Raw genomic sequence first — 72,089 nt, 5'->3', positions numbered from 1 at the left:
AAAATACCATGTAACGTACAATTATGCGTGTAAGCAACCGTTTCACCAATAATCCTGGGCGGCATATCTTCCAAATACCCATCTCAAGAGCTCAAGGATGTTTCTGTAGGTTACAGATCAATGGCCGGTAGAACGATTTTCACAGCGTCAGGAGAAAATTCAGAGAAGAAAACAGACTGCGATGAGAGTGAATGATTGCCCAGTCGAACTCAAGGCCTCTACGCTAAGCAATGTTAAGACTTCAACTGAAAAAAATGGTGACAGTCCATGAGAAACAGACCAATTCTGAGTAAAATATAGCAAGTCACGTGCTTCATTCAAGTTGATTGATAGCACTACAATAAACTGTGAATTGGCAGCTTTATCTAAAACATCCTGTTGTTGGTTATAACAACTTTGTCATAATGTGTGCTTGTAGAAAGTGGTAAATGCCAAAAATATGGATACCAGTACTGAAGACGTGTGCCAGAAAATACATTTCAGGGATGATCTGTATGGATCTTAGAATGACGTGGAAAACTAAGACTCGGATGAATGTCCTAAATATGTTGCTGAAAGTAAATATGCTTAAGAAACTGTTTCTAATCTGATAAATGTGAATATTTTGTTAAGCAAGCAAACAATGTTGTGTCCCTTACCGTTGTTGGCGTGAAATAACGAGCCAGGGTGATTGTAGATATGTTAACGGCCATCTTTAACATTGTTTCAGTGAGGTGTTTGCTAAAATTAATTTTGTATTGTGCTGAAACGTAGAGTAATTTTTGAGGTTATTGAATTTCATTGTTCCAAAATCTGGTAACGTAAATTTAAATATCAATTTGTATTTTTAGAAGGTTTCACAGTAAAGCTTTGTTAATTCGCCCAGCGGGTAAACAGTGGTAAGTCAATGCTAATGGTAAGTCGGTGCTACCCCATGTTAGCTGCTCTACTTCACTAGTAAACAATGTTAATTACCTATTGTTGAAACGTAAGAATAAATTTTGGGCAGAATTTGCCATTTAAGAATCATCTCGTTACTATAGATGTATTTGCAAACAGTTACATAACTGAATAAAAAAATCACATTATATTTTCGGTACATTTCTAATTTACGAATTTTTGTTGAAACTTTACGGCATTATTGCTCAAAACAGCCAACTTGTACCTTACCATTCTTTACAGCCGAGGTCTTTATTTGATTGACTGGATAGACTTCACATTCAAATAGATAACTAAAAACATGCCTTATATTCGTCAGCTAAAGATGCAGTTACTGTAGCGGATGAAAAACACCGCCTAGCGAGTCAGTGGGTCATACGAATGTTTCGCAATTCCGGTAGAGACTGTGGCATTTTATGTTCCGTCGGCCACTGTATTCGCTTCCAAGAATCACCTAGTAATTTTGAAAGGATACGGTAGCTCAGGAATGATGCAAGAGGAGAGAGATGCAGACATACTTTCATTTATTAACATTTTTTAATGAATGTAATATACAGGATATTTCAATAACGGGAGGCACAAATTTAACAGCACTGAAAAATTTGAGGTGGGGAACCTGTGGTCGGAGAGGCAATGTTAAGGAGATTATACGATTAAAATCCTATTACTGTGTATTTTCTTTATTTTCATTTATTACCGTTAACTGCAAATCCACCCCCCCCCCCTCCCCCTATGAACCATGGACCGTGGCGTTGGTAGGGAGGCTTGCTTGCCTCAGTGATACAGATAGCCGTACCGTAGATGCAACCACAGAGGAGGGGTATCTGTTGAGAGGCCAGTCAATCGTGTGGTTCCTGAAGAGGGCAGCAGCCTTTTCAGTTGCAGGGGCAACAGTCTGGATGATTGACTGATCTGGCCTTTTAACACTATCAAAAACGGCCTTGCTGTACTGGCACTGCGAACGACTGTAAGCAAGGGGAAACTACAGCCGGAATTTTTCCCGAGGGCATGCAGCTTTACTGTATGGGTAAATGACGATGGCGTCCTCTTGGGTAAAATATTCCGGAGGTAAAAATAGTCCCCCATTCGGACCTCCGGGCGGGGAATACTCAGGAGGACGTTGTTATCAGGAGAAAGAAAACTGGCGTTCTAAGGATCGAAGCGTGGAATGTCAGATCCCTTAATCGGGCAGGTAGGTTAGAAAATTTAAAAAGGGAAGTGGATAGGTTGAAGTTAGATATAGTGGGAATTAGTCAAGTTCGGTGGCAGGAGTAACAGAACTTCTGGTCAGGTAAATACAGGATTATAAATACAAAATCAAATAGGGGTAACGCAGGAGTAGGTTTAATAATAAATAGGAAAATAGGAATGCGGGTAAGCTACTACAAACAGCATAGTGAACGAATTATTGTTGTCAAGATAGATAAGAAGCCCACGCCTACCATAGTAGTACAAGTTTATATGCCAACTAGCTGCGCAGATGACGAAGAGATTGATGAAATGTATGATGAGATAAAAGAAATTATTCAGATAGTGAAGGGAGACGAAAATTTAATAGTCATGGGTGACTGGAACTCGATAGTAGGAAAAGGAAGAGAAGGAAAGGTAGTAGGTGAATATGGAATGGGGCTAGGGAACGAAAGAGGAAGCCGCCATGTAGAATTTTGCACAGAGCATAACTTAATCATAGCTAACACTTGGTTCAAGGATCATAAAAGAAGGTTGTATACATGGAAGAAGCCTGGAGATGATGGAATGTCTCAGATAGATTAAATATGGTAAGACAGAGATATAGGAACCAGGTTTTAATTTGTAAGACATTTTCAGGGGCAGATGTGGACTCTGACCATAATCTTTTGGTTATGAACTGTAGATTAAAACTGAAGAAACTAGAAAACGGTGGGAATTTAAGGAGATGGGATCTGGATAAACTGACAGAGCCAGAGGTTGTAGAGAGTTTCAGGGAGAACATTAGGACAAGAATGGGGGACAGAAATACAGTAGAAAAAGAATGGGTAGCTTTGAGAGATGAAATAGTGAAGGTAGCAGAGGATCAAGTAGGTAAAAAGACGAGGGCTAACAGAAATCCTTGGGTAACAGAAGAGATAGTGAATTTAATGGATGAAAGGAGAAAATACAAAAATGCAGTAAATGAAGCAGGCAACAAGGAATACAAACGTCTCGGAAATGAGATCGACAGGAAGCGCAAAATGGCTAAGTAGGGATGGCTAGAGGACAAATCTAAGGATGTAGAGGCGCATATCACAAGGGGTAAGATAGATACTGCCTACAGGAAAATTAAAGAGACCTTTGGAGAAAAGAGAACCACTTGCATAAATATCAAGAGCTCAGATGGACGCCAGATCTAAGCAAAGAAAGGAAAGCAGAAAGGTGGAAGGATTATATAGAGGATCTATACAAGGGCGATATTCTTGAGGACAATATTGTAGAAATGGAAGAGAATGTAGACGAAGATAAAATAGGAGATACGATATTGCGTGAAGAGTTTGACAGAGCACTGAAAGACCTAAGTCGAAACAGAGCCCTGGGAGTGGACAACATCCCATTAGAACTACTGACAGCCTTGGGAGAGCCAGGCCTAACAAAACTCTACCATTTGGTGAGCAAGATGTATGAGACAGGCGAAATACCCTCAGACTTCAAGAAGACTATAATAATCCCAATACCAAAAAAATCAGGTGTTGACGGATGTGAAAATTACCGAACTATCAGTTTAATAAGCCACGGCTGCAAAATACTAACACGAATGCTTTACAGACGAATGGAAAAAATGGTAGAAGCAGACCTCGGGGATGATCAGTTTGGATTACGTAGAAATGTTGGAACACGTGATGCAGTACTCGCCCTACGACTTATCTTAGAAAGGAGATTAAGGAAAGGCAAACCCACGTGTGCAGCATTTGTATACTTAGAGAAAGCTTTAGACAATATTGACCGGAATACTCTATTTCAAATTCTGATGGTGGCCGGGGTAAAATACAGGGAGCGAAAGGCTATTTACAATTTGTACAGAAACCAGATGGCAGTTATAAGAGTCGAGGGGCATGAAAGGGAAGCAGTGATTGAGAAGGGAGTGAGACAGGGTTGTAGCCTATCGGCGATGTTATTCAATCTGTATATTGAGCAAGCAGTAAAGGAAACAAAAGAAAAATTCGGAGTAGGAATTAAAATCCATGGAGAAGTAATAAAAACTTTGAGGTTCGTCGATGACCTTGTAATTCTGTCAGAGACAGCAAAGGACCTGGAAGAGCAGCTGAACGGAATGGACAGTGTCTTGAAAGGAGGATATAAGATGAACATCAACAAAAGCAAAACGAGGATAATGGAATGTAGTCAAATTAAATCGGGTGGTGTGCGGGAATTAGATTAGGAAATGAGAAGCTTCAAGTAGTAAATGAGTTTTGCTATATGGGGAGCAAAATGACTGACGATGGTTGAAGTAAAGAGGATATAAAATGTAGACTGGCAATGGCAAGCAAAGCGTTTCTGAAGATGAAAAATTTGTTAACATCGAGCATAGTTTTAAGTGTCAGGAAGTCGTTTCTGAAAGTATTTGTATGGAGTGTAGCCATGTATGGAAGTGAAACATGGACGATAAATAGTTTAGACAAAAAGAGAATAGAAGCTTTCGAAATGTGGTGCTAAAGAAGAATGCTGAAGGTTAGATGGGTAGATAACATAACTAACGAGGAGGTATTGCACAGAACTGGAGGGAAGAGAAATATGTATCACAACTTGACTAGAAGAAGTGTTAAGTTGGTAGGGCATATTCTGAGGCATCAAGGGATCACCAATTTAGTATTGGAGGGCAACATGGAGGGTAAAAATCGTAGAGGCAGACCCAAGAGATGAATACACTAAACAGATTCAGAAGGATGTAGGTTGCAGTAGGTACTAGGAGATGAAGAAGCTTGCACCGGATAGAGTAGCTTGGAGAGTTGCATCAAAGCAGTCTCTGGACTGAAGACCACAACAAAAACAACTGAAAATCCCATCATGGACACAATGAACATACCGTTTGTACTCTGTCTTACAAAATGTGCTGATACTGTTTGCCATCAACCTCAGTATAAGCATGACATCGAGGAACGAGTTTCTCACACATCCTGACGAATATCGCTGGTGTGTTCCGAATCACATCACAGGCAGCTACAGTTCCATCTCCGTGTCCACTGGAGTCTCATTCACAAGTGACTCTAGATACCTCCACAGGAAACAATCAAGGGGATCGAGGCTAGGTGACCTCGCAGTCCATGGAATAGGACCTCCCTTTCCAACCCAGCGACAAGGCAATGCAGCATTCAGATGCTTGCAGATATTTACACTGAAATGAGGCGGTGCACCGACATATTGCATCCTCACACTCTCACGAACAGCCAAGGCTACATTCTCCAACAACGCAGGTAGATCTCTTTGTACGAGCTTCAAGTACCTGTGGCTATTCAGACGACCAGGTAGAAGATACGGCCAAATGAAACTGTCACCTCCAGTGCCGTCTCTGAATAGCACTGGCTAATTAATGGGCCCTTCTTTGATTCATAGCATGTTCTGTCATGGTACAGTGTAAATACAATACATCAGAGCCACATTACGGACATGTAAAGAAAACAAAACTTGCATCGGGACTTCCTAATAATCAGGCTCGTCCTCCTTGTTTACTTGCAGGAAATAAAGAATTTAAATGTAAATAAACAGCACACCACGTGTAAACTTGTACGCATGTTAGTTTTAAATAAGGTGGAAAACAGTAATGCTAGACAAAGCGGTAGACAAGTTTACTTCCAGTCTCCGACACAGGTTCCCTGCCTCAAATTGTTCAGTGGAGCATTTACTATGTCCTGTTACATTTTTTCAAGCTTTTACAGAATGTCCTGTATATTCTGAGACTGGCTGTAATAGCAGCGATCGTCAATAGTAATATGTCATACACTTTATTCAAATTATTTTCATTACATATATACTTCCATAACTTTAGTTTTATGAAGTGTAGACTAAGCACTTGGGGGCATGTTCGACGCTCCATCAATGCTGTCCGAGCCAAGTTATTCCGCCTGATTATAGGAGTCGAGCTTTGGACAGAGCGGAGTGGGCGTGTCTGTTGGCGTGGCTATTTGGTTCGGTTGGGGGCGGGAGGCCGCACGATTGACGCCTTAGTGGTTTGTTTCTCATGTAATTACTTTAATGTATAGCGCCTCGGCGAACAATGGAGAGTGGGGTGTAAATAGGGAAGTTAGTTTCATGTGTGTAAATTCACATAAAGTGCTTTATGGACAAGATTCTGATTGTGGAGGACTTGAGTTAAATTTCATGTGAACTTGTAGTCGAACTTTGACTAAATCGCTTGTTAGCAGTTTGTGCAATTATCTGGTACGTGATTCGTGTGTTTATTAAAAAGTCACTGGCGTTCTTTAAATTTGACTTCATAGTGGCGAAAAAAGCTTTAGCCCACTGTCTAGTAAGCTTCCTTCGGCCTCACATTTGTACAGCCGAAAACAGTGACCAACGTAAGCTGCTTCTGCGCATGGCCATCTGTAGAAGACATCACGTTGGTGGACCGTCAGAGTCTGTGTGCTCGTGTTGATGTGGAAGAGTAAAATAAGGCATTTCGCATTCTCTGCATTCGCACCGCAAATGTGAACAGCTGCATGTTATCCGGTAAGCTCAGGACGTTAGCTGCACGTAACACTGCCACGTGTTTTCGTCCAATTGTAGAGGTTAATCAGTTGCAAAACAACGAGTGTTCCCTGTCGTACTGGTTCTGCAGTAAGACAAATAACATGAAAATCATTTATAAGACAGCGGTCTCTTTGTTATATTTTGTACATTCTATACAAAAAACTTTAGCAATACCAAGGTGTCTCTGAGAGGGAGGGGGTAGTGGTAACTTCATGCGCACCTTCTGAAAATACTGTAATTCAATCAGCTTAAATCAATTTTAAAATTTTGAGAAAAAAAAACTATTTATTGTTTTTAATGAATTCTTTTACCAGATTCCAGAAATGTTTTGAAATTTTGAGTTAAATGTAACCGAAAAATTGATGTCACTTTCCGTAGAGAATGCCATATTTATTATTTTCGGGTTCACGACCTTACTTACAACTCAGCATTTCTTTAAATAGTGTGTTGTGAGTGGAAGTCTTCAACAATGATCGAAATCTGCATTTCAAACCCTTTCTTTTCTTTTTTTGTGGTACATTGGGTAGTACGCATTACTGAAAGCGCCTTAATCTTTCTAAGAGTGCGCTAAGCGATATTTTCATGTTCTGGAACCTATTTACATCTTTCCTAGGGTGGGCGCAAAGCGATCTCTCCTCCCCCCCCCCCCCCCCCCCCCCCCAACACTGTTGGTAAACCACGTTGTGAAAAATGCGTTGTTATTGCTACAGATAAGAAATATTAGAATAATGATAAGATATTTGGAACAAAAAATTGCAGAATGTAAATTTTCATGGCCGAAAGAGTCACAGTTAACAAAATATTCCGGGCTGCTACGTTGTGGTGAGATGGATTTCACATTATAACCCAACGTTTCGTCTGATCTGCGAGGACATTCTCAGCGGCGGTTGTAGCTTCTTTGAACGTCCAGTTCACATCCTGGCTCATTACTGACTGCAGGAAAATTCCGTTTCACGCTTGCTGCTGATAACCGCGCAGTTGAGCGCCCCAGAAACCGACCAATTCACGTTTGACTTGCAGCCTGGGACTGCCTATTTCATGTCAAGAGGCACAAGCGGATGCTATGAAAGGCTATACAGATGCCACAAATGCGTATTAATCTTCCACCATGATGTGATAGCAACTGCGGACAACGGAAACCGACAACGGCCGATTGCGCTCGGGTATTCAAAATATTTTACGTCACGTTACTGCGCAGAAACATGCGTAAAGGGAATTTTGCAGCAGCCAGTAGCGAGCCAAAGTGTGAATTGGACTCCAAAGAAGTTGCGATCCCCATGAAAGCGTTCTCCGCAGATGGGGACAAAACGTTGGATTTGTGTGAAATACATTCGACAAAGGCATAATAGCCCGGAATACTTTGTTAATTGTTGAGAAAAAGGAATATCAAATAGGAAATACTTCCTTAAGGTTCTGCAAAACATCATTTAAGAGAAAGCACCAGGATTTAGTTTCTTAGTACACCGTTCTGTGACAGCTGTATGTCGCATCTACAGTTAACACAATTTACGTTTTCAGAACCCCACTCATGAGTGACGGATTGACGCGATCGCTCGCTAAACTCTACCACACAAGATCGATGTACCGAGCAGTTTCTTCCAGCACTTCGAATCCTATTCTCTTTAAGGTCAGCTGTGGAAAATGAACTGCTATATTTAGCAGCAGTTATCCGTTTGTCGACTAATATTTCCAAAATAAATAAAAGATGCGAACTGTAATTTCTTAGACTCGTTTTTAAATACTCTTATTGGCAAGTGCAGGCTGTTTAGCTCAATACATATCATTCTTTATTGACGCCAAGAGTGTTCTGTACATATTTCCTGTCTATATTTCCCAAATCCTTCTTAAAATCTTCAATTTCTTTTCAATGTATTGCTTTTTTGCTTAACAGCAAGTATTTACAAGGTGCTTCTGAAATTTTGAACACAGCTAAGCTGCTTTTTATAACTCCGACTGTAGATTATGTTAAATGACAAGGGACTTTTGGACAGCCGTAGAATAGATGCACCCTAAACATTTAAATCAGAACATTCACTACTATTACCTAACTCTACTTAGAACAGGGACACCCAAGACATCGGCTTGCGGGCCGTGCCCGGGCACGACCAAAGTGCTCAGTCTCACTGCACATTTCCCTCGACAGCCACATTATGGTATCTGAGCGCGGGGAGGGGAAAATGAGAAATTGTTGAACTAGTCGCATTGAAATGTCACAGCAGTCGCACTGCAATCTGCTTAGTGTTATACACACACAAAAAAAAAGTTTTGCATCACCCAGATGCCTGCTCCTGGTAGCTTAGTGGTCACCGCGATGGAATGTCATGCCTAACGGCCCGGGTTCGATTCCAAGTTGTGTCGGAGATTTTCTCCTCTCAGGGACAGCGTGTTGCGTTGTCCTTATCATCATTTCTCCCCATCGACACGCAAGTCGCCGAAGTGGCGTCAACTCGAAAGACTTGCACCAGGCGAACGGTCTACCCGAGTGGAGGATCTAGCCACACGGCATTTCCATTTCCATCACCCCGGTTCCCAGAACTCCAGAGAATAGAACGTTGACTGTGGATATTGTATCACAGACGCAACAACTTTGACTGTTCAGAGATGTCACTAAACCCGCTCAAAGAAGTAAACAACCTTGCATGAACAGCGACTATTAGACGGAGGGGGTTCGACAGCCGATCAGTTCCAGTCATTCCACCAGGAAGGAGGTACATAGCTCTTGTTATCTGCAGTTCAGTCATGCCTAGACGCTCAATACCGCGATCCGATCGCGTCCGCATTGTTACTTTGTGCCAGGAAAGGGCTCTCAACAAGGGAAGAGTTCAGGCGTCTCAGAAGGAACCAAAGCGATATTGTTCGGACATGGAGGAGATACAGAGAGACAGAGACTGTTGACGACATGCGTCGCCCAGGCCGCCCAAGGGCTACTACTGCAATGGATGATCGCTACCGAGGGATTATGGCTCGGAGGAAACCTGACAGCAACGCCACCATGTTGAATAACGCTTTTCGTGTAGCCACAGGACGTCGTGTTATGACTCAAACTGTACGCAATAGGCTGCTTGATGCGGATCTTGACTCCCGACGCCCATGGCGGGGCCGATCTTTGCAATCACGACACCAACCAGCGCCCCGTACAGATGGCCCCATCAACATGCCGAATGGACGGCTCAGGATTGGCATCACGTTCTCTTCACCGATAAGTGTCGCAATGTGTTCATCCAGAACATCGTCGGAGACGTGTTTCGAGGCAACTCGGTCAGGCTGAACGCCTAAGACCCACTGTCCAGCGAGTGCAGCAAGATGGAGATTCCCTGCTGTTGTGGGATGGCATTATGTGGAGCCGACGCACTCCGCTGGTGGTCATGGAAGACGCCGTAACGCCTGTACGACACTTGAATACCATCCTCCGACCAATATTGCAACCATATCGGCAGCATATTGGCGAGGAATTCGTCTTCACGGACGACAATTCGCGCCCCCATCGTGCACATCTTATGAATGAATCCTTCAGGATAACGACATCGCTCAACTAGAGTGGCAAGCATGTCCTCCAGACATGAGCCCTGTCGAACATGCCTGGGATAGATCGAAGAGGGCTGTTTATGGACGACGTGACCCACCAATGACTCTGAGGAGTGGGACAATCTGGACCAACAGTGTCTTGATGAATCTGTGGATAGTACGCCATGGCGAAAACAGGCATGAATCAATGCAAGAGGACGTGCTACTGGATATTAGAGGTACTGGTGTGTACAGCAATCTGGACCGCCACCTCTGAAGGTCTCGCTGTTTGCTGGTACAACAATGAATGTGTAGTTTTCATGAGCAATAAAAAGGGCGGAAATGATGTTTATGTTCATATATGTTCCAGTTTTCTGTTCAGTTTCCGGAACTCTTGGAACCGAGGTGATGCAAAATTTTTTTTAATGTGTAAATATAAATAACAACCAAACAAGTTATTAGTATCATTTAATTATTTTTGTCACGCTGAAGACATAGTATAATTTTTATCTGGTGCAAATTGTGATATACCTACGGACACAGAGAATTTCTCAGGGTTTCACCCTCAATTTGCCAGCTATTCGTGACTTATTTTATTTCATACTCCAAAAAAGATCTTTCACACAAGTATGTCCTTCGAAATATTGTACTACTTTGGCAGCTTCATTACGGACACTCCATACGTTTTGTTCATTGCCATTGAAAACTGTTACAACTAACAAGAGTATAATGCGTGTGACTTAAAAAATTTTACTATTTGTACCACCAGTTTCTTCACATGCTCCATGCCTGCAAATTTAGCACGAAGTGCTTCTTGATGGACAGAACAATGAAGCCCGTCTCTCGATTGTACTAACTGTTCGCTCCTTCATTGTCAACTAAATCTGTAAATTCTTTCTGCATGGTATCCTAATGTCGTTTCACAGCGAATATGCAATACCTGTCACGTATGCGAATTGAGGATTCTCATCCCCCTTGTAACCTCCCCACAAAATTCTTTCTCCAGTGTAACCCCAAAACAGAAAAATTCCTAAACCTCTCAACAGTAAAATTATATTTATGTCGTTCACATTCAGTGTAACGTCCCAACAAAATTTCCGTAACCTGGTAATAATACTATGTAACCAACCTCTCAATTAAATTGTCGCTCACTTATAACTTTTCAATAATTGACTGTGAATTTAACCTGGTAAATTTTGGACGTCAGCAGTGCTGCGTCATGGCCCTGAAAGATCATTCTGAATGAAAAAAGAAAAAAATTCTTACCTCAATGAAGTCGCCGCATAACGCATATATATCTGCTCTTACAATAATTTTTTCTGGCACAGCCCTGTGCAATGCTGGCCGATAGATTTGTCATTTATGAAAGGAAGCAACTGATTTTTCTTTTGCAACAGTCGGGATGATCATGGATTCTTTAAATTGAAATGAATGGTTGTTAAAAGTTACTTTTTATGAGAAAGATTGTTATTACGAGATTTTTTAAAACATTTACATGGGAGTTGAGATAACATTACTACATATGCGCGAGGCTGCTTTTTACCTCATACAATAATACTCAGGCTCCGGCATCGCTGCACCGCGACCGGCCCAGCCAACACGATACACCAGACCAGACCAGCGCAGACAGCAGACTAGCAACAACTTACTGCTACAGCTACACAGTTCCTACCGCAGTCAACACTGCTCTCTGGTCAGAGATTCTCTTATACCTTGCATATCGCAGGCAGCGCATGAGCAATACATCGAAATTACATCTGCTCGGACCTCTTACATAACCCTCCACTGGTGGGGGGGGGGGGGGGGGGGTCAAAAACTGGGCAGCGATGGTGAGTCAATTGGACTTGCCATGAGCAACAAATTTTTCTTCATTAACTAAGTTTACAGTCATAGAGTATATACACATATATAAGTGCAGAACATAAACTGAAATAGAGTTCACATGCAAGGAGTACAGAACATATCAAGAAATGACAAAATGTATACGCAATGAGTACAAAACATATTAACAAATGACATAAAGTGCCCACGCAGTGTATATATTTTTACCATTTTACAAGAACTAGGAAAGGAAATGGAAGGATTGCATCATGGTTGTAGCACAGTAGGTTCCACGTAGCTGCACTTAAAGTCCATATCTTTCTACAGAAGCACAACACCAAGTGAGACAATCTGAAGTTCTCTTCCCTGAAGTATTAATCAGTGTAGCCAGAACACTGAAATGTTGTATTAATATTCAATGTTATCATTTTGGTAGTACATTAGGTACACTAAACAGTGGGACCATAATAACATCTCCATTGTTCAAGGTGGTGGACAGCATGATATGTCAACACCACATTCTTGTAGAATCCATACTCTTTCAGCAACGTAGAATTAGTGCAAAATCCAAATATAGTGCTCCATGATCTTGAGGATGGACAGGACAAACGGATATTGCAGTAATTTCTGGTAATTAGGTCAGAAGGTGAAGGACATTAAGTCTTATGCTACTCATCATTGAGAATTACACTAGTCTATCAACCGATTTTAGCAATTGTTGGCACTCATTGCCTAGTTACTAAACATTTCTGTATACTATGTATGGAGTATTACAGAACATTATTCTTAAGTCATCTGATTACAGTAAATATTGGGACTCATTGGCCAGTTACAAACCATTTTATGCATTAATCAGATGTCATCATTCAAAACAAGAGCTAATTAATGGCATAGCATTTACATAATTCATCTAATTATAGTAATCATTGGCACTCATTGGCCAGTTACAAACCATTTTTATGCATAATTCAGAAGTCATCACTCAAAACAGGAGCTAATGAGTGTAGTATCAGGCTACTGGTATTCATATATAATATCATGTAAGTGACATAAGACAAATTTAAAATATAAGAAACAGTGGCATTCATTGGCCAGTTACTAAACGTATAGCAAGTGTTGAATATTAAAAAACATTTTTCATAGCTCATCTGATTGCGGTAATTATTGGCACTCATTGGCCAGTTACAAAGTATTCATATAATTTTATAAAACATTGTTCAGTATTACTCAGAACTCATCATTTAAGTGACAGAGGACATATTTAAAATGTAACACACTGTAACTATTACTCAAGGTCTGTGGTCCAATAATATATAGATATAATGGATTCAATACATCTGAGAAATTTGCGTAATATTTAGAACTAGAAATGCATCTTTTAAACTGGTAGCATTATTTGGGACTGGTAATACATTTTTTTGTGCTAGTAATGCATTGCGTTGGGATTGATAATTAATTGCTGGGGCATGAAAATATTTGCTTTTGACTTATTGCTGGAAATAAGGATTAAAAACGTCATTCGTCATGAGTAAACTGTAGCAAGGTTATGAACAAGTAGAGTATATGTGATCACATTCATGAATGACACACACAAATGGGTAAAAAAATGCAAGTACTAGAGCAGGTTTAATGACTAACTGCTTATAGCACATTAATTTCATGAATAGCTTCTCCTGTAAAAAATACAAAATGGATTATTGAGCTGAAAGAACAAACACATATTATGCTGAAAAGTAGTGAACTTCGAATTAACAGGTAATGAAACGTGTACTCAATATGTATGTACTTTAGCTGTCCTTTCCAAAACATTCAGTCATTATACCATGCGACATAAGACATACTGTCAAAACGAACTGCAACAAATACTTAAATAACTACATAGCATCTCATATATAAACTTCATCATTATTCTCATCTGCAAGGAAAAACTTCTTTATTCATATTACCATAACTTCATTACTATCATCACCTGCAAAGAAAAACTTCATTATTCATATTAGCATATTCTTCATATAATTATTCGTCATCATTCATTATCATCTGCAAAAAAGACACTTCATTATTCATTATTCATATTACCCTTTACTTCATACAACTATTCATAGTACAGAGTTTCTTTTTTCTCGCATATTTCATCATTAAAGCTAAGATGTGTAGTTCTGTCTGACAGCTTGCATCAATCGCCTCGTATTCTGAAAGAAAATTAGTTAGTTAAGAGTGCTATCATGCGATGTGTATAGTATATTCTCGTTAATGCTTGTTAATTCTGATCCATTTACTCTTCATGACAAGATATTGCATTTTCTTTCGTTCATTCCGATGGTGAGATTCCCATTTTATAGTAATCCATTGTGGTTTGTTTAAGTTATTTCTGTTACACTTTATTGCTTTCTGAAAATGATGAATAAGGATTAATATCTTGCATTTAAATCATACACTCATTAAATAAAAACTTGTATCTAGTGATACAATTAAGCATACAGCATAGCATGACAGAAAACGTATTAGGTCAAAACATAGAGAGTGTTCAGGTGCAAAAATTTACACACAGTCTCATAATGCAGTAGCCAAAAAAAATGTAGAATAGTAAAGATGTTGAGATATCATCAGGCAAAATGTCAAAGTCAACTGGTGTTTGTTACATCTTAATCATTTCAGACAAAATTCTACTTTCGATAGGAAAACAATCATACATACACAAAAAATGGAAAATGTGCACGGTCTGATATATAACGACAAGAAAAGCGACCTGCCAACCTCACCTTGCCGGGCACTTGCCAGGAAAAAATATGATAATCATCAGTAAGTGTTCATACAAATATAATTGCATAAGTGGTCATATAAAAATCAGGAAATGGCATTACCGTGTGATAAATCATAAAGTATGTTCATTCAATAAAGGGTTTAATATTGGAGATATGGTGATTGCCTTTGCTTTTTCTGGTTCTCAAAGTTTCGACGTGTACTATAATGGGGTGAGGAATGCTGCGAATTCGATATGGACCTGCGTATAGAAGCTCAAATTTACTGCATCTACTCTTTCCTCTGTTCGATAAACAGTGTGTACGTACTAATATCTTCTGTCCAATGTGAAAGTCACGGCGTGTACAAACCGGTTTTTGCTGTCTTCTCCGGCACTCTGCGGCACGTTTGATGTTGTTGAGTGGAATGTCAATTATTTCATGGTGGCGTAGCCGACGAGATGTAGGAAAGGATACTAATTGTTAAATTTTGTTACGTGGTTCAACATTTTTCAATATAACAGTCAGAGATAGCATAGTAGATTCATTTGGTATGGAGTTAATTATATCCTGGAATGACAGTATGTGTGTATCCCAATCAATATGTTTTTATGGCAGTATGTTCTACATTGTTTACCAATTTCTTTCATTAGTCGTTCACAAGGGTTCGAAGAAGCGTGGTACCTGGATATATAGATCGGAGAAATGTTTCTAGCTCGTAACATACGTGTCCATCAGATCGAAATCTTGGTCCATTGTCGGAAATTACTTTCAATATATGCCCTACATGAAATAAAAAAATGTTTTACATATGCATTCGAAATCGTTTTAGCAGTAGCCTTGCGTAACGGAGTGAAGGTAACAAATTTCGAAGTGAGTTCAACAGCGACAAAGATGTAGCAAAAACCTCTATTAGTTCTGGGAATCGGACCGAAAATGTCTACAGTGGCCATGTGTCTCAATTTAACAGGTACAATGGGATGTAACGGAGGAATATGTGAAGTCGTGTCTGACTTAGCTTTCTGGCAGATTTTACATGACGCTAAAACTCGTCGAATACGTTTCTCCATGTTGGCAAAATAACAGTTCTGTCTCAGTATAAGAAAACATTTTCTGGCTCCGTAACGTGCGTAACTTAAATGAGTATACCAAATTAATTTTTTAACAAGTTCGTCAGGAATGCTTAGTAACCAGTTGTTGCTGTCAGGGTGAGAGCGGCGAAACAGAATAATATTGCGTACAATGTAACGGTTTCTAATGGTAACATTATTCCTATCTTGCCAAAGGTGTTTAATTTCTTTCCATACGTTGTTTTTACTCTGCTCTTGTGCTATGTCTCGTAATGATGCCGAAATGAAATTTTCGAATGCAACTTGTTGAATGTACATGACGCTGAAATTTGCTTGGCAGAAGTTGGTTGCGATGTCTTGCTGATTGTTGCTGAGAGAACGGGATAGTGCGTCTGCTACAATATTTTGTGTACCGGGAATGTGAACAATGGTAAAATTAAATTCCTGTTAGTAGAGTTTCCATCTGCTTAATCTGTCGTGTGCAAGTTTTGCTGAAAGTAAAAACTGGATAGCTCTATGATCTGTGTATACGGTCGTATGTCTTCCATAAAGAAAATGCCGAAATCTGGTAAATGCCCATACAACACATAATGTTTCAAGTTCTGTGACAGAATAATTGCGTTGAGCAGGTGACAGAATGCGACTCGCCAACGCGATGTTTTTAATTACTGTAGAACCATCTTCTTCAATTTCCTGAAAAATGTGTAAGCCTAAAGCGGTGTTAGAACTGTCGGTGGCAATGGAAAAATTTCTAGTAAGATCTGGGTGTGATAAAAGTGCTGCATTCAACAAAGCTTGTTTTAGATTCACAAACTCAGAATGTGCTTGTCTATCCCACGACCAAATAACGTTTTTACCCGTCAACTGACATAATCTAGGGGTGTCTAAAGCAGAGTAATGAATAAATTTACGAAAAAAGTTAATTAAACCCAAAAAGCTGCGTAGTTGTTTCTTCGTCGTAGGAACAGTAATGTCACGTAAAGCCTGAAGTTTTTCCGGGTCAGGCGCAATGCCTTCTGCTGAAATTACATGTCCAAGAAATTTTATGGAAGTTTTACCAAAGTGCGATTTGCTAAGATTAACTGTGAGTCCTTGTGCACGAAAAGTTTGCAAGAGTTGTTCAACAATCAGATTGTGCTCAGACCAGTTAGCTTCTGCAATAAGAATGTCGTCTATATACGTTGTGATTCTGTCTTTTAAGCCCTGTCCGAAGTATAGTATACAAACCGCGAATAAACGCTGCTGAAGAAATTGTTAAACCGAACGGTAATTTACAAAATTGATAACAGTCACCAAAACAGAGAAATGCTGTGTACTTTCTGCAGTTCGGATGGAGCTGAATTTGCCAAAATCCCGATTTCATATCTAATGTGGAATAAATAGCAGTACCATGAAATTTCTGTAGAAGTTGTGCTAGTGTTTGAGGGCGATCTGTATCATTAATAATAATGTCATTGATGTGACACGAATCAAGTACGAGGCGAAGTGAGCCATCCTTTTTCTTAACAATATGGAGCGGGTTTATTCACGGACTAACTGCCGGTTCAATAATTCCTTGGTCTAGCATAGCTTGTAATTCTTTCTTAACTTGATCTGTGGATATAAGGAATGGGATAATGTTTAGCTTTAAATGTGTCGTGCTGTTGAACTTGAAATTCATACATAAAACCGGACATAGTAGCAGGGACGTTGTCAAAAACTGGAGCTAGCTGTAAAAGAATATTGGGTAGTTGAGTACGTTCGACATATGTATTTGCACTGCTTTGTTTTACTTTATCAGAAATCATTTGCATAACGTCATAGTCGGCTTCGTCTGATGTATTGTAGTTGTGAACATACGTATCTGTGAACAATGTGGAATGACAGTCTATGTTACGTGATGCAGAAATGACCTCTGTACGATTAATTGTTTGTTCTTCTGCAGATAAAGAGTGCTGAAATTCTAATGCCAGTTGTACTTTTTCATCCTTTAACATTAAATAGGAATTTTGAAAGTCAATAATTGCGTCGTGTTGTACCAGAAAACTCGTACCTAAAATAACGTCTGTTGTCAATAAGGGAACAATCCAAAAATTTGAGTGAAACGTATGACCTGCAATACAAAATGGTAAGTGTCTCTGTAACTTTACATCTACTCCTTTACCAGATACGTAGGGTAGGTATTCTCTTTGTTACATTCGTTGAAAGTTTCTTCATTTATAACTGACATAGGTGATCCAGAATCGATTACTGGTGAAAATTTGGATGATCTCATCTTTACTTCAATGACAGGGTGGGAAATGGTTTTTTGAATAACTAGTTTTTCATGCAAAAGTGTGTCTCGGATGTCTTCAAAAGTAATAACATTTTCGTGAACAAGCTTCTGTGTGTCAAAAGTATTGCTTGCGTTGCTGGAAAATGCAACCTGTACTGTATCTTGTCAAATTCTATCTGACGTGCTGTTATTCGCGGGAGGATGCTGTGGCATTTCAACTATTTGTACTGTTCTGTTATTTCGTCCTGACGTATTACGTTCGGGATGATACCGACTGTCTGGTTCATTCATGATAATCTGTTGTTACAAATGATTCTGCTGCTGGTAAGACCGACTGTTATTAAACGTACGCTGAAAATTGTGCTCACTACTTTTACGTCTGTCATGATAGTCATTTCTATACGGTGCATTGCGATAGGAATTGAAATGATGTGTCTTCTGTACGTAGTGATTTCCTTGTTGCTGTGCGTTACTATTTGGTGGAGCCGACGCTATACGTGTAGGCAGCGAAACATTAAAGCTTGGTTGACCATGCACATTACATTGTTGGTTATGTATGCTAACCGGTTGGTTTTGTTGCTGTTGTTGGGAAAAACCTCTATTGTTGCCAAAATACGTCTGCGACAGCTGAAAATTTTGTACATGTGATGTTTACACTGGTAGTTCTGGAGTGTCTAATGAAAATTGTGACTTTCGGTAAAACTTTTCATATCAGGTTTTCTTTACACATAGATCGATAGTTGAAGAGCTGTTTTGATAGATATAAAGGATAGGAAAAGAGAAGGCAGCAGTGCAGAAAACTAAAGATGAAATAGCACTACTACGGCTCGGGGCCCTGTGCACGTTACGGCACATATTCATCGAAGTGTAATGAATCCCCTGAGGTCTATTTATCCAGTCAAAAGCGTGAATCTGTGTTCTGTCATTATTAAGTACCTTAAATTTTCTCACAGTTAGAAAGTGCTTATGATCAAAATTGTCTTCTCTGAATGTCTGAAATGGTTCAGGATCGTATGATAATCCGTTTGTCTGTGTCTGCCCGGAATCCAAGTCAAGTACTCTCTGTAAATGACCTAAATTACACTGGCTGTGTGAGTGCGACAAATGTTCGGAAAGTGGCGTATGCTGTGACGTGCTAGAGACTGAAACATTTTTCGTTTCTGTCACTTTAAAACGTTCGTCAATTTAGCTGTTCTGTTGTTCGAATTTCTTATCGACTTTCGCATCCACAGTGCGTGAAAGTTCTGCTGACATTAAATTAAACTCGTCGCATAACTGTATTACTTTTTCAGAACATTGTTCAGTGACTGCACTACTTTCATCTGTAAGTAATTTCGTTGTGGCTACACGTATACTACTTAATTCCTTTGCAACAGATCTAATTTCCTCACTACTGTTCCTAGCACAAGCCTTAATTTCCTCAGGTGATTGTTCTTTAGTATCATGTCGTTGCACGGCAACGGCTGTAATAAGTTCACTAAGTTGTTTGTTCTGGTCATTAAGGTTGTCGTGTTTTTCATTTGACTGTTTGAAACTTTCATTAAGTTGTTTGCACGATTCAGTAAGTTGTTTGAAACGGTTGTCGTAATTTTCATTAAATTGTTTGAAATGGTTATCTAGTATTTCATTAAGTTGTTGTGTGAGATTTTCATTACACTGTTTGTATGATTCATTAAGTTGTTTGAAATAGTTGTCGTGTTTTTCATTGAGTTGAAGTAATAATGCGATAACTTGATCCCAGCCAAAATTAGCTGCTGTATTTTCGATGTTGTGTGTTGGTGTATCTACATTTGTCACGTTTTGTGTAATCATTTGGTCATTTTTTGATTCTTGAAAAGGTTCGCCAATTGGATGTGCACTGTTAGTCACTACCTCGGAATCAAATAAATCTGACGTACTTTGAGTACATTGTTCACCTTCGTTAGAAACAATTATCTGTTCACTACGTAAATTTTGCAAATTAGGCGTGTCAAACTGGGCAGCGTTCATTGTAAAGGAATGTGCCGCGTCATCAATTGTTACATTTACTCTGGACATAATTGAATTTGTTTGCCCATCATTAGGATTTAACTCAATACTAGTGATCGGCAGGCACTGATTATCTGTAATTAGGGGATTATCATTATTACACTGAGTGTTGCAAGTATAATCGGTCAAATTATTCGAGTCGGCTATTTCACTCATTGCACATCGTGATGTACTATTAACAGTTTTTCGCGGCATTTTCCACAAATCAAAATTAAGCACAAAATGAAACAAAGATGAAGCAAAAATGGAACAAACAATTACAACAAAGAGCAATAAATTGCCGATGATCTGTGAAAGAAAGAGTAACAAATTAGTAAATGCGTTGTGCCAGATGCAAACTACAATTAAGTAAATAAGAGCAGATATATTTCACAAAGAAATACGATCCTGGCAGGGTCGCCAAGTGTAACCTCCCCACAAAATTCTTTCTCCAGTGTAACCCCAAAACAGAAAAATTCCTAAACCTCTCAACAGTAAAATTATATTTATGTCTTTCACATTCAGTGTAACGTCCCAACAAAATTTCCGTAACCTAGTAATAATACAATGTAACCAACCTCTCAATTAAATTGTTGCTCACTCATAACTTTTCAATAATTGACTGTGAATTTAACCTGGTAAATTTTGGACGTCAGCAGTGCTGCGTCATGGCACTGAAAGATCATTCTGAATGAAAAAAGAGAAAAATTCTTACCTCAATGAAGTCGCCGCATAACGCATATATATCTGCTCTTACAATAAATTTTTCTGGCCCAGCCCTGTGCAATGCGGCCAGCATAGATTTGTCATTTATGAAAGGAAGCAACTAATTTATCTTTTGCGGCAGTCGGGATGATCATGGATTGGAGAAATTAGTAAATTCTTTAAATTGAAATGAATGGTTGTTAGAAATTACTTTATATGACAAAGAGTATTATTAGGACATTTTTAAATGATTTACATGGGAGTTCACATAACATTACGAGATATAGGCGAGGCTGCTTTTACCTTATACAATAATATTCAGGCTCCGGCATCGCTGCACCGCGACCGGCCCAGCCAACACGATACACCAGACCAGACCAGAGCAGACAGCAGACTAGCAACAACTTACTGCTACAGCTACACAGTTCCTACTGCAGTCAACACTGCTCTCTGGTCAGAGATTCTCTTATACCTTGCATATCGCAGGCAGCACATGAGCGATACATCGAAATTACATCTGCTCGGACCTCTTACACCCTCTTCTGTCATTCTCATTAATTTTAAAGGATTGGGACGATTGTGAAAACAGCCACTGGCCTGTGAACGTTCTTCATGCTATTTTTCATACTAGGAATAAATGGAAGGGCAAACAGCGCTGACACGACGATTCTGCCGAACGCAGGGAGTTTTTCTGACCGAAAAGTGCCGCACAGCAATGCTAAATGAAATGTCGCGCTCTGCCAGGTACCTCAGAGAAGGAATTAGCCTACAAAATTGACTTCACACATTCGTATCATTTCCTCTGAACAATCTGTTATCGATTTATGTTTTGAGGCCAGAATATTTGGAAATTTGTGGTAAGCTCCTATGAGACTTGACTGCTGAGTTCATCGGTCCCTAGGCTTACACACTACTTAATCTAACTTTAACTTACGCTAAGGACAACACACTCAACAATGCCTTAGGGAGGATTCGAATTCCGACGTGGGAGCCGCGCGAACCTTGGCAAGGCGCATGAGAGCACCCTGCTACACCACACCGCTGAGGCCAGGAAAGACATTACGTGTGGAAATTGCTCTTAATCTCGTATTGTACTTTGCTAGGCTATGTGTCCTAGCCAGGACTGTAGCAATTAGGCAGAACACAATGCTGCAGTATGCAATGCTAGCTGTGAAGTTACATGGTTGCTTGTAAAGTGGGGCTGCGTAGGTCCCCAGTTCCAGTCTCACTGAGGCGTACCCTTTTGGCCACAAGCAGTCAGATTAAAAATCAATAAAATTTAATTTACAGAGTTTACTACTCCACCATGACACAGGAGCACGTAAACACAGGCTATTTCTAAGTCTAGAATGAGTAATTTCTTAGTAATCCATGCTGATACGAGTACACTCCTATGGGCACACTCCTATTATACATACTTTATGTTTTATAGAAATAGACATCTGTCATAACGATATCGTAGTAATTTGAATTTCATTTCAATTAGGCAGTGCTTTTTTGGTAATTTTGTCTATTATTTCATTGAACACAACGGTAAACGCTACAGAGAAATTAATCAACAGTAAATTCTCCCACACTGTCTAAAATAGTGTGAGAACACTCAGGTTTGAAATGCATTTTCGCCCAGAGAGTAACAAGATGTCGTCAAAACAGGTTCTAAATGCATTTTCGTACAGAGAGGAATTTTCTTCCTTATTTTCCGATAAGGAGCTTAAATGGTAAATATTTTAGCTTGTAAGATCATGCCATAAGAACTGCCATAATGACTTATCAAACTCTTGGATAGTTTAGTTAGTGAAATTGTCAGAGTGCGTTATCGTGTAGTACCAACAAATGACGAAGTACTTTATGGCATTTCTTTACGCTGAGACAAATTCATCTCTTTGTTGTTGACAAAAAGTACTAGGGACGGTATACTCTCCCCTTGGGAGGTTTTCGTAATGAACAACACTCTTGTAGAGCCACCATTTGCGAAATATTATGTTCACACTATCGTTTGCTTGAGTGTATGTCTTTTGTTATGGCTCAGCCGTTAATTCTTCTTAAGATGTTGATGGAAAGACATCATAACTAGTCACCAGTAGGAATATTGCATGGAATTTTCAGTGAGCCAAGTGGTGATGATCAAGCAAAAACGCATTAATAGTCACCCATTTGATTATTTTTGTTTTAAACTGGAGCATGCAATACTACTGTTTCCAACTTCTGAACCTTGCCTGCTGAATGCAAATGTCACACGACGCTTAAATGGTCACACTTCATCGCATATGTCTGTCACAAAAGTTCCCTGATTGTACAAAATCTTTCACGCCAGAGCATCGCTTTTGAACCAAAAAATATATTTCTGATGTCTTTTGCCCAAAAGCACTCACGCCACACACATTATAAAGATTCAGAGCTGCATCTGCTGCCTTCACCCCTCGACTAACCCCACAGCGAAGAACATGTTGCAAATGTTACCTTTCTTCACTTGTGAATATATTTTATCACACTTGAACAATGTTCACAAGTCTCAGGCAGTCAAAACACAAATCGTAACTGCGAGGTAAATACGAGAATTTCATACAGCTAAATGACCGTTGATAAATACATTCACAGCGTCACGCCACGTTCACCTTTCCGGAGGCGTCTGACATTGGTGGCGGGACTCCTATGGCCGGTAGTCGGTAGTTGTAGTGCGTGGAAACCCTCGAGTGAAACTGTTCTGATCGTCACAAAGCCACAAGTTGATTGGCAGAGATGTTTCTAGAACTTTTTGCTGTTGGTGGAGGATTAGAAAATTAAAGGAACTGTGATTGTGGTTCCATCCGACTGATACATTAATCAGGAAATTAGGAAATGGAGTGGACTCGAAAATGGGAGTTTATGTTTACAGAGTGAAAAGCTTGCTGTACAGCCATGAGCAGATACGTTGGGCTAACAGCTCTGGAAGAGAGACAGACCTTTCTACATACTCCACCGCATCCTGGAGTGTCGCCAGATCGTATATATGTCTGGACCTATATTGTGTAGAGCGGCCGGGAATATTGACCGCCTTAGGCGAACAACTTCATCTCTGCAGCGGCTGGCTAGTCCCGGGTTTTACGTGTAATACTGTACTTCTTTGTCATTTCGATTAAATATTCTGAATGGCTTCCATTTAATATGTGACAGTGAATAAGTAAAATTCATTTCTTGAATCCAGATTTGACGTTCGGGACCTAAGCTACGATTGCTCTCTAATGTCACGTTCTGAATAATCTACACTGTGAAACACGGACAGAAAGGAAAAAAAAAATACCACTGCAGTCTCATGTTCTCTTAACAGTAACATGCTCGATTTCTAATGTGCTGGATGATATGAAAGACACTTCGGATCTCACAGCACAAATACTGTTATTCAGTAGTCCTTCTCTGATTTTATTTATTCGATCTGAAAACGCCCAGAACTAAATTCATTGACTTAATCATAAGACAAGTTCTGTATCGTAAGTCATACCATAAACCTTCATTCAATACATTGTAGGAGTGAGCAGAAGTGACTGTTGCAAATACTGAGTTATTTCCCAAGAAAGTCTCGAAAAAGGCTCAAAGAGGCCACTAATGACAGTAGTTTGTGTGTTTCTTGTAATTCATTAAATCCCGAGACAAACAATAAAGCAATGAACATACTGAGTAAATGTGAAGGTGAAAAATGTAGTGCCGGCCGAAGTGGCCGTGCGGTTAAAGGCGCTGCAGTCTGGAACCGCAAGACCGCTACGGTCGCAGGTTCGAATCCTGCCTCGGGCATGGATGTTTGTGATGTGCTTAGGTTTAACTAGTTCTAAGTTCTAGGGGACTAATGACCTCAGCAGTTGAGTCCCATAGTGCTCAGAGCCATTTGAACCATTTGAAAAATGTAGTGAATAACAGAATAGCACGCTTCTTCATTTCTTACTTTTTGTATATGCATCAGAAGAGATACACATTCCTTGTAAATACACATTTCGAGTAGTGTGTGATATAGTCGAATTATTTCACAACTGCGACTGAAATAAATGAAAGTTTCTTTCATTATGTGAAACTTTCATCGAAAGGTAGATACGATAAGTGAATAAATCAACTGCATTTTCTGATAAATCTGAGCCATGGTGATGGAATATATGACTCAAAGAGTCTCAAACATTTCTCTACATGAGAAATTGCAACATGAGTAATGTTGCCTTCGTGGTCGATATTTTATGACACTTAAGTTAGCAGCTATTAGGTTCTGACGCCCTCCGACACACAGCATCGCGAAAACAAGCATATCTGATAGAACGTATCAGAAAACGTAGTATCTTCATAACTCCGTTCATGGATTTCAAAGTCTGATGGACTCTCTTTGTTTTCGTCGGAGGCGCACTGCGCCGCTTTCATTCGGTCTATCTCTTCCTTTTCATGGAAAACGCGTGACTTCACAGGCTGTATCACATCATTTCGTAAGTATAGCGTACGGTACCGGTAGAATGTCGTGGTGTTGAAAGCGGTCAGTTTCTAACCCGCAGTTAGAAGTCTCGAATCCTTTCATTCGTGATATGTTTTATTAGTTGAAGAGGACAAGGGAATTAATAAGTATTCATAATTGCAAAGAATTCTTAAGAAAATAAATTAGGATTAAATGTAGTTCAACGCGGGACTACGTCTACACGGCCGGTGTTGCACCTTCTTTTCTCTTTATGCATTGTGATATCTGCCAGGCATTAAAAGAAAATTATGTCTACTTTGTGCTTTAGTCGGTACTGGAGTCCTGCCCCGTATAACACAAATTAATATGATGCTTTCTCTCCACATAGAAAAGGATTATACTTTCTCTTGGACGCTTTAATAGCCACTGACGGCCTAGGCCACGTGACAAAAAAATTTTCATGTTTGTCTCAGTCTTTTTTAAGCAATGATATTAAAATAATGTACAGTGAAGAGTCTGTTTAACGACAGAGGAGAGTGAAAAAGTCAGCCTATATTATGTGTAAAATCTGCTCCACCAATTTTTTTAACAAAAAAGGAAAAGGTAGGACAAAATAAATTTTCTCCTCTTCGAGTTCCTTAGTCGTAAACAATATTTTGTCCGGGCAACACAATAATTCAGTAACGTGTCCAGTTTCCATCCTCACCTTCAACTCTATTTTAGCATCCTATGCATTATGAACTTCTTCGGGTAGCGCTGGCTTAGTTGTGGGTGCTGGTCTTCTGTACCTAACAACATGCACCACATCTGCCCATACATGCTCTATGAGGCTGCGGTCAAGATCTTTGGGTGGCCAGTTCTACAGCTCACTATCTCGCTTCATTTGAAAGTATGGTTTTAAAAAGTCCTCAGTTTGGCAAGGAGAACGGTCATGTTGGAAGATGATTCTGCCTCCCGAAAATCTCAGACGAACGGAATGAAGCATTACATTCTCCAGTATTTCGCAGTAGTAATGCCTAGAAAACGGACGGACCAACCGCCGCAGAACGTCGTAACCCCTTGCTGATATCCATTGCCAAACTGTAGATATAGTCCGGCCACCCTTTGGTCTCTGATGGACATATCTACTATCAAGTAACACTCCAGTTGGTCGACATACATGGACTGAAGTACGTGGTTCTTTAGAGAACACCTTATCAATCGTAGTTAAACTTGCTCCCAGTACGATCACAGTGCGAAGTTTAATCTGCAGCTTTATGTTGCTCCTTCAACATTTTCTTAACCGATGATGTGCGTCTATACCTCCCTTTCTCGTCTAGAAACGATGAATGTTCGACCTGTTCACACTTATCTGGAGGATGTTCCTAGTTTCTACGCTAGTCCTGAAACGCTCTTTATCACTAGACTGCACTATTGTCTTAACCCTCCGTGGTAGTCGGTGGACGTCCAGAACGACGACGACGGTTAATGTGGCCTTCCTTCGGGATCTGCTTCACCTAGAGATGTGTCGCAGGCTTTCTGTATCCTAGAGCACGGGAAATGGCTCTAATACAGTACCCATCGTCATTAGCGCAAGAAACCAACCTTTATCCAGTTCCTTGAGCTGAAACATTTTTCAAGTAAGGACCTGCTAACAAGGTAGGAGGAAACGGAGTGCGATACAAGGTGGAGAGCGCTTCGTTCGTCTCAGAAGTCATATTCGTTTCTGATTACTTGCTTTGAAAAGTGAGAAAAAGAAATAAATACACTCCTGGAAATGGAAAAAAGAACACATTGACACCGGTGTGTCAGACCCACCATACTTGCTCTGGACACTGCGAGAGGGCTGTACAAGCAATGATCACACGCACGGCACAGCGGACACACCAGGAACCGCGGTGTTGGCCGTCGAATGGCGCTAGCTGCGCAGCATTTGTGCACCGCCGCCGTCGGTGTCAGCCAGTTTTCCGTGGCATACGGAGCTCCATCGCAGTCTTTAACACTGGTAGCATGCCGCGACAGCGTGGACGTGAACCGTATGTGCAGTTGACGGACTTTGAGCGAGGGCGTATAGTGGGCATGCGGGAGGCCGGGTGGACGTACTGCCGAATTGCTCAACACGTGGGGCGTGATATCTCCACAGTACATCGATGTTGTCGCCAGTGGTCGGCGGAAGGTGCACGTGCCCGTCGACCTGGAACCGGACCGCAGCGACGCACGGATGCACGCCAAGACCGTAGGATCCTACGCAGTGCCGTAGGGGACCGCACCGCCACTTCCCAGCAAATTAGGGACACTGTTGCTCCTGGGGTATCGGCGAGGACCATTCGCAACCGTCTCCATGAAGCTGGGCTACGGTCCCGCACACCGTTAGGCCGTCTTCCGCTCACGCCCCAACATCGTGCAGCCCGCCTCCAGTGGTGTCGCGACAGGCGTGAATGGAGGGACGAATGGAGACGTGTCGTCTTCAGCGATGAGAGTCGCGTCTGCCTTGGTGCCAATGATGGTCGTATGCGTGTTTGGCGCCGTGCAGGTGAGCGCCACAATCAGGACTGCATACGACCGAGGCACACAGGGCCAACACCCGGCATCATGGTGTGGGGAGCGATCTCCTACACTGGCCGTACACCACTGGTGATCGTCGAGGGGACACTGAATAGTGCACGGTACATCCAAACCGTCATCGAACCCATCGTTCTACCATTCCTAGACCGGCAAGGGAACTTGCTGTTCCAACAGGACAATGCACGTCCGCATGTATCCCGTGCCACCCAACGTGCTCTAGAAGGTGTAAGTCAACTACCCTGGCCAGCAAGATCTCCGGATCTGTCCCCCATTGAGCATGTTTGGGACTGGATGAAGCGTCGTCTCACGCGGTCTGCACGTCCAGCACGAACGCTGGTCCAACTGAGGCGCCAGGTGGAAATGGCATGGCAAGCCGTTCCACAGGACTACATCCAGCATCTCTACGATCGTCTCCATGGGAGAATAGCAGCCTGCATTGCTGCGAAAGGTGGATATACCCTGTACTGGTGATGACATTGTGCATGCTCTGTTGCCTGTGTCTATGTGCCTGTGGTTCTGTCAGTGTGATCATGTGATGTATCTGACCCCAGGAATGTGTCAATAAAGTTTCCCCTCCCTGGCACAATGAATTCACGGTGTTCTTATTTCAATTTCCAGGAGTGTAGTTCCTTGTTCGCATAGTTTAGAGGATCGTGTGAATCTATTTTGTCTCTAACCATCATACATAGTAATAATGATGTCATTGTTTTCAGAGATTGAAGGTAACATTCAGATTAACGTTGTGATGCAGGTCATGTAGATCCAGCTATTGTATTTTAGTTAAATATGCTATCTCATGTATTACACGAGAGAAGTTTGTAACAGCGCATCATATAAGATGGAGGATAGTAGAGTACGTGAAGCGGTGAGTTTGTACTCTGTTAGTATCGGGTTCGAGTTGTGCCACTTCTACAAATTTTATTTCTTTGTAAATAAAAAATCGTTAGTTCAGAAGGACAAAGTCAATTGTTACCTTGAAAGTACTCATAGTATTGTAAACATTTGTGTATATGGCTTCCAATGATCGCTGAGGATGAACTAAGCCTTCGGATGTTAATCGTTTTGTACTTTTAGCTGTAGCATACCCTCATGTACGAAACTTCAGCGTGGTGTGAGTGAAAAATAGGTCTCCAACTTGTCTTATAATTAAAGTAAATGGTTGTAGCTCCGTCATAATTTGGATTGAGAAGTATCTTTTTTTTTTATCCCGCCTGGAAGACGGCGCGTGGGTTGGATCAGGAAAATGTAAAACACGTTGGTACTGCTGTATGAATTTAAATCCCCTTTACTCAGGCAATAAGAGTACATAACTTGGAATGAGGTGCGAAGCTGAAGCGAAGTGTCGTGGCTGGCTGCACCTGATCAAATGGGCTGAAGCAGTCGCGGAGCTCGTAGACCTCGACAGCACTGGCTACAGGGCGCTGTCGTCTGTGTCTCTCGTAGTGCCAACTTGATAAACTATTCCGTGGCATCGTTGCTATCGATACCACACTTTTGGACGTAGGATATCGCCATTTATTGTCACGCGATACGGAGGGTATGAAAATGGACACGGATGTCCGAAACTAGTCACCATCAAGAAATAAAAAAAAAAGATACTTCTCAACGTAACTTAGGACTGAACTACAATCATTTATTTTGATTTCCTTAAGTCTTACAATCGATTGCAACTATTTCCACAGGTACAAAAATAGAATGTGTGATACCTCTTGGGCAAATTATAGTTAAGTGCCGTCAGGTTAAAATGTCTTGGCCAAGACTGTGCAGGTAATGAAATTTCCTGGCAGATTAAAAGTGTGTGCTGGAGCGAGACTCGAACTCGGGACCTTTCTCTTTCGCGGGCAAGTGTTCTACCGACTGAGGTACCCAAGCACGAAAGACGATCCGCCCTCACAGCTTCAGTTATGCCAGTAACCTTCTCCTACAATCCAAACCTCACAGAAGCTCTTCTGCGAACGTTGCAGGACTACCGCTCCTGAAAGAAAGGATATTACGGAGACATTGCTTGGCCTCAGCCTCGGGGATGTTTCCAGAACTAAATTTTCATTCTGCAGCGGAGTGTGCGCTGATATGAAACTGTGAAGAAAACTGTGTGTCAGAGTGAGACTCGAACTCCATGTCTTCGCAATATCCTTTCTTCGAGGAGAGGTAGTTCTGCAAGGTACACAGAACAGCTTCTGTGAGGTTTGGAAGGTGGGCGACTAGGTACTTGCAGAATTGAAGCTGTTAGTTGTGCTTGGGTAGATAACTTAGTAGAGCCGTTTCCTGCGAAAGTCATAGATTCCGAGCTCGAGCCTCGACCCGGTAAACTGTTTTAATATGCCAGGAAGCTTCATTACAACGCATACTCTTCTGCAGAGTGAAAATTTCAGTCTGTTGTTTTTAAATCTTTTCTTACCTGGACTTTAAGCTTTTATTGTTCTGTAAATTTGTTTACGTTGCTGCTTAAGATGTTGTAAGACTAAGCTAAATTAGTTCATCTATGACTACATGGAAAGGAATCTTATTAACAGCATTAAATAGCAATATGTCGAGTGATTACTGACCGAATTTTGCAGCATTTCTGAAATTCACTGCTAGAAGCGAAGAAGCAGCTTACTGATCAGAAAGCTAACCTCATAGAAGGAAAGGAGGAACGAAGTGAAACCTCTCACGTTAGGAGGCCATGAGACTTTTATTTCAGTGATAACAGAATCAAATGAAAGAAACAATGAGGCTAGCAGTACGAGTACATTGTTGGTGTCAGTATGACGTTGCAATATCTAGGGCCTGATATAATGCACAGCCAGTTTGGGTCAGGAACATACAGAACAGGAAGCCACGGCAGAATTAAATTCTCTAATTCGTATACATAGCTTGCACACGAAATAACTGTTGCAGTATAGTTATAGAGCCCAGTAAGTCAACTGCGTATTTTCCGGTGATAAAGAGAAGTGGTAAACAGTCTTCGCTACATCAGTTTACTGAAATTGGTGTCCTACAATATTAGGATTCCTGGTTGACGACTAAGTGTAAGGCTCTTAGTCCGATATGAGTTTTTCAGAGTTGAAATATTTTTCTACAACGTTGAAGTGGAGACTACAGTTAGAGTAATTCGGTAAAAATTTGAATCTGGATACGCAGAATGAGTTTATTGAAAAGGAAAGCAGTTGATCTTCAGCTATATTTTTTCCTTGTACTTCTTGAAATAGGTGACGTCGGTGAAATTATCTGGAGAGAATGATCGTGACATCTGAGGTAAAACATTAACATTCTCTGGCTTTGAAAGCTCTGTTTACCAACAGTGTAGCATTTTACCAGCGTCGTTGCGAAGCGCAAGTAAGTGAAATAGTGCAGTGCAATTTCTGTTTAGTTTTAATGTTATCTACGAATAATTAGAGATGACCGATGATAACTTGGTAAGTATTCATTAGACATGGGAAGAACTAAGCGATTCCTTATAACCGCTCACTTGCCACAGAACGTCGCAACCATTTGCAATGCGACCTAAATACACTGGTTTCCAAAATTAAGGCAACGAATCGTTACTTCCCCGTCTCCTGTCTAATTCACGAGGCAACCGTACAGACCGTCAACCAGATGGCCATACTATGGTTTCTCTGAAAGGGCATGGCCGACTTCCTTACCGATCCTTCTCTACTCCGATGGGCCCGATGACCTCGCTGTTAGGTCCCCTCCCCCAAATACCAACCAACCAATCGTTAATTAATTATAAGGGCACGACAGTCCCGCCTTAGTACTGCACGACAACTGGCATGTGAGCTCCCAGCACCCACTGGAGTAGTTGTATCGGGACAACCGGTGTGCAGAAGGCTTCGGCAGAGTGGCTTTTACTGTCGGAGACCAGCTGTTTATCTATGCTGCGTCTTCATAGAAAGAACATCTAGAGGGGAGTCACCAACGTGCCACCTGGACCGTCGAACCTTGGGCCAATGTTGTTTTCACATATGAGTCCCGATTTAGTCTGGAGAGTGATTGTCTATGGATTCGCATCTGGAGGGAACGTGGAACACGAGTTCGCCACCCAAACATTGTTGAAAGAGACCGAAACCGAGGAGGATCCCTGTTTACCACTCGAACACCTATTCATGAAATTGTATGGGAGAATCGGCCAGGTTTACCTGCAATCAGGTATCGTGACGAGATCTTAAGACCTCATTTGCGCGTCTTGCGAGGTGCTGTGGACCCTGACTTTATATTGATGGACGATAATGCTCGACCTCATTGAGCACGGGTGGTTGATGTTTTCTTGGAAACGGAAGATACTGCACGCGTGGCATGGCCTTCTCGCTCTCCCAGTTTGAAACCCGTACAGCCTATCCGAGATCCACGATGGAGATGGCTTGTATTACGTCAGCAACCACCAACCCATCTCTAAGACTGCGAGCAGATTTGCAGGACGAATGGGCGTTATTGCCTCAACATGAGACTGATGACATCATTCACAGCATGCCTCGTCGTTGCTGCCAGAGGTGGTCACAGCCCGTACTGAGCGCATTAAACAGTTGTCGAAATCAGTGTTCAAGTCCGTTTAGTTGAAGAAAAACTAAGAACATTTTTGTATACCGTTTTGCACCTTGAAGTTGTTCTGAATTTTTTACTGTCTTGTGGCAAAATGATACCTACATTGCAAAATTTCCATTTGTTGCTTTAATTTTGGACACCTAAAGATGACAAAGAAGCGTTAAATACTTCCTTCACACACGCGTATTACAGCAGCAGAATTAGGAAGTTAATAGCTGTAATGGCAGTAATGAAATAGAGGAGATTTCAAAATGGCTTCGAATCGAAGCGAAGAAGGCTAAAAGCGTCTTTACATCCCTCTGACATGAGACTAGCATAATTTCTGTGTCAGACACCAACTGATAATTAACCAGTTAATAAATAATTGAATTTTATCACCGTGCATAATTTGTAAGCTAAGCGCATTTTACGTTATGACACAATAATGACTATAGCGAATGTAGGCTTTAGTGGTCTCGGTGACTGATCCTAGCTCCTTAGTCGCGAGGTGTGAGGTCGATTCCTATTTCCTTGAGATATTTTAAACAAATACGATCTCCATCTCACCTAGTAATGCCACTTCCAGAACGCCAGGTTTTACCGTAGTTCAGAATCATCACTATGAACACCATATCCCTTCGCTACCAGCTGAGGCAGAGCCGGTAAGGTCGGACAAAAGCAGAGGCGCAAGTCGCGGCAAACAGAAATTCAGTTGCCAGTGAGCCTCCTTGCACTACAAACTTAATTTCCTTTAATGAGCCAGTGGTCACTCCAGGTCTCAGGGCTCTCTTTTATTTGATCGTGAGACGCTGAAATAATCTGTGCAGCACTAGCCTTCGAATTCGGATCTTCCCTTTCGTGGTGTCTGACCCACACTGAACGGCATAACCGATTATTTCGTTCTTTTCCCCAAGATTGCAAACTTCTGTAGGTCACAACGAAAGGCGCATATGTGGGTTCGAATCCTGCTACACCACAAAAATATTTATGATTTCGTTTCAAGCTCTAGCGTAGCTCACCGATCTAATAGTGATAAATAATTTTCATTTTTAATGTCTCTTCGTATGGTGACAACAATAATGACAGCTGTCGTTATTTCTAGTGAAACATGCACACATATCGTTACCGATTAGCAAGAAATTCGGGAGAGAAAACAACGGTGGTACGTGTCTAGTTCGATTCCCCGTCGGAGAAAGAAATTGTATTCACGTTTCCAATTCTAACATCTCGCTGCTGGTGAAAAAATTCGATGTCTATCATCTGATTTTACCTAGTGAACAATCTGGGTTCGAGTGTCCGTCACAAAACATCGTTATAGCACTTCGTTTTAAATACGTGTCAACTTCGTTACTCGAAATCATATAAATTACATGAAACATTTTTCGTTGTTAGTTAACTGGGAGATAATGGTCCTGACAGGATTCCAGGCGGAGCATAAAATTTTCAAGTTTAGATTTGCTAACTGATACCGGTGAAATCTTCGATATTTCTCGACCCTTTATGCCTAGTCACCAGTGGCGAATCTTGCTGTAGTGGAGTTTTCGTCACGCACAAAGGTCTTTCTTAATTACAGTGGCTACAGGTGCTTGGATTCAGCCCATATCCAGAACAAAAAGGTTTGTCATGTCTTTTAAAGGTCAGACATGTGCACACCCAATTGCTCAGTCATGAGTACAGAGAAATAACTGGTGAAGCGATGTTAATTTTGAGGCCTGACGAAGTGGCCGAGCGGTTCTAGGCACTTCAGTCTGGAACCGCGCGACCGCTGCGGTCGCAGGTTCGAATCTTACCTCGGGCATGGATGTGGGTGATGTCCTTAGGTTGTTAGGTTTAAGTAGTTCTACGTTCTAGGGAACCGATGACCTCAGATGTTAAGTCGCATAGTGCTCAGAGCCATTTGAACCATTTTGTTAATTTTGAGATATCCACAGAGATCGTGCCACTGTCAATCGCGTTGCTTTTTAACTGCTTAAGTGAACATCCATTTTATGACTTACCACCAACAGCAGGAACGACGTTTCAAACATGTGCAAAAATCCTTTAAAGGGTAAAAACACTTCGAATTGTCATAGAACTTTAGGAGCTCAGATATTGTCTCAAAATATCTTGTTCACTAAAATATTTACCTTTGCCTTAAGATTGCTGGAATGACTTACGTAACGAAGTTAGTTAACTCAAATTCTAATGAGTGTGGTCGTGATTTTGGAATGTCACTTACTGTAATAAAATTGATTTTACAAGCGTTAAGGACTGTCTCATCTCTAATGTCGCGTTTCGTAGTGCCATTGTTTTGATTTACATCTGTAAAGAACAGTGTTCGCTAATTCGCTAGTGGTCTCCTGTGATATCCATTCTGTATGGCCAATCGACTGTACTACAGACAGATTAAACGACCTGCATTATGTGGGCTGCATGCAAATCAGGCGCATAGGTATAAAGATGGTCCGGATACTTTTGGGGATGATGGTAGATGTAGATTTCTGCTATTTTGTTACATATCATGAAGATATTTTTCGTATGTGACGAACTATTTACAGTTTCTCACTTGGCTGACCACTAACGTCATTCTTATCATTTTTATATAGATATCCGTAATTTTCTGCTGCTTCCTCGCCCTCTTAAACTAACTGCTGTGCACTAGGTGTGACCATCATTAAACTTAACTGTTCATTGTATGGGAGAGGCATCTGACTAAAGCGCTGGCAATGACTCTCGAAAACCCTTGTTCCTTGAGTGATGTTTTGTTATAAACATTTAATTTGGCTTCTGACAACACCTTGTTACTTTGACTAGCAACCATCAGTCAAATGATTGTAACCAGGCGTAAATCTCTTCATCTGAAGCAAATCGACAGCAGTGAGTGCCTTCCATCAGGGTTCCAAAAATATGTAAATCGCCTGGAGAGAGATTGGGACTATGTGGAGGACGTGTAAGAGCTTCTGAAGCGTGTCCTCCAACTGCCAGGAATGTTGACGAATGGCATCATACTATTGCAAAGTTTATGTCAGCACACATGTTGAAAATGTTGTTTCGATTACGCTGCAGAAGTTTCGCTGGGAAGCACTTACATATCGTCTATAGAATTATGATCTCTCCCCAATTGATTTCCATATTTTTGGAGCCCTGTAGAAAGACATTCGTGGCAGTCGATTAGCTTCGGACGGAAAATTACACGTCTGGGCACAATCATGGTCCTTTATGCAACGGCAAACTTTTTTTGCAGTGGGATAGATGTATTAACAGTTACGGCCATTACTTTTGAAATAATGTCTACTTACTTAGTTTCCATGTGCCTCGTTTTTATTTGACTGCCCCTTATAGTTCTTTATGGAGACAGAGTTTAATTGCATATTCCAGAGAAACGTACTGTTGGAACAATGTAGTGTAGTTCATACTTTAGGTCGATCAGCTACTATTAAACGAAGAGGGCACAAAAGATGTAGAAGAAGCTGAATTGCCAAGAATTGTTAGGAAGGCGTGTCGCAATTCCGCAAAAATCCTACATGAATGAAAAAAAAAAAACGCTGTTTTGCTAGCTGTGGAAAAAACATCTGAAAGAGAGCTGATTCAAGTTATTCTGCTCCAACTTGAAGATCTGTTGTGTACTCAGTCACTCGAAAATCCTGTTAAAATCGTAAAAGAACCGTTAGCGAAAAGGATGTAAGGTGACTGAAAGTAAAGTGGTTACCAAGTGTGACGGAGGGAGGGGGGGGGGGGGGGGGAGGGGAGGGTGTGGAAGGGGAAAGTATTCATTACGTTGAATTTAAAAAAAAAACACCTCTTAAGATAATTCTGAAAAAGAGTTAGAACCGTCCGTAGAGTTCTCTTGCATGAGTTGAGCAAGATGATGATTATGAAAATTGAATTCCATAAATTATCTTGGAGTAGACATTAGGAGTGATTTAAAATGGAATGACTATATGAAGTCGATCGTCGGAAAGCAGATGCCAGACTGATACTCATTGGAAGAATCCTAAGGAAATTCAGTCCGAAAACGAAGGAAGTAGGTTACAGTACACTTGTTCGCCCACTGCTTGAATACTGCTCACCGGTGTGGGATCCGTACCAGATAAGGTTGATAGAAGAGATAGAGAAGATCCAACGGAGAGTAGCGCGCTTCGTTACGGAGATGACAGGTAAACTTCAGTGGAAGACTCTACAAGAGAGACGCTCAGTAGCTCGGTGCGGGCTTTTGTTGAAGTTTCGAGAACATACCTTCACCGAGGAGTCAAGCAGTATATTACTCCCTCCTACGTATATCTCGCGAAGAGACCATGAGGATAAAATCAGAGAGGTTAGAGCCCACACAGAGGCATACCGACAATCTTTCTTTCCACGAACAATACGAGACTGGAATAGAAGGGAGAACCGATAGAGCTACTCAAGGTACCGTCCGCCACACACCATTAGGTGACTTGCGTAGTATGGATGTAGATGTAGATGTGCATACAATGAGAAAATCAACAGAGCAGAAGAAAAGGGATATGATCGTTTTGTTACCTTTTATTTTTCCATGTCAACATGCTTTCTATAAAATCTTGTTTGCGAATTTAAAGAAAGGACCAAAAAAAATAATGACGACATGCTAGGAACACTGAACAAGATTCCGACGAAGATGAACGACTGTATGCCACTCAGTTTGTTAAGCAATGCGTTATGGTTTCTATTTCAGGTGTGATGTCGAACGTATTTAAAGGGCTGTAGTGTTCACTGCAGAACAATCGTAAAACGAAGATTTCAATATTTTCAGTAGAATAATTTGTGTTTGTTATTTTTGTAAGAAACCATGTTAGAAATAAAAATATGTAATTTTTAACTAATTCATGTTTTTCATTTTTACAGTCTCCTGGTTTGCTCCAAACCATGTTTTCAACTTACATCACTTCTCGTTTGTATACCTCATATGATCGGTAAGCATATTATAGTAACTGTCGTTACAGATGTATTTTTCTGGTTTTATAATGATAATTTTAGTACTGTAGGACAGAACGAAAATACCCGTTCGTTGGCGCTGGAGCTCGAGCACCGGCGCTGGAGCGGCCTGCTGGCTTTTGTGTGAGCTGTTAGCGGCCAGGGGTCTTAGCATGAAACATTGGCGCTCTAAACGCTTGGAACAAGCCGCTAGCGGCAGGTGGCAGTGTAACAGCGCCGTTACAAATGGCATTAGCAGGCCTCGCCTCTGCCGGCCAGAACCCCACGCCGCGCCGCGCGGCCGACCGACCGCTGCTTTGCCGGAAAGTTACGGGCCAGCGATAGGCGTCGGCCGCGCTGCAGCGCCTAATATATTCGGCGCTATCTGATAGCCGGCACGCGAGCCCTCCCGGAATAGGCCGCCGCCCCCACCTATTGTCGAGGCAGCCCCGCCGCTCACCAGCGCCGCCCACGACGCCCTTAATGGAAACAATCACTCCGCAGCGACGCGGCGGGACGCACGTCCAGTCGCACGAGTTACCGAGGCGCCTGTGTCGCGTATCTCAAGCAGTCGCTGTTGATACCTTAATTTCGCTGCCTTCCCGCTCCAACACCGCGTCGGGAGACATCGTAAGCGGTCCCTAATTTACTCGGCTATTGGTCCAGAACACTAATTTTGCAATTTAACTATTTTAATAACTGACATATAGTCAAATGGATCCATGTGACACTTTAAAGGTTCACATGAAAATTTATGACACCGATAATTGCAAGAACCCGTTTGCAAGTTTCGGAGTACACAAAATTAATTCCAGCAATGGTGAATATAATCACAGACTGACAAAAAAAGTCGATCACTCATAAATAGAGGAAGAAACGATCTGAATCTTTATTAATTGAGAGGGTATGTGATTAGAATATACTTTGCAGTATGTACCTATTTTTAACTATAACACTGTAGCCCCTCTAGCATGGATGTACGCCCTGATCCCGTTGGGAAGTATTTCATAAAGCCGTTGTATCCTGTCATAAGGAAACCTGGCCCACAGCTATTGCAGTTCGTCGTTGATGTCTTGGGTACTGCCATTGGTCCGACACATGTTCTGTCAGTGACAAATTTGGATATTCTGCTGGCCACGGGCGTACATCACATCACTTCGAGGAGGCAAGTGCTGTGTGTGTAGGAGCACAATGCTGTTGAAAAAATGGCACCACGATACTGTCACATGAGAAGTAACACACTAGGACGTACTGCTGTGCGGTCGGAGTTCCATCAATAACTAGCTGCCGTGACGCAAAGTCATACCCGATGGCTACCCACAACCCCACACCACGACGCTAGGAGGAGCTCCGCCTTTCTAAAAGACTGGAAGAATGAGATGTCACCCCAGATGGCATCAATACCCACGTGATGTTGTTCACTGCACAATCCTCAGTCAGCAATAGAAATATCTATAGTAATACCCTTTATATCTGGTATATTAACACTATGCGAACCCTTTTAACAAAGTTCGCCTAGATTCAGTTTTGTTTCCGAATTTAATTTGTGCATCCTATTTAAATCAATATGTCTAGTTACACTACGTTCATTTTGCGTTTTATCTTCATTCTGTTTGTTTTCTGATGATTCATACTGACTGTGCGGTTAGTGTGTAGCCTCTCCAGAATATTCATTATCAATATTTTCTCCGTTAAAATCCATCTTATATAGGCTTTTTTACTATCGCACTTGTAATGGTACTTGAATTACGTAACCATTACGGCACCTCACCTCACTCTCTCGATACCAGCAATATTCTACTGAGTTTCTATAAAATAGTTAACATATTTCTGTGACAACATTCAGATTTGATCTCATTAATTTAGAGGTACTTTGATACATCGATATGTTTATATTGCAATGATATTATTCTCATGTGTATTCTTTTTTTCTTTTTGTCACTATAGTCTTTGACGTACTTGTAACTCTGATTTTTGGGCGTGTAAGCGGTTATTTGGAGAGTCAAGTCTTGGTCGTCATGTTGAAAAGACGCAAATTGTAGTCAGTTTATGAAATGTGAACTTTAACAGTGAGGAAGATATTTTCAAGTATGTTTATATTGTGAAGTGATGTTCCAACAAAAGTAATAAAACAGAACTGTAAATTAAATTCAGAGTACTGATTACTTTTTTACATCACCATTGTCCTAACTTGCAAAAGTTTAATCTTCAAGAATGGTTTATGAAACACATCTATAAAACTTTTGAATATCGCAGAATAACACCTAGGCCTCTTTGCATCCGAGCTTGGAATAATCACCACCAAGAGTTTCGGCGATTGAGCCATGAGTTCACAACGAGACCAGCGTGGGAAACACGAAAAGATGAGTGCCTGGTTTATCCATTATTTCATGAAATGACTTTACTAACTGTGCTCTAATGACACCTGCCACATAATATAACTTTGTTGTTGTCCGAAAATGCAATATTTAATAATTAATTTTTGACCTTTGTTAGCCGGCCGCGGTGGCCGTGCGGTTCTAGGCTCTGCAGTCCGGAACCGCGGGACTGCTGCGGTCGCAGGTTCGAATCCTGCTTCGGGCATGGATGTGTATGGTGTCCTTAGATTGGTTAGATTTAATTAGTTGTAAGTTCTAGGGGACTGATGAGCTAAATTGTTAAGTCCCAAAGTGCTCAGAGCCATTTGAACCATTGGAACCATTTTTTGACCTTTGTTGTGGTAGGGTTGTTAGACACTGAACAAGGAGAGAATCTGTAACAACAGTAGGATAGTGTTGTAGCATGTAAGTCGAAGAGAGAATTTTAGGCTTACTTTGGTTTTGCTTCAGAGAGAATCTTGCGCTTACTTGATGTTATCTCTAAAAGTCGTCATATTGAGTACAGACAAGCAATTATACAACTTCTGCTCTCCACGGGTTGTGGCATGTTGCTGTTTCACCAAGCAATAAATGGATGAGGTACACGTATGATGCTATGACAATTAAGTAGGAGGTTCTTGTCTCAGGTTTCATCATCTACATATTAGGGATTTATTTGTAACATAGAAAGGAATATATTGGGGCACACTTGTATGTGGCACCCGAATATGGTTTTATAAATGGTGAATGTCTCTGATAGGCTCGATAATGCGCATCGCTGACTGCGCGATCGCAGACCCAGAGACACTGCTAGTGTTGGAGTGAGAGAGCGCTTGGCGCACAGTTGTATGTACCTGTCTGTGACTGAAACACTTTGGAGTAGGCATTTTTTGTTGCTTGGTGTGTGAAGCTACGAAGAGTTACATTAATTTAGGCATGTCACTATTGTTGAACTTGGGAGCAGAAATCTTCTTATAAGTAAGGTAAAGATGACAAATAATTATGGTTTCTGTTTTTGGCAGCGTGTTGGTATAGATCAGTTGGCTGATAATTTGTAATTCTTGAGTGACCCCAGAATGTACGTAGACGGTTTTGACAAAAAGGCTAGTTAGATATTTTATTTTTGTAATGCTTTTAAGACTTAATAATGGAACTATGTGTGATTTGTCGATTTGCATTTATGTTGGATTCGTGAAGTTAGATAATACTTGCTGCTTAAATTACATTTTTTGTGAATAAGTTGTGAGTAATTTAACTTCAACAGTCAGATGTTTTTGAAAAGACGAACTTAACTTGCAATATAATTTTTCTTAGAAACTGAGTGTTAGTAATTCACCATAATCAGTATCACCTCCTTGTCCAGATCGTATATTTTTTAAGGAAGTTGGATTTCCTTAAATGTTCTCTTTTATCAGGCAAAAAAATGTGCATTTCAAAGTATTATGACCATCACTGCACACTGCTGAGCCTGTAGTTAGCATGTTTGTGTTTTTCACCAGAGACCAGTATATATCGCGTTACTCCGTTGCTGATTTAGAGGCAAGACAATTTAATTTATTTGCTATGCGCACAGGGACATAAGTTATCAGTTTTTAACAGCACCACAGAAAACGTTTGTTCCGTTTCAAAAAATAATGTACAGTTTCCTGACACTGTAATTTCACCCGCTAATTTGACTATTAATCAGCCGGTATATTCCGGTATTGCGGACGTCGCTGATCTGCAAGTGGCTGATGTGCGTAATTCAAAACTTGATTGTTTACCGAATGAGGTTAATGATTTACCAACTTTTCACACAATTAATCAGATAGCCAGTAGTATGTTAGAGGCAACAATAGTGCAATGTACTCAGTCTGTTCTTATATTTGGTCAAATTCCGTAAACGGCAATTACGCACACAATGCAATAGACGAGACGTCCATGGTTGTAGATGATGTCTCCACACCACAGAAAATAACGGAGGTGACACCCGACGCATCAGTTCAAAGCAATATGGAAGCGATGTTTCAAAATCTCATGCACAAGTTCAGTGAACCATTTAATAAAAATGATAAGCAGTTTTCCATTATACGAGAAATATAAGCTGACACCAAGAATCAGTTACGACAAGAAATACGAGAAATAAAAGTGGACTCCACCGCTCTGATCAATGAGCAATTTTCCACCATACGTGACGAGCTTAAATCGCACACAGAAACTACTGATAACCGTTTCAAACAGCTAGATACAGACATTAAAGCCAGTGAAAAACGTCTTTGCGATACAGTTTAAGCCACAGCGAGGCAATGCGCAGACAGCACCAAACGTTTGAGAGATGAGATTAATGCTCTCACATATAAATGTAGTGAAACATACAAAAAGCTTACAGATGAAATCCAATCAGTTAATGAAAGAATAGATCAATGACACTCGATTAGATGCACGTCTTAAAGTTCACACAGAGACCTCACAAAAGCGATACAAAGACTTTCTCCGTAAACACACAGAGGAAAAGAATCAGTTGTTACAGTCATTAGCAGTACAAAGACAGGAAATAGAATAGCATTTCCTCACTAGTCTTACAACCCAAGTTGACGCTAGTATAAATTCCGTTACAGACGTTGCCACATCACAAACTTCACATCCTACTGAAAAACCCATCGACAATATAGAGTAAGATTTTACGGAGAGATTAACAATGACCTCTATTAAGCGGCATGGAATTGTCAGGTTACCCGTCAGCGACAGCAGTTTGATAATCTCTGAAAACATTAATCAAGCAACTGTGCCTACCAAATCTGATAACAAAGCTAAGTTTCTCACGTCAGAAATTTCACTACATTTCATTGATACTAACGACAATACCGTCTGGAGTGACGCTCATGACCGCTGTGTTGAGCCACCCACGCTGTCTCAAACAGTTAATAGTGAACCTATCAAGCCCCATATTAAGCACGATGAGATAACAGTAAAGAAGTTTTCTGTCAAGCAAAAAATGGTATACACAACGCCGCCCTTTGTCGTGTAAACCTTCCGCTCACACTACAGCTTTCCGCTTCATCGTACGCAAACACTTCTGCTTCAGTCAACCTTTGTGCTGATAAATACTATTCCCCACAAACTGATTTACAAACCAGATTAATACAGCTAAATCAAACAACAAATAATTTTTATTTCTCTCAGATTAATGATGCGAACAATCAAACATCTGACGCCACATTCCGTCTCTACACAGAACAGAGTTTGTTTCTTTCCGTGGTGCACCAGACATACAAGCGAACTACGTATACCCCTCACAGCCCACTGACATACCTAGCAGCCCATTATGAGAAGAAAAATTTGTCTATCAACACTTCTGTTCGATCTACTATTGCTACGGATTCCTGTGAAACCACGCAATATGTCACCATTCCGTATATCCCTTTCAAACCAGATACGTATAATCATGACAACCCATCGGCAGGACGCAAAATTAATTGCTACAAGACGTCTATTATTACAGAAAATAAAAAACAGCAATTTCGTGGAAGTCATATTCAGAATTCCAGCACGGATGCAGATGTTATTTTGAGCAAACAGGGTCTAATTATCGACGATAAGCCAGACATATCAGATGTCACAGCCTGTAACAATGATGATCACAACGGTTTGAATTTATTTCGACAGCCCATTTCCAATTCTAACGAACATATTCAGTCTGACTATGTTAGAGAAGTGCAATTGACAGCAGCTTTCATAAAAAAAATATCTTCTGGCACAGTTGACCTTACACTGTCAAGCAACATTTGTGATACTTCAGAAAAATTTGTGAAATCGCTCAGAGTGATACTTTGAGCACCGGTACAGAAAAGCTTAAGCCACGAAAGCAACGTCGTAGGAATCACAATCAGAAGACCAGTATATAAGCAGATGTCATTTTATGTCAACTGGATTTTATTATCTACGATCAATCAGTTCTATCTAATGAGACAGCCCATCAGGACAATGCCAAAAATAGTTCCAAATTATTTTCGCAGCAGACTACAGAAGGGGAAGAAAATAATTTATATTCAATTCACCGTTTATTTAATACAAGCATGTACCGACCCCGCACAGTCAGGGATTCACATTATCGAGCCTGTCAGAGTCATTCATTCTTTATAAAATCATATTCGGGTGCCACATACAAATAGGCCCCAGTATATTCCTTTCAACATGCAAAACGTAGTAAATTACATTCCGGTGTACGAGATCATATCCTTTTCTAGAAGGCCTTCCTGTTACCAGCAATGAAAGTTGTGTCCTTCCTTGGACTTACTTTTGGCGGTCGACTAAAGTCTTTCTCAGGTACTCAAAAAATCGTACAAATGGCTCTGAGCACTATGCGAATTAACGTCTGAGGTCATAAGTCGCCTAGAACTTAGAACTAATTAAACCTAACTAACCTAAGGACATCACACACATCCATGCCCAAGGCAGGATTGGAACCTGCGACCGGAGGGGTCGCTCGACTCCAGACGGTAGCGCCTAGAACCGCACGGCCACTCCGACCGGCTCACGTACTCAGTCATACTCAAAGTCCCATTTGTCCAGTGACGTCGTCACTGTGATGTACTGATTGCATTGTTGTTAGCGATATATATATTTTCTGTCTCGACAGTATAGTATTTGTATTAACTTTGACTCGGTTTCATTGCCTAATGCACAGTCATCTGACATAAAACGGGTGTCTACACATAGGACGTCAATTTGAACTGCATTATGTATCACAAGACCAGTTGACAAACTCTCTTAAATGTACTTATTACTAGAGGGAAGCGTAAGACACCTTTACCAAACACTACAGCAATTGCTAAAAAACATATTGGTGCTTGGTTTCATGGACAAAACACGAAGTAGCCTGTGCGGCTGATCCCGGCGGCGGTTCGAATCCTCCCTCGGGCATGGGTGTGTGTGTTTGTCCTTAGGATAATTTAGGTTAAGTATGTGTAAGCTTAGGGACTGATGACCTTACCAGTTAAGTCCCACAAGATTTCACGCACATTTGAACATTTTTGAACGAAGTAGCATAAAGGAAATACCGAACAGCATCGAAAGCCCTAGGGTAGGAAAAAAACGAATAAGAACAAAAAAGTGAAGGGAACGGTGGAAGTGGGAGGAAGAAGTTGAAATGGCAGCAAGGAAGAAACAATGACATTGGTCGAAAGCTTACAAAGTAAGACGGAAGAGTCCTGATCTGGGTACAACGCAAAGCAGAACCACAAGAAGAAAAAATCAGATAGTCTGTAACGGATGTTGGGGTCTTCGGATAAGTTATTAAATAACATAGAAACTGATATCCAGGTATGATAGCTCATGAAAAGGTTAGACAAAAGAGAAATAATATACATATATAGTGCTCAGCTGTGCATAAGTGGGAAAGCTGACCATTATTAGATGCTAGGGTGCGAATAGAATGGACCAGATGATACGAGCAACACCTCCAAAGCGTATAATGAAATTTACCAAGAACAGAGGATGAGAATGAACGAATTACACGAAGCGCTAAATGAATGAAGAACAAAAAGCCACCGGACTAGAGGCATTAAAACAGAGTTACTATCATACGGAGAACGACTCTGGCCCACATTTATCCAAAGGAGTGAATACTTGATGCAAAACGAGGATTGCTTCGCATTCCTAGAATACAGCTGAAAAAGTAATTTTTTATAAGCAAGAGGGTAGTAATAATTTCGAAAAGTGTGGTGTAAACTTATTAGCTGACCACATGCATGATTAAAAATGGTCTTAAAAACATACCTGTCTCACTGCTATTAGAAGAAAAGAATGGTTTCAGGAAGGGAGGTAGCTATAGTTGCAATATTAGTTGTGGGACAAAGCCAACACCAGCGCATTTTGTTAGTGTGGGTTGCCTACATCAGGTGCAGGTTGACAGGTAATTAACCTAATGTCATGCTAAAAGGATTCTTTCTTTTGATTGACAGGTCCTTAAGCTGTTGTCCCCCCACCTGCACACTTCCTACCCTTCCTCCTTGAAATTGGCAGGAAAAAGGCTCAGTTGGTAATTGATTTGGAGGGAATTCGAGTATAGTGAATGAAATATTGTTTAAACAATTTACGCAATGTGCAGGATATTGTTTAATTATTTATGGCAGTGTATGGAATATAGTTTGTTTTTGAGTAGTTAAAGAATATGTCTGGAAATAGATTACAATATATGGAATGTTGTCTAAACGATTTAGACAACGTGAGGAATATTGTTTATTTAAACAATTAGAGGATTCAAGGCAGTGTATGTAATATATTTCGTTTACTTATTTAACGAATTGTTAAGGAAATCGATCACCGCCACTGCCACCCATCCCCATCCCCATCACCCCTCCCCTCCTCTACCAGGAAATTAGCGGCTCTGCAGTGGAGAGGAAGATCTCACAAAGGGAAATTCAGGGGAACATTATTTGTTTATAAAAAAATTAGTTTGCGGGGCTTAAATTTCTTTTGCTCTCATTCTCAGCTGTTTGGAAAGAAGCAGGTCTTCTAGGAAATAATTAATTCGATCGCCTACCTTTTTATTCCAACTGTGGACGCACAGTTATAAATAAATACCTGGAACTACGAAAGAACGTTAACAACATGTGTACTGGAACTTTTTTACTCATTTTTAACTCATCTATCTATCACCAGCGGTTTCTCACGTGTTAGTTAATACACTATATGTACCTTGATGCTAATTTTGTACCCCACAAAAGCTTCACAATGTTGGAAATCCATTAAAGCAGCAACAACGGTTCCATAATGACTGTACCAATGCACAGAGAAGTTCGCCAGCCAAAGGTTTTAACATTAAGCTGACACTATTGTGCATAGGCGAACAGAGCTTTATCTTGAAAACCACGAAGTGCCGCACTGTTTTGGAAACAAACCTCTAAGTCAGACAGTTGTTACCTGGTATGAAACACACGTCACACTTAATTACAAAGTTAAAAATCTTTCGATCCTCAAGCGCGCATGTCCTGCTGTCCCCTGTCTACTGGACCGCACAGAACGCCACCACACACACTGCCAGGCATCGGGATGCAACGGCAGTCCTCGCGAAGTGATGACGTGGCCGTCAGCTGCCAAACCACGTGCAGGTGTCAGTTCTGGTCCCATGAGCATGAGAAGACGGCATCCCTTTCATACTTGACACCTAAAAAATCGTGTTGAAATATGTGTTCACCTAGGCATTGTTGATGGTGCAAGGACGCGTAGTTGCGGGTCCAGCGCCAAGAGAGATGCTTCCATAGCGGCTCACCCTTGCAGATGCAGCTAAAAGGTTGTTATACTGCTGTCACATGTCTATGTAAATAACAGCCAAGTCTTTCTCTCGGGAATAGTATAGTGCTGCAGAAATAGTTAAAGATCGTGTGGTAGGAGCTTTCGTAATGTCTCAGCTTGTCTGCGAGGAAATTATGGTTCGAACTGGACCGGTTCATGAAAATAGCTCAGAATAACACCGACTGCATTCCTCCTTGCGATCCTAATGGGACAGCCCGTCCCTTACTTATCGGTCATTTCTCGGAATCGATAAAGTGTCCTAAAAATAGTTAACCGTCGCTTTTGTAGGAGCATCCGTGATGTTTCAGCTCCTCTGCATGGAAATTCTTGTCCTAACAGGACCTGTTTACGGAAACAACACCGAATAACACCGAATGCATTCTTCCTGATCAATATTAAGGGACAGCATGTGTCTTACTGAATTTGCACATCAAACCGCTATTGCTGTTAATGTGGGAGCACTACCCGCCTTTTTCTCCTGCAGACGAGACTTTCAATGGCAAAAAACTATTTTGTACAGATCTCCATATTGCACTGGCAATTAAACCCTGAAAAAATAGTCTACAGATCGTCAAATGCATCACACATACTCACATTGCATAAGTGCTGCACTGACAGAGGGAAATCGCCGCCATAAACGCGACCCATGACCGCAGCCACGGGAGCACATGTCAGCCAGAAGAGGCCTGGCGGCAGTGGACGGGCGCCCACTCCTGGTAGACCGAAGTGGTAGGAGTTCGAACACTATCAATACTCCCACTCATTGTACTGAATCCTCTCAAATTTGCCGGCTGGGTTGGCTGAGCGGTTCTAGGCGCTACAGTCTGGAACCGCGCGACCGCTACGGTCGCAGGTCCGAATCCTGCCTCGGGCATGGATGTGCGTGATGTCTTTAGGTTAGTTAGGTTTAAGTAGTTCTAAGTTCTAGGGGACTGATGACCTCAGAAGTTAAGTCCCGTAGTGCTCAGAGCCATTTGAACCATTTTTTCTCTCAAATTTCTGCAGAGTATACACGTAAAATACGTGGACCCAAAGGTAACCCAACGCAAACTGGGTATTAGTTCACTATTAACTGCCCGGGAGAGCCGTGAGCTAAAACATCATAAGCCAGAAGCTTTCTTGGACTCTCTGAACGTGTACAAAGGATGGACAAGCCCCATTTCGGAACAAAGGCGTCAGCTGAGACTCTGTTTGTGGCCCCGACCTTCTTGCTTGCTGCTACTTCAATAGCAGTAAGGGGAATTAAAGACTTTTCGTATGTGGAAAATTATGTTCACAATAGATATTGAAATTTGTTCCAGAACCACGGCCATCAAGAGGAGAGACATTTCCCCTACATTGCTCGATGTTAGACTTCAGTTAGAAATCCTAATATTTAATTGTAGTAATGATAAATATGTGTTTGGTTCCCAATATTCTTGTGAGTCCGGAGGCCGCAGAAAGTGTAGCAGCAAGCAAGCAGGTTGGGGCCAGAAACAGCATCTCAGCGGACGCCTTTGTTCCGAGATAGAGCTTGCCCATCCTTTCATTGGGTCCAAGAAACCTTCTGGCTTATGACGATTTGGCTCACCCCATTGGTAGGTGAATAGTGAACAGATACCCACTTTGCATTGAGTTGCCTTCAGGACCGTGTGCCACGTCTACGGCGTGTTACAAAAAGGTACTGCCAAACTTTCAGGAAACATTCCTCACACACAAATAAAGAAAAGATGTTATGTGGACATCTGGCCGGAAACGCTTAATTTCCACGTTAGAGCTCATTTTAGTTTGTTCTTCCACCTACGCTCAATGGAGCACGTTATCATGATTTCATACGGGATACTCTACCTGTGCTGCTAGAACATGTGCCTTTACAAGTACGACACAAGATGTGGTTCATGCACGATGGAGCTCCTGCACTTTTCGTCGAAGTGTTCGTAGGCTTCTCAACAACAGGTTCGGTGACCGATGGATTGGTAGAGGCGGACCAATTCCATGGCCTCCACACTCTCCTGACCTCAACCCTCTTGCCTTTCATTTATGGGGGCATTTGAAAGCTCTTGTCTACGCAACCCCGGTACCAAATGTAGAGACTCTTCGTGCTCGTATTGTGGAAGGCTCTGATACATACGCCATTCTCCAGGGCTGCATCAGCGCATCAGGGATTCCATGCGACGAAGGGTGGATGCATGTATCCTCGCTAACGGAGGGCATTTTGAACATTTCCTGTAATAAAGTGTTTGAAGTCACGCTGGTACGTTCTGTTGGCTGTGTGTTTCCATTCCATGATTAATGTGATTTGAAGAGAAGTAATAAAATGAGCTCTAACATGGAAAGTAAGCGTTTCCGGACACCTGTCCACATAACATATTTTCTTTCTTTGTGTGTGAGGAATGTTTCCTGAAGGTTTGGCCGTACCTTTTTGTAGCACCCTGTATACTCTGTAGAAATTTTGAGGACAATCAATATGACAAGTGTTTGCACTGGGAGTATTGATAGCATTAGAACTCCTACTACTCAGTTCCTCCAGGGGTGGGCGCTCGTCCACGGCCGGCAGGCCTCTCTCCGACTAACAAACTGACTTGCGCTCCTGTGGCTGCAGTCATGGGCCACATCTATGGCGGCATTTTCCTCCAGCGGCGCTGCACGGCGGCACCGTGAGTCCATGGGATGTATTTGGCGAACTTTAGACCATTTTTACAGGCTTTCATTGTCAGTGCAGTATGCTGCTCTGAACAAAATAGTTCTCCGCCATTGACAGCCTCGTCTGCAGAAAAAAAAGGCAGACAGTGCTCCCACACTGGCATCAGGAGCAGTTTGACAGCTAAATTCAGTAAGAGACGAATTGTCCCATTAGAATCATCAGGAAGAATGCCTTCGGTCGTCTTTTGCGGGGACTGCCGGTGCATCCCAATGCCTGGCAGTGTGTTCAGTGGTGTTCTGTGCAGTCCAGTGGGCAGGGGACGGTGGGCAGTGCTTGCTTCAGGATCGAAAGATTTTTAACTGTGTAATTACGTGTGATGTGAGTTTCGTATCAGTATTCTTTGTGCAATTGGAATAAAAAGGTAAGTGATCGAATTAATTACTTCCTTTCCAAACAGCAGAGAATGATGAATAAGAGAAATCCAAGTCCCGCAAACTAATTTTTTTATATAAATAAACAATGTAACCCTGAATTTCCCTTCGTGAGATCCCTGTTCTCCACTGCAGAGCTGCCCATTTCCAGGCGGAGGAAGGGAGAGGGAGAGGGGAGGGAGCAAGGGGGTGGGGATGGGGAGTTGGGTACAGTGATCTTTTTCATGCCAAATTTTTCAAAGAAATAAACTGTATTCCATACACCTGCCGCTCGTGGTGTCATGGTAGTGTTCTTGCTTCCCGAGCAAGGGGTCCCGGGTATGATTCCCAGCGGGGTCAGGTATTTTCGCCTGCCCCGAGATGACTGGGTGTTGTTGTGTCATCTTCATCATCAACATTCATCCCCATTAGGTTGGAGGAAGGCAATGGCAAACCACCTCCATTAGGACCTTGCCTAGTACGGCGGTGCGGGTCTCCTGCATTTTTCCCCTATACTCTGTCAAGAAGCAGGGAATTCTTATATATTCCATACACTACCTTGAATGCTCTAAATTGTTCAAACAATATTCCATACACTGCAATCGATTTCCAGACAGTTTCTTTAACAGAACAAAAAAACTATATTTCATTCGCTACCATAAAGAATTAAACAATATTCTGTACATTGCCTAAGTTGTTTTAACAATATTACATACACTGCAATCGAATTCTCTCCAAATGACTGAGCAGTTCAATCTTTTTTCCTGCCAATTTCCAGGAGGGAGGGTGGGAGAGGAGAAGCTGGGGAACAATAGGTTAAGGACCTGTTAATCAAAAGGAAGGATCCTTTCAGCAGAACAATAGGCTAAGGACCCATCAGTCAGAGGAGGTCCTTACACCATAGCATCGAGCCACACGAAATTATTATCATCATTTTAATTTAATAGCTAAAATATATTGACAAGATGTCAGAATTAAGACAATCGAGACAGGTATTGAATGACAATGCGCAATGTAAATGGGAAATCCCGAATAACCACACAGAACGTGATTAAACTGATACTGGAACAAGTGCTCCTAATGTGTAGCCTGCCTAGACGCGTTGGTAAAGAAACGGATGCAATCTTTCATTGTGTACACTGGGACAGACACAGGATTGGAGGATATCAATGGCGCACGATGGATCTCATGAACTTGTTGATAGCGAATGCTTTACCCATTTGCGAATGCTTTCTCCCACTGCAACGGTTCGTGTTGTTCATTGGCGACCAGCATGCAAAATGGTTCAAATGGCTCTGAGCACTATGGACTTAACATCTGAGGTCATCAGTCCCCTAGAACTTAGAACTACTTAAACCTAACTAACCTAAGGACATCACACACATACATGCCCGATGCAGGATTCGAACCTGCGATCGCAGCGGTGGCGCGGTTCCTGACTGAAGTGCCTAGAACCGCACGGCCACACCGGCCGGCACCAGCATCCAGCTTGTGTACGTTGAACGAACTGGTTCAGTACAATCGGTGGTGCAGGGTGGCGAATAAGTTGTGGCGCGGCATATTTCTATCAGTATATTTAGCACGATATAATCTTACGGGTCTTCTCGTACATCGCAGTTGGCCGCACCATTAATCAAATGCATCTTGACCGTTTCGCACATGTCACTCCCAACGTTTCCACGTTGTGAATGACAACGATTTCCGTGTGCTCCACCTGTGTTTATAAAGCAGTGCCGTCTTGTGACCTTAGACCTCGCTCCTGGCCTTTGCAACCAACGGTTCCTATGCTACCTTGTCGTTACTAATCCTTGTAGTATGCCCGATGTGCCACGTCGGTTTTCAAACTTTTTTGAATGACCTTGTAAATATTACATGTTTTGAAACTATTCTGGTACAGAACTGCATTCTGAAGGTGGTTACTTAGGAAAGGAGTGTGCCCTATGTATTCAATAGTCAGATCACACAGGTTGATATTTTGTATGTATGTAATTCAATTCTAATGTGATTAACGTTCATCCTAACATTTATTTGTGGCAGACGTTACTCTAATTTCTGTTGATTGCCATTGTCAATGTTGTTGTTGTTGTTGTGGTCTTCAGGTCCAAAGACTGGTGTGGTGCAGCTCTCCATGCTTCTCTATCCTGTGCAAGCCTCTTCATCTCCCAGTACCTACTGCAACCTACATCCTTCTGAATCTGTTTAGTGTATCCATCTCTTGGTCTCTCTCTACGATTTTTACCCTCCACGCTGCCCTCCAATACTAAATTGGTGATTCCTTGATGCCTCAGAATGTGCTCTACCAACCTATTCCTTCTTCTAGTCAAGTTGTGCACAAATTTTTCTTCTCTCCAATTCTATTCAATACCTCCTCGTTAGTTATGTGATCTACCCATCTAATCTTCAGCATTCTTCTGTAGCACCACATTTCGAAACCTTCTATTCTCTTCTTGTCTAAACTATTTATCGTCCACGTTTCACTTCCATACATGGCTACATACATACTTTAAGAAACGGCTTCCTGACATTTAAATCTATACTCGATGTTAACAAATTTCTCTACTTCAGAAACGCATTGCTTTCCATTGCCAGTCTACATTTGATATCCTTTCTACTTCGACCATCATCAGATATTTTGCACCCCAAATAGCAAAACTCCTTTACTACTTTAAGCGTCTCATATCTAATCTAATTCCCGCAGCATCACCCGATTTAATTCGACTACATTCAATTATCCTCATTTTGCTTTTGTTGATGTTCATCTTATGTCCTCGATTCAAGACACTGTCCATTGCGTTCGCCTACTCTTCCAGGTCCTTTGCTGTCTCTGACAGAATTACAATATCAACGGCGAACCTCGAAGTTTTTATTTCTTCTCCATGGATTTTAATTCCTACTCCAAATTTTTCTTTTGTTTCCTTTACTGCTTGCTCAATATACTGATTCAATAACATCGGGGATAGGCTACAACCCTGTCTCACTCCATTCCCAATCACTGCTTCCTTTTCATGCCCCTCGACTCTTATAACTGCCATCTGGTTTCTGTACAAATTGTAAACAGCCTTTCGCTCCCTGTATTTTACCCCTGCCACCTTCAGAATTTAAAAGAGAGTATTCCAATCAACATTGTCAAATGCTTTCTATAAGTCTACAACTGCTAGATACGTAGGTTTGCCTTTCCTTAATCAGTTTTCTAAGATAAGGCGAAGGGTCAGTATTGCCTCACATGTTCCAACATTTCTACGGAATCCAAACTGATCATCCACGAGGTCAGCTTCTACCAGTTTTTCCATTCGTCTGTAAAGAATTCGAGTTAGTATTTTGCAGCCGTGTCTTATTAAACTGATAGTTCGGTAATTTTCACATATGTCAACACCTGCTTTCCTTGGGATTGGGTTATTATATTCTTCTTGAAGTCTGAGGGTATTTCGCCTGTCTCACACATCTTGCTCACCAGATGGTAGAGTTTTGTTAGACCTAGCTCTCCCAAGGCTGTCAGTAGTTCTAATGAAATGTTGTCTATTCCCAGGGCCTTGTTTTGACTTAGGTCTTTCAGTGCTCTGTTAAACTCTTCACGCTGTATCATATCCCCTATTTCATCTTCGTCCACATTCTCTTCCATTTCTATAATTCTGTCCTCAAGAAGATCGCCCTTGTATAGACCCTCTAATTACTCCTTCCACCTTTCTGCTTTCCCTTCTTTGCTTAGAACTGGGCTTCCATCTGAGCTCTTGATATTCATGCAAGTGGTTCTCTTTTCTCCAAAGCTCTAATTAATTTTCCTGTAGGCCGTATCTATCTTACCTCTTGTGATATGCGCCTCTACATCCTTACATTTGTCCTCTAACCATCCCTGCTTAGCCATTTTGCACTTCCTGTCGATTGTCAATAATGAATTACAATTTTTGAAAATGTTTTCCTTTCAGTTACAAAGCAGATCAGGTAACTCGAAGTATCTCCTTTCTGAGATGATCATTTAACATCGATGTTCTCATATAAAAGAGATGGTATCCGCCCCAGTACCTGAGAGGTCAGAGTGCCGGATTGCCGTCCTACGGGCCTCTATTCCCGGCTGGATCGGGGATTATCTCCGCTCGGGGACTGGGTGTTGTGTTGTCTTCATCACCATTTCATCACCATCCGGCGCGCAGGTCGCCCAATGTGGCGTCGAACGTAATAAGACCTGCACCTAGGCGGCCGGACCTGCCCCTGATGGGTCCTCCCGGCCAGTAACGCCTAACGCTCATTTTCACTTCGATAAGAGAGGTGGTAAGAAATGCTGAGAAAATTGCAAACTGTAATAATGAATCTCGTTTTTCAAAGTACTCGATTGTGTATCTGCATGTCGTAAGGGATAGCCGGCCGGAGTAGCCGAGCGGTTCTAGGCGCTTCAGTCTGGAACTGCGCAACCGCTACGGTCACAGGTTCAAATCCTGCCTCGGGCATGGATGTGTGTGATGTCCTTAGGTTAGTTAGGTTTAAGTAGTTGTAAGTTCTGGGGGACTGATGACCTCCGCTGTTAAGTCCCATAGTGCTCAGAGCCATTTGAACCATTTGTCGTAACGGATAATGTTGAAATGTCACAGGTTTACGCTTCATTTAACTGACTAATTAAGTTGTACGTATTTAATAATTCATTTTACGCCGAGAGCGTCCTTTCAGTGTTTCGTGTAACTAATTAACCTCTAGATTCAAGAATGTTTCCGTGTATAATTTTTCTTCTGTTGGTGTCACACCTCCTCTCTCATCCTTTGATCCCATGATGTATGTGGATGGATAAACGTAATTATGTATGGAATATATAATAATCTGGGTTAGTCAAAGATGGTAGCAGTAGGGTAGTTTAGCACCAACATAACAACGTGAGCAGATTCGGCAGAGAGATCGTGATTCCAAAGATAGTGGGGATGAGCGGGGCAGAGTTTGTGAGGTTGGTTCTCACTGAGGTCCTACCCCCACCACCAGTTTTTTTGAACGGTTGGCGGTTGGTCCTGGAACGCGCCATGTTAGGACACTCGGGAGCCGCCGATTGAACGAGGCGAATGTAGGGGTGCGGCGCTCGTCATTGATGGTGAGAAAAGTTGTTCATAATGTAGGTTTTTTGGGGTAACATTGATTATGAAGCATGTTCGGGTGTGAATTAATACCGGGAAACGTTCAGCGATATTTTTTTTTGTAGAAATTTCTCAGATTAATGTGTTTCAACTAGCGGACTTAGGTGCGACGTGATTGAGGGCATGAACCAACGGTTCTTGTTCTTAGGCCAATGGCAGATAGGTTCATTAATGTTTCATTTGTTGCATAGTTTCGTTCTGGATACAAGCAATATAAATTGTTCATGAATCAACGGTTTATTTTACTCGTTTCTTTGTTGTCGAACTTGGCCATGTGTTGCCAGCATTCATAACGGTAGTCACTGGATTTGCCATTCGTTAATCATAGTATGAATAATGTGGAGTCATGAAGCTTCGGCGGGTTTGCTCACGTTGCATTGCGGTTGCATAGTACGCGGTTTCAACGTGAACTTATCCGTATGGTACTGCATGTGTAGTAACACAAGTAATGTTTGAGAGAGTGAAAGGTAATATCCTTCCCTACCCCGCGCGTTAAATAGGTGTGACAATAACTAAATGGTGTTAAGAGGCCACCATTCAGTAACATTCATATTTACCCATTTTAATCATTAGTAGATGTAACGGCGTCCAAGTGTTGTCTGTGTTTCCGGTATGACGAGATGCAAGAGATAGTGAGTGCTTCATGTAGGTTTTGTCCTTGAGAGTGATAGTTTACTTAAATATAACAGATTCCATGTATGTTTTGTCACAAGGAGTAATAGTTTCCTTAAATGTTTTGTCACAGAGAGTAGTAGTTTTCTTAAGTGTTTTGTCACAAAGAGTAATAGTTTTCTTAAATATTATCGAAATAAATCAGAATGATAATTGAAATTCTCTCTTAGCGTTATTTAGTATCCTTCATCCATACCACTGAGATAATGACTATATTCTATGAATTTTCAATCCAGGCATATCCATTGTATGCATCTACATCTACATACATACTCCGCAATCCACCATACGGTGCATGGCGGAGGGTACCTCGTACCACAACTAACATCTTCTCTCCCTGTTCCACTCCCAAACAGATCGAGGGAAAAATGACTGCCTATATGCCTCTGTACGAGCCCTAAGCTCTCTTATCTTTGTGGTCTTTCCGCGAAATATAAGTAGGCGGCAGTAAAATTGTACTGCAGTCTGCCTCAAATGCTGGTTCTCTAAATTTCCTCAGTAGCGATTCACGAAAAGAACGCCTCCTTTCCTCCAGAGACACCCACCCGAGTTCCTGAAGCATTTCCGTAACACTCGCGTGATGATCAAACCTACCAGTAACAAATCTAGCAGCCCGCCTCTGAATTGCTTCTATGTCCTCCCTCAATCCGACCTGATAGGGATCCCAAACACTCGAGCAGTACTCAAGAATAGGTCGCACCATCGTTCTATAAGCGGTCTCCGTTACAGATGAACCACATCTTCCCAGAATTCTACCAATGGACCGAAGACGACCATCCGCCTTCCCCACAACTGCCATTACATGCTTGTCCCACTTCGTATCGGTCTGCAATGTTACGCCCAAATATTTAATCGACGTGACTATGTCAAGCGCTACGCTACTAATGGAGTATTCGAACATTACAGGATTCATTTTCCTATTCATCTGCATTAATTTACATTTATCTATATTTAGAGTTAGCTTCAATTCTTTAGACCAATCACAAATCCTGTCCAAGTCTTCTTGTATCCTCCCACAGTCACTCAACGACACCTTCCCGTACACCACAGCATCATCAGCAAACGTCCGCACATTGCTATCCACCCTATCCAAAAGATCATTTATGTAGATAGAAAACAACAGCGGACCTACCACACTTGCCTGGGGCACTCCAGAAGATACCCTCAGCTCCGATTAACATTCACCATCGAGGACAACGTACTGGGTTCTATTACTTAAAAAGTCTTAGAGCCACTCACATACTTGGGAACCAATCCCATATGCTCGTACCTTAGTTAGGAGTCTGCAGTGGGGCACCGAGTCAAACGCTTTCCGGAAGTCAAGGAATATGGCATCCGTCTGATACCCTTCATCCATGGTTCGCAAGATTTCATGTGAAAAAAAAACGAGTTGCGTTTCGCAGGAGCGGTGCTTTCTAAAGCCGTGCTGATGTATGGACAGCTACTTCTCTGTCTCAAGGAAATTCATTATATTCGATTTGAGAATATGTTCGAGATTCCTGCAATAAACCGATGTTAAGGATAATGGTCTGTAATTTTGAGGATCCGTCCTTCTACCCTTCTTATATACAGGCGTCACCTGCGCTTTTTCCCAGTCGCTTGGGACTTTACGTTGGGCAAGAGATTCGCGATAAATGCACGATAAGTAATGAGCCAATGCAGTAGAGTACTCCCTGTAAAACCGAATTGGAATCCCATCAGGACCTGGCGATTTATTTATTTTCAGCCTATTCAGCTGCTTCACAACCCGCATTATGAACTTCATGCGACTAACTGAATTCATAGTATCAGAAAAAGAAAGTCTTACCGTCCCTGATGTGCACGTATTGCTCCATGGCCATTCACCGATGTTGCGTTATCCGTTGCTTCATTTTTAAATTAGAGTACTATGTTTTCTAGCGGGTTTGATTACCCATATCTTAATTTATCAGGCCTAATTGAGAGAATTAGACACATAGCGGTAGAAATGGGAACCTTGGAGCACTGCGTCCGCTGATATTAAAGGGAGATACTTCTTACATCTAAAACTAAATCTACATCCATACTCCGCAAGCCACCTGACGGTGTGTGGTGGAGGGTACCTTGAGTACCTCTATCGGTTCTCCCTTCTATTCCAGTCTCGTATTGTTCGTGGAAAGAAGGATTGTCGTTACGCCTCTGTGTGGGCTCTAATCTCTCTGATTTTATCCTCATGGTCTACTGCTTGACTTCTCGGTGAAGGTATGTTCTCGAAACTTCAACTAAAGCCCGTACCAAACTACTGAGCGTCTATCCTGCAGAATCTTCCACTGGAGTTTATCTATCATCTCCGTAACGCTTTCGCAATTACTAAATGATCCTGTAACGAAGCGCGCTGCTCTCCGTTGGATCTTCTCTATCTCTTCTATCAACCCTATCTGGTACGGATCCAACACTGCTGAGCAGTATTCAAGCAGCGGGCGAACAAGCGTACTGTAACCCACTTCCTATGTTTTCGGATTGCATTTCCTTAGGATTCTTGCAATGAATCTCAGTCTGGCATCTGCTTTACCGACAATCAACTTTATGTGATCATTCCATTTTAAATCGTTCTTAATGCGTACTCCCAGATAATTTATGGAATTAACTGCTTCCAGTTGCTGACCTGCTATATTGTAGCTAAATGATAATGGATCTTTCTTTCTATGTATTCCCAGTACATTACACTTGTCTACATTGAGATTCAGTTGCCATTCCCTGCACCATGAGTCAATTCGCTGCAGATCCTCCTGCATTTTAGTACAATTTTCCATTGTTACAACCTCTTGATATACCACAGCATCATCCGCAAAATGCCTCAGTGAACTTCCGATGTCATTCACAAGGTCATTTATGTATATTGTGAATAGCAACGGTCCTATGACACTCCCCTGCGGCACACCTGAAATCACTCTTACTTCGGAAGACTTCTCTGAATTGAGAATGAGATGCTGCGTTCTGCTATCTAGGAACTCTTCAATCCAATCACACAATTGGGCTGATAGTCCGTATGCTCTTACTTTGTTCATTAAACGACTGTGGGGAACTGTATCGAACGCCTTGCAGAAGTCAAGAAACACGGCATCTACCTGGGAACCCTTGTCTATGGCCCACTGAGTCTCGTGGACGAATAGCGCGAGCTGGGTTTCACACGATCGTCTTTTTCGAAACCCATGCTGTTTCCTACAGAGTAGATTTCTAGTCTCCAGAAAAGTCATTATACTCGAACATAATACGTGTTCCAAAATTCTACAACTGATCGACGTTAGAGAAAATTAATCAGCTTAACAAACGAGGGGTAGATTTTCAATGCAACAGGTCCATTTCCTAGCTTTTGTAAAACTAGCGATGTACTGTTTCTGTCTAAAACTCCTGGGCGCTATGCGAGACTTCCACGCTAAATACGAAAAAAACATAAAATCACTGTAGACACGAAGCAGTTAGTGCCGAAGGACTCTGACCGGTAGCGGGTGTATCTGCATCGCAACCAGGCTGTGAGGGCGCTATTCGCTGTCAGAGGATGACAGCGCGGAACAGGCGGCCGCCCCGGATTGAGACCGTAGAGCAAGCTCGCGCCGCTCTTAATCTCATTTCCTGCCGGAAGCGCTGGCCGTGAAAAATCGTTCGCCCGCCCGTGCCGTGGCGTGGTCTGTCGCCGGCCGAGCCAGCGGGGTGGGGTGGGGGTGGGTGGGGGCGCAGAGCAGCGCGCGGAACGTGAGATAGGGGCCCGTCACGTCGCCAGCCCTATCGCCTTTTTAGTAAACATTATTCTCCCGAGTGCTGTGACCCCGTGATGAAGTGGCACTGTTTTCGTATTTCGCTGGCACGACTTCCGCAGGGGCCTGTGACGTTTGTCGCGAGACAACGTTCCATTTTCTTTTCCCCACTACATAATTATGTATTCATACTCTTTTATGATGAATGCTTAAAATTTATGTTAGTCACATTGTTTATGATCTGTGATTTCATCCTCTCACAGGGGGTCTGTATCTCAGACACTAGATCAGCGTTCTTCAGCTTAAATTAATTATCCTTCCTGCCCAAGGTGGAATATCAGGACCCATGTCACAACGCCGTGTCGTATACGACATTTAGCTAAATACCAGTTTTTCTACTTACAAACAGGTACATTTCGTTTACATAGGCCTACACGAACACGCATTAAACAATGTATGCATATTTACAAAACGAAAAAAAATTATCTTTAATCAGCAACGAATTGGTTTTTTGTTTACAAATTTACAATTTTGTTAATTCGGACCAATTTTTTATTTTTGGGTAACTAATGCTTTTACTGGTATTTATTTAATCACATGCATGATGGATATACTCTTGTTGTTGTGGTCTTCAGTCCAGAGACTGGTTTGATGCAGTACTCCTGATAACAACGTCCTCCTTAGTAATCCCCTCCGGGAGATCCGAATGGGGGACTATTTTACCTCCGGAATATTTTACCCAAGAGGACGCCATCATCATTTAACCATTACAGTAAAGCTGCATGCCCTCGGGAAAAATTACGGCTGTAGTTTCCCCTTGCTTTCAGCCGTTCGCAGTACCAGCACAGCAAGGCCGTTTTGGTTAGTGTTATAAGGCCAGATCAGTCAGTCATCCAGACTGTTGCCCCTGCAACAACTGCAAATGCTGCTGCCCCTCTTCACGAACCACACGTTTGTCTGGCCTCTCAACAGATACCCCTCCGTTGTGGTTGCACCTACGGTACGGCTGTCTGTATCGCGGAGGCACGCAAGCCTCCCCACCAACGGCAAGGTCCATGATTCATGGGGGCGGATGACGGATATATAATTTTCAAATTTACCTAGGAAAACCGCCAAACAGCCGTATGTTTTGAGTAGTTATTTTACTGAGATAACCAGTTTCTGCGTGTCAATAATGCTATCAACAGGCGCCTATGCACTCCACGTACAGAGAATCAGATACATCGATCCTGGCGTACTGGGGCTACAGATACCTGGATTCTTTGAATTCGTCTTTTGCGTGTTTACTTCGAAGACCTAACGACAACTCAACTCACAGGAGCTGTTGTCAGTTCCTCGAAGTAAACACTTTAACGACGAATTCACCGAATCCAGATGCAGAGAGCTCCAGTATGCTAGAATCGATATATCTGTCTGTACATGCAGTACACAGGCGTTTGAAGAACGCAGTATTGATACTCCGAAACTGGTTTTCTAAATAAAATAACCACTCAGAACGAACGGCTGTTTGGCGATATTCTTTGGTAAATATTTGTCCGGAAGCTGTCCAGATTCCACAGTGAACCAACAGAGATACCACTTTCTTGTGTCCTCCACATACACTTTTCTTGCACTTGGTGCATAGAAGATTACCTCTTTAATTCTTTTTCTGCACACAAAAGCAATATCTTCCTGATCTTGCCGATGTTAAAGGAGTTAATTATGGTGCATCTTTCGCCATTTCTCTTCCTGGGATGTTGCATAGTTCTTCTCTCACTGTTTTACTAGTGTGGGGATTTGTCATTTCATGTGTCGGGTAATCAGTGCAAAAGATATTTTTTCAAAAACTAGCCAGACCGATGTTGCTTTTATGTTCTTGTGGCATATTTAGCTTGTGGATTAAATAGCCATGTACTGTTGCTGCATCTAAAATGCTATAGAATTATCGCGCAGAGCCAGACAATTGTCATTCTTTTGAAGGATTTTGCATGGCATAACTTATCAAAAACATCCACGCCCTCTTTAGTCAGTTTCTAGAATTCAACTACGGCAGGTTTCTGGTTGATATGGAAAATTTCACCTGTGGAATGCATGGATGATATGAGGATTACAGTTATATTTTTGTTCAGACAGAAAGGTAGAAGGGTCCTTAGATAATCATACAAAAAATTTTGAGACTTTTATTACAACCTTTGAGTTTTAACGTGGGTGAAGGATTTTATTTATTTATTTCGACTAAAGCGAGTTTTCTTTTATTTAATTCTCCAGCTAATTCACAAGAGGAGAACCAGTTGTCAGTCGTCACATTTCTTTTGGTTCCTTTCGGTGATTCATAAACTTCTAGAATATACTGAGTTGGCAGGCCGAAGGTACTGTCGGGTCTATTCTCTTTGCCAACATAAGCAATCCCACCACAAAAATAACACGTTCTCGCATCACACATTGAAATGATCTTGAGACCATATTTATATGCTTTTTTGGGGTGTATTTACGAAAAGTGCATCAACACCTACAGCTCAAAAGGGTCTGTTCTACAGTGACATATTCTGAAGGGCTGTAGTATTTCCAACAATTCTGACTGAACAAATTTCAAAATTCCCCGCATGAGGGAAATTTGCCTCTTTCTTGTCTGCCCCTTGAAGTTTCTGTATCAAAACATACTGCGCTCGGGAGAAACTCAAGCCTGTTTTATGTCATCGTACATTGAAACAAAGGTGGGCCATAAATGTGTGAAAACATATCCATTACGGTCAATCTGAAATACGTAGGACATCAGACACGAACACAGGCCTATCACTGCTTTGATCTCTGTTGATTCAGTTCTACTGATATACCATTTTGTTGACTTGACTTCTGTGTTCCAGATCATTTTCTTCGTCAGTGTATTTCACCAATAGCTCAATCATTCCATCAGTGATGCATAGCGAAAATATTTCGCTCTCTTTGACAAGACCTTTTACTGTACCGTTAGGCCCTGGAAGATGGTTAGTTACGCTTTTTTCCTTGGTGTACGTGAAAACATACTTACAGTAGGCTTATCTGACCAAATGGTTTCTAAATCCCTTCCAAATTCTATACCTCTCCCGTCACTCATAGAAAAATTTTCACCTGCAGACAAATCTCACATAGCGTCGCCATCACAGAGCGAAGCGGTGTCTTCCACATTATCATCATTTTGTAATATTACATTACTCATGTCGCTACACGAGTAGTTCGTACTTCCACATTTGTCGTCTGTATTGTCAGCCTGATACCGTAACAATTTTTGACGAATTTCGTCTTCCGTAGTAAACCTTTGACATCCCGCCATAGTAACCTGCAAAATAATGGTAAATAAGGCAAAGTAGCTCCGTAGGCTTTCACTAGAAGATGGAAAAAAACGTAGACAACACGGGGGTGTCGTAACCCACACCGGGGCAGTGTGTGCCCTGATAGTACCTAGGTTATGGGACAAACTGAAGTTCAACGACGTACCTTTCCACGCCGCTGTGTTGCGAACTACGGCCTGAGAGGGAAATTCAGCCCCCCAACACTAGCGCTGTTTCCTGTCGAAAAGAAAAGAAACAAGAATACACAATACGACACCGTCTTGTGGTAGGAAGGTGAAAGGAGAGACTGGAACGTCCGCTGTGTACTGTAAAATTATCGTGGCTTGTCACTGTAGTCTCAAACTGTCTCCATTCAATGAGCTACGCAATTACGAAGAGTCTTAAGTACTTACGATTGTTCTTATATATGATCTACGAAGAGAAGTTTGTCGGTATGAAGTATTGAGAGTAAAACTAATTTTTTTGCCGATCACAGTCTTGCTACTGAAACGGGTCTATTAGAACCATCGTTTCATCGTTTCCCATCAGGAAACTGTGGACGTTATTAGCAACTGACAACAAAGGTAACCTGTGTGTAAAAGTGGCACGCCTTGGAATAACGAAGAGGCATTTATGCCTATATATGGAGTGGCTATAACTAAAATGCAGCTACGCATTATCATCGAGTGGCAACGAAACTTTATATATATATATATATATATATATATATATATATATATATATATACTCTAATGCTTTAATGCGGAACCGACCTGGCGCTGTGAATACAAGAAAAACGTGAAGAAATGCTGCCATATGTAATGGACTGGAAATCGGATGTGGGCAGAAAAGAACAAACAAGTGAGAAAGACATGATGCTGATTTTATTATTAACCGCCACTTACGCAGTTCATTCAATATCAGCACCAGAGATGTGGATGAAATGCTATAAAGCGCCAGATTGGCACCTGGTTGCCAAAATTGGAACTTTTTCCCAGCGTAAATCGGTTCCGCATTAATTTATTAGCATATGTACGAAGTTTCACTGCCATACGATCATTACAGCCGACACTGGACCTCCGTGAGTTGCTCCACTTCAGTTAGCATCAGCTGGTAAAGTGCCTCTACAGTGTTTCAAGGAAGTGTCACGTATTCCTACTGCTGGTCAAAACTATAAGAAAGTTCCAGTAATAATATGTCCAGAAACCAATACCTGTTGCGATGTGGGCCAATCTGTCCTCTCATTCCCTTCTGTCTGTTACATAGACAACAGTATAACTTGTAATAGCCGTCAGCCTTTCTTAACGGGGAATCACGCACTCTTTCGAATAAATATGGCTCCTCTCGTACTGTGTCACATGCGTTGGTCACACGCTCCTCTATCGTCTGTCGTTTTCCCATTGATTGTCTTACACCAGTGGTGCTTCGCAATTAAAATCAATTAAAACTAAGTGCACTTTAAAAAATTACTTCATTTCACCCACTAAGCCATTAACTTGCCCACAAATTACCAGTAATTTTTATCAGACACTAAAACTATTACGTAAAGGGGCAAATCCAAATCATAAAAGTAAACTAAATAAGGAGGTAGGATACAATATCATAAATGGAACTCATATGACGTCGGACTGAAAGAGGCCAACCAGACAGGCATCTGACAATTTTAAAAATTTATATAAAGGAATTCAGATACAGGAAATAAGTCACACAGTGGGTACTGGTAATATAATGTTTGCTGGTCAAGCTGAATTACACACAGTACATAGCAGCCCACACGAATTTATAATAATTGCACGCATCCAACGGGCAGAGAATAGCTCCGCCTCACAACACACGGACACAGTACAACTCTCTGTCTCCAGGTCCTGCTTCTGAACCGACCATCCAGATAGCCCTGAACCAAACTGCGCCCAGCCTCGCCGAATCGCAAGTATCAAGGCGGCGCGCTCTTCCCTGTCGCCGCTCTCTGACCACAGCAACCACGGGGTGCGGTCAGTTCCATCGGCCGTTTCCGCTACTGGTATCTGCCAGCTGCTTGTTGGTCGCTCGCTCTCCAGAACTAGACTCCACTTCCTCCTCTTCTCCAGAAGGTCCTCGAGATGGAGCTTTCGTCGCGAAGGACATGCCGCAGCGCCGCCACTTTGTTATTCGACAATCGATGCCGCACCGGTGGCTCGTGTTTTAAAGGGCCACGACTGCGTGGCGTCTTGTCACGGCACAAGGTGCCAGACATGTCTCTGCTACCCTTACTTCGTGCTTTTTCTGAAGCACCCTGGGGTGGTCGAATGTGGCATCACTACGGCTTCAAGAAGAATATGGGCGGTTGTGTTTTAGCGGAAATTAGACATTGTTTTCGGATACATGTATCGGAACGTCACTTTTTGAGAAATCAAGATATTTCACCTTTCAGGTACATAACGTAAGGGAGAATTTATTTTTTCCATTTCAATATTCTGCGGGTGCATATAATGAGATCTCCGCAAGGGCATTTTGTAGTTGTCTAAACTATCGCTCAGTGAATATGAGAACAGCGTGGCGAGAGCAGGTCAAAATTTACCCCCAGATTACGTTCATTGCGAGTTCTGCTAATTCTTTTAGGGTTAGTTCCACGATTTATAGCTAGTGAAAATATCATGAACGGGAAATGCAGCTGTCTTTGTGTTTGAAGTAGCAGGTGGCCTACATGATTTCTTTACGTCCGGCTATTCAAATCCTGTGCGAATGATAAACCTAATTCTTGCTGTAGTCGTTCCGCGTCCAAGTTCTTCTTTTCTTTGTCGAATTTTATCCGAATAGTGTCGTTATAAAGATCCGTTTCTTTGCTCAACGATTTCTCACGTGATGTTGAAGGGAAACCAAGATATCTGTTTGCCCAGTGTATTTCATTTCCATGTGCCTTTAGCACTCGATTAACAGTGCGCTTGTACGCAATTTTTTATTGAATAGTAATTTATTCTCGATCACAGCAACCACCTCTGACAACGCCTGCATCAGACTAGCCTTTGCGCAACGGTTGAATCACTAAACGTGTCCCGTCTCTTTATACCAACTCAAAACAAAGTGTACGGAAGGTTGTCGTCACTTTTGGTACCGAAACAACCTCTTATAAATGTCAGACTTCCGTGATAGAGGTTCACGAGTTTCTATTTCGCTTTAAGGACCTAAAACTGTTTATCGATGAACAATACGGCATTCCAAGCCGCAAAAGCACCCATCTTTATATATATAATTCCACTGTGCGTGTGTATGTCACTGAACTTCTCCTAAACGGCTGGATCGATTTGAATGAATTTTTTTTGTATGCGTTTGGGTGGCGCCCTAGATGGTTTTGATTCACAAATCAGCCCGGCGGATGGCGCTGCAGTCGGTATCTAGGTTATTTATCTATACTGCAACTAAACGGCTGGATGGATTTGAATAAATTTTTGCGAATGCATTCAAGTCGGGGATTGGAAAGTTTACATTCTTAAATCAGCACGGTAGGTGGCGTTGCATTTTTGTGTGTAATATTGAGCGTATTACATTCAGATATACGTTACGTGCGTAGGATGTCGTTTATTTTTCGACATTTTAATTTGAGTGTGTTAGATTAAGTGTGTTTCGTTATTTTAATTTTTTGTATGGTGTCTTTTGATATTTCAGGTGTTGGATTTCAGTGTATAATAAGTGTATTATATTCACATATAAGTTATGCCACGTCTTCGTGGATCGCGCTGCAGTCGATATCTAGGTTATTTATCTATACTGCAACTAAACGGCTGGATCGATTTGAATGAAATTTTGTGAATGGATTCAAGTGGGGGCCTGGATGATTTAGATTCACAAATCAGCCCGGCAGTTGCCTCTGCAGTCGGTATCTAGGTTATTTATTGTATAAATTTATTGTATAAATTTATTGTATAAATGATACAATCCCTAATATCGATGGTTATCCATTGTGTCATCGTAGAGACACTGACCATAGTGGTCAATCACATCAATTACGCATGTCAAACGGTACAACAGTTGACATTTACAATTACTGGGTGGTTCCGTATTCACCATTGCTGTGTAAAATCTACAAAGCACACATAAACATTGAGGTCTGCAGTTCTGTGAAGTCCATAAAATATATATGCAAATATGTTCATAAGGACAGTGATATGGCTGTATTTGCTGTTCACAATGTTCACGAAAACAATGAAATGACAGGGCATCAAATGGGCCGATACATCAGTAGCAATGAAGTAGTTTGGCGTATTTTGGGTTTTTCGATACACGAAGGAGAACCTGCCGTTATACATTTCGCCGTGCACCTTGAAAATGGACACCGTGTTTATTTCACGGAAGAGACTGCTCTACAACGTGCATCAGTTGCCCAAAAAACCACATCAACTGAGTTTTTCGAACTGTGCAACCGACCACGTATTCCGTTTCAATTCACAAGACACTAATGTATACTGATGTGCCACAATATTTCACATGGAACAAACAGTCAAAAAAGTGGGAACCACGAAAGCGAGGTCTTCAAATGGATACAACGGCATATTTATGGAAAATACATTAGGCAGATTATACACATTCCATCCAAAGCAACGCGAATGCTTCTTCTTGCGTTTATTGTTGGTTAATGTTCCTGGACTGACGTCCTTCCAGTACTTGCGAACAGTCAATGGCATTTTGTACTACACATATCATGATGCGTGTCGCGAATTACATTTGCTGGAAGATGACAACCATTGAGATATTACACTTGCAGATGCAGCATTGAGTTCCTCTCCTCCTCAAATTCGCCAATTATTCGCGATATTATTGACGACATGTTTTCCATCTAAAGCTTCTGTCCTCTGGGACAAATATAAAGATTCCATGAGCGACGACATTCTGCATCGCATTCGAATCGCTGATCAAGATCCCATTATCGATGTTTCGCCGGAAATATATAACGAGGCGCTAATAAAGATTGAAGATATTTGAAGTCTGATTTCTAATATGCCACTAATTCATTTTGGTATGCCCTCACCTAACCGCCCAGCAACAGACATCATTAAAAGCGAGATTCAACGCGAACAGCAGTCCAGTACGGTCTCATTTACTACTTTCGCTGAAAATAATGAGCAAATACTCACTGATGAACAAAAGGATGTATACGATCGAATTAATTTGTCAATTACCACAGAACAAGGTGGATTCTTTTTTTGGACGCACCAGGTGGCACTGGAAAAACGTTTCCCATCTCACTAATACTTGCGCCCATTCGATCACAAAATCATATTGCGTTAGCAATCGCTTTATCAGGTATTGCAGCCGCTTAGCTTGACGGCGGACGGACTGCAAAATTCAGCACTCTAGTTGCCGTTGAACATTCACACAAATTCAGATCCAGTGTGCAACATAAGAAAGCTTTCCGGTATGGCTAATGTTCTGCAAAAATGCAAAATTATTGTCTCAGACGAATGCACTATGGCCCACAAGCATTCACTTGAAGCTCTCGATAGAATGATGAAAGATCTAACAAATAACACCAGGCTTTTCAGTGGTGCCTTACTGCTGCTGTCCGATGAATTTAGACACAAATTGCCGGTCATTCCACGCGCTACATATGCGGATGAAATTAACGTATGTATAAAACAATCTTATCTATGACGAAATGTCAGTACATTACGTCTTAACACAAATATACCTGTTCAACTGCAAAACGATCCATCGGCATTATCATTCTCCGAGCAATTGCTCAACATTGGAAATGGAACAATACCATTGCATGGAGACTCACAATGCATCAAATTGCCAGACAATTTCTGCAACATAGTAAATACGAAAGATGCTTCGATTGAAAGCGTATTCCCAAATTTACAAGCTAATTATATTAATCATGCGTGGCTTCGTGAACGAGCTATTTCAGCCGCAAAAAATATAGATGCTGACGCTATTAACTTCAAACTACAACATTCATTGCCCGGCAATGAGATATTGTTCAAATCTATCGACACTGTTACCGATCCTGACGATGCTGTCAACTATCCTGTTGAATTTTTGAATTCGCTCGATTTACCAGGGATGCCACCACATAACTTGCGATTAAAAATTGGCTCACCTATCACTTTGCTTCGGAATATAAATGGACCTAAGCCATGCTACGGTACAAGATTGAAGCTACAATTTTGAAGGTGAATTTGTTCTCCTGCCACGAATCCCAATGATCCCTTCAGACTCACCCATTCCATTCAGAAGTCTGCAATTTCTGATTCGCTTGGCATTTGCCATGACTACTAACAAGTCACAGGGTCAAAAAATGTCGATTTGTGGGTTGGATCTAGAGAATCCGGTCTTTTCACATGGCCAATAATATGTGGCGTATTCTCACGTCGGAAAACCGTCAAGTTTATTCATTTATGCTCCTCAGGAATTGACTAAAAATATTATTCATCAACTCACATTAAGATAAAATTTAAAAAAACTGTATTGATTATAACGAATTGTTTTTAAAAAATTGAGGTTTATTGTATTATTTGACTTTCGTATCATAGTTTGTTTAATATACTAATCGCTTGAAATATCATGCAGGACAACGTCTGCCGGGTCCACTAGTATATCTATATAGTTTGCCCTCATCTGTATAAAATCTAAATTAAAAGAACAAGTAAACAAGTATTTCTGCAAACTCATGGCCATCCATGGGAGAAGGGGGGGGGGGGGGGGGGGAGGGGGGTTCCCATGTGTGAACTCAGTAGTTGTGGTAGTTGTTATTGTGCACCTGTACTGATGCGTGCATCTTTTGTTTTTCCTGAATGTCTCACATTTCCTCCCTCCTGCCCTGTACCGCTGATGCTGTCCCGAATCATGAACATGTACGCAAACCAATATATTAATCACTGTTTATTTCGTCGATGGGCCACATATACTGAAAATTATGGCGAGTAATTTGCGTCTGATGCCTCAAATACATAATCACATTATGAATATGTCTGATTTTTGGAAAGCGTATGATCCTTTGGACCTTCAATCGGTTACACATAGGGTTTGGTTTTCATAATGGGCCTAACTAACGGAAGACAACTGAAGCTTTAATTTAACACAATTCCTTTAGATTACGATGTCTAAGATAGTCTTATCTGATTCCGGGGGATTGACACCGTCTCATTGGTAATACACATTCAGGGAAAGTTGCTGACGACACGCAAATCATGTGTTTAAGCTGTGTATATGTGAAAAACACTGACTACAATGATTTATTTGCTAAAATAATTTCTTCCAAAATAAACTATAGTGTATATTAAATTACAGTGATATTTCCGGCCGGTGTGGACGAGCGGTTCTAGGTGCTTCAGTCTGGAACTGCGCGACCGCTACGGTCGCAGGTTCGAATCCTGCCTCGGGCATGGGTGTGTGTGATGTCCTTAGGTTATTTGGGTTTAAGTAGTTCTAAGTCTAGGGGACTGATGACTTGAGATGTTAAGTCTCATAGTACTTAGAGCCATTTGAACCATTTTTGAACAGTGATATGAATGTCGTGACTAGAGAGAAGACGTCGCAGTGTCTTCACGCATCCACAAAAAATGCAGTTACTAGACTGTGGTAACAGGAATAGTAAATGTCACGAAAAAGTTGTTAGACGCACCTCCCACATTATGATAGCCGTAGAACTTTTGATTACATAAAATAAACTTTCACAGAGGTGCTAAGCGAATGAACATCATTTCAGTATTCGCCACAGGACAAAACTGGAATAGACAAATGCAAAAAGAGAAAAGTAATTAAAACGTTTCTGAGAAATTTCTGTGGAATTGCAGCTATTGGAATATAGAGACGTACGCAAGTGAAAAAGATGGAAGTTTAGTGATCTAAAAACCTTTTTACTAATGCGGACAACCGTAACTTCTTCAAATGAAATGCTTCCGAGCAGTATGCTGGATGTGGCGGCGATGACTGCATAAATTCTCAAACAATGTTTTTTTAGCTTTTTGTTGTAGCTGTATCTTTAATGGCATTTACAGTCTTCATTCAGTAGGCTAGTATGCTTGCGCGTGGAAAACAAAATTTCCCTTATTTTCGCACCGTAATTGACTCATGTCTCGCAAATGAAAGACATGCGACACAACATACGTCCAAGAATTTTGAAACACACTTTTTTCTTTTGTGCAGCTGCGTAGGGGGTGTTTTGTTCTCTTTGGGTAGAAGGGGATAGTTTTTTGTTAGTATATGGACGAATAAACGAAAGGTAATTGCTACGTAGTAAGCTAAACTTCTAGGCTATCAAGATTCATTTCACGCTTTTTGAAAGGTAAAGCAGACACGACTTTGGTGTGTGTGCCTTTATTTGAGGATCGCCTCTCGGCTTCCCGCGGTACTGAAACGTCGTCCGCGGACTGCTTTACTTCCAGAAACATCCCAACAAAATACGTCTGTGTGCCGTTGCTCTCAGACATATTAAGGTCGCATCCTACACACCCCTCCCCTGAGCCCGCACTGCCTGCCATAGGGTCCTCCCGCATTCCATCCGTTGAGCACGGCTTTCAGCTTGGTTATCGTGGCCGCGTGGTGTCTTCACCACGAAACACTCTTCCGTTATTTCTGCAGCCGAGAACGATGGTACCCCTCGGTTAGAACAGGAAATCCAATTACGAAGTCGATAAAGAATATTAAGACACCGATGATTTAAAATCAGATTCACACCGCAGTGTTTTGAAATTTAGATTAACTTTTCCATGAAGGTAATGAATGAAACTTATTTACAATTTTTTCCGTAAGATATCGTTATAAATAACATACGAGTGACCAGTCGCTAATTTTTGCAAAAGATAGAGTAAATAAGTACTTTTTACATTCTTAAACAAATATCCGTAAAATAAATTGTTCCTTAGTTTCATCTATTGTGAGAATGTATCTGTCATCTTGGTTGAGTTTCATATCTCTTTCAGCAACATTATTCACAGAAAGCGCCTTCCGATTTCTTTTCAGTTTAACTTTTGTAACCAGGGTCATCCTTCGGTGTTCAAGGTTATTTGTTGTTAGTTAGTTGGTTGCGTGTTTCATTGATCAGTCGCACTCAACGCTAGACGTTATGATGTGCAACGTGTCAAGTGCACAAGCTATGCACATATGAAACAAGATTTCGTAATGTTTATATGACTGAGTTAAACATTAATATTTCTATTACTTACCCCATTCCCTTAAATGGCACAAAATGCGTGTACTACATTTATAGATTTATTTACTCGTATTCAAGAATTCATCTATGGTATAGAGGGAGTTGTCAAGGAGATACGATTTCAATTTATTTTTGAAGCTGTTACTGCTGTCTGTCAGACATTTTATTCCATCTGGTAACTTGCCGAAAATTTTTATAGCAGCATATTTTACCCCTATCTGTGCCAAAGATGAGCTGATTAAAGGGTACTGTAAGTCTTTCTTTTTTCTGGTATTATAATCATGAATGTCACTGTTGTTTTTAAACTGGTCCATGTTGTTGAGAACAAATTTCATGTACTGTGACGCAGTTGTAAAAATTCCCAATCTTTTAAAAAGATGCCTACAAGATGTGCGACTATGAACCCCACACATTATTCTAACCACTTTCTT

This window comes from Schistocerca americana, chromosome 5, assembly GCF_021461395.2.
Source record: "Schistocerca americana isolate TAMUIC-IGC-003095 chromosome 5, iqSchAmer2.1, whole genome shotgun sequence".
In the NCBI taxonomy this organism is placed as follows: Eukaryota; Metazoa; Arthropoda; class Insecta; order Orthoptera; family Acrididae; genus Schistocerca; species Schistocerca americana.
The sequence above is the reverse complement of the archived record's forward strand: the minus strand, read 5'-3'. Positions refer to the sequence as shown.